Below are 72,089 nucleotides of genomic sequence, written 5' to 3'. Positions count from 1 at the left end.
TAAGATAGTTTATCACAGTATTAAAAAATTGGTATTGTCCTGCTATGATCCTAAAATCTCCCTGAATTAAATCAATCAACAAGTACTCATTAACCACCCACTATGTGCCAGGCACTGTTCTAGGAGCTAGAGTTACATAGACAAAACCAAAGCAGTCCTTGGCCTCAAGAAGCTCACAGTCTACTGGGAGAGATACATGTTCATAGACAAGTAAATGCAAGCTATACAGAAAAGGGGTGATTTGGGAGGGGTGATACTAACAACTGAGAGAATCAGGAAAGTCCCCTTGAAGGAGATGGTACCTAAGTTGAGCCTTGAAAGGATCAAGAGGAATCCAAGAGGCAATACAGAGAAGGGAGTACTTTCCAGGCATGGGGTGGGGGGGGTAGGCAGCCTATGCAAAAGCATCAAGGTGACAGATGGAATGCCATCTACAAGGAAGATAAGTAGTTCAGTTATGAGATGGAATGTGGCACTCCTGAGGGGGAGCAATGTGTAATCAGACTGGAAAAATAGGCTGGAGCCAGATTCTAAAAACCTTTCATCTTCAACTGAAGAAGAATAAACATATATGTAGACAGAAGGTTTCTGCTATACCTAGTTTCCCTAATATTTAAAAATATCTCCTTGACTTTTTCAATGACAGCATAAATTAAAATGAAATAAAGTTGCCAAAATATCTGATAAAGCTCAATTTTCATATACTGAGTTTCCATAAAGCCAGGTGCTATCAACAAGATGTTGTCAGGTAAACTGATCACAACTGTGTTCTCATAGGTCACCAGGAATGTATGTGACATATTTCACAGACAACAAAAGTGGTGATGGTAGTTTTATAGCATGAGAACATAAAGCTGTTGGTATCTAGAAAATCATCAGACAATCAAAACATTTTAGAACTGAGTTTTAAGTGTAATCTCTAGAACAGAGGGACTAGACTCAATCAGAGAGACATTAATCATATACATCATATACCATGATTCTTGCCTCCACCCCTTCCCTGAAAATATTAGATGCTGGTTCCTTTCTAGGTCTCAATCAATCAATCAACAAGCTTAGAGCCCTTCCTATACAAGGCAAGAAGGAAGAAGAGATTCAATAGAATATCAACCTATAACTAAAGAACTAAAGTCAGGCCATGGGAGTTGGGGGTGGGTGGGGGGTGGGAGGTGAGGAGCATCTGAACCTGTTTCAAGGAAGCGCAGATTCCTTGAAAGGCAGGGGAAGTGGGGACTTTGGGGTAATATATGTAATTTTATTTATCTATATGTGTACATACTGATAGAATGTAAGTTCCTCGAGGACAAGGACTGCTTCATGTTCATCTTTCATGTTTCCAGTGACTATACAATTATGCCTGGCATACAACAGGTACTTAATAATTGCTTTATGGGTTCAACTCACCATCTTTAGGGATCTCTACTTCCCTTTAATTCTAATTCACTGATTAGAACTTGTGAAATTTCATAAGTGCTATACTTGGATCAATAGTTCTTTGAGTATGACATTTGGAGGCACATTGTGAATTTTACTATAAAAAGATCTGAGTTCAAAATCTGCATCAGGATCTTGCTAGTTGTATGACCCTGAGAAAATCAGTTAACTTCTCTCAGCCTCATTTGTAAAATGGAGATAACAATAATACCTACCTCATAGGGTCATTGTGAAGACCCAGTGAGATAATATATGTAAAGCACTTTGCCAGCCTTAAAGCACTGTGTAAATGCTAATGTTGTTGTTGTTGTTTAAAAGACAGTGTTAGGTTTATAATAAGAATTTTTAAAAGCATTAATATTACTTCAACTCACCACTACTAGTTCTTTATCCCAAAGAGATTAGAGAGAAATACAGAGACTGAGAGACAAAGAGAAGAAACATATTTATGCAAAAATATGTATAGCAGCTCTTTTTGTGATGGCAAAGAATTGGAAATTGAGGACATGCCCATCAACTGGGGAATGGCTAAACAAACTGTGTTGTGTGATTCTAATGGAATATTATTGTGCTATGAGAAATGACGAGCAGGATGTTTTCAGAAAGTCCTGGAAACACTTAGATGAACTGAAGCAAAGTGAAGTGAGCAGAACCAGGAGAGCATTGTACACAGGAACAACAATATTGTACATTGAACTATGAGTGACTTAGTTGTTTTCAGCTATATAATGATCTAAGACAATCCCAAAGGACTCATAATGAAAAATGTTATCCACAGTTCCATAGAAGAACTGATATCATTGGAATACAGATTAAAGTATACTATGTTTGTTTGTTCGTTTCTTTTCCTTTCTCTCTTTTTGTTTGTTTTCTTGCACAAAATGACTAATATGGAAATGTTTTACATGATTGCATACATATAACCTATATCAGATTGCTTACTGTCTTAGGAAGAGGGAAAGGAAGAAAGGGAAACAGAATTTGGAACTCAAAACTTTAAAAAAAAGAATGTTAATAATTGTTTTTACATGTAATTGGGGGGAAAATAAAGTCTTATTTAAAAAATAAAAAAGGAGTGCTCCAAAACACAAAAGTACTTTATTTCAATTCAATTATTCTGTATTAAAGACATATCTGATCTCTCATTGGGTAGCAGAATTTTGAGAGTAAAAGGGATATTAAAGAGGCAACAGGGTACAGTGAAAAAAGCACTGACTTCGGAGTCAGAGGACCTGGGTTTGAGTCCACTTCTGATGCTCATTACGTTTGTCATCTTGGGCAAGTCAGTGACTTTGTGTGTGACCTTGAACAAGTCACTTAGAGTCCTTGGGTCTTAGTTTCCTCATTTGCAAAATGAAGTTGGACAAGATGGCACCTGACAACCCTTTTATTAAGAAAAAATTAAATGAACAAAAATCTGTTTTCTCTCCCTTCCACTTCTTCCCCTCCTCACTGAAACAGAAAAAGAGGGGGCGGCTAGGTGGCGCGGTGTATAAAGCACTGGCTCTGGATTCAGGAGTACCTGAGTTCAAATCCAGTCTCAGACACTTTACACTTACTAGCTGTGTGACCCTGCGCAAGTCACTTAACCCCCATTGCTCCGCAAAAAAAAAAAAAGAAAGAAAGAAAGAAAAAAGAAACAGAAAAAGAGGGAGGAGGGAACCTTTGTGACAAATATTTATAGTCAAGCAAAATCATTGGCCATGTCCAAAAAATATTTATCCCCATCTGTACCCAGAGTCCATCACCTCTGTCTTTTATCTCTTGCTCTATGATCATGGTCTAAATTCTCCTTTTTGAAATGAGTGAAATCAATTTATCCATAGTCACATAAATGTAATCATAATAATAATAATAATAATAACAATAGCATTTATGTAGTGCTTTAAGGTTTGCAAAGCCCTTTACCATATACTAACTTCTTTGATTAGTGACAGAGATAGAGTTAAAATTCAGATCTCTTACTTCCTAATCCAATATTCTTTCCACTATTCCTTGGTTATGCTATAAAGCAAATGATTAAGAGAAAAATCTCTAAGTGTATGATAGGGGTAAAAGAGAAAGAGGAGAGAAGGACTAAGATATTTATCTGTGAGGAACAAAAAAAGATACTCCAGTACCTAGTGGGTAGGTGATGCAGTGAATAGATTACTGAGCTTTGGCATCAAGAAGATGTGTTTGAATCCTGCCTCAGACACTTACTAGCTGTGTGACTCTAGGCAACTCACACACACCTTCAGCATATGCTTGTTTATATGTAAAAACAGGGATAATGATATTATTAAGATCAAATTAGATCATATGTAGAGTGCTTAGCAAGCCTTAAAACATTATATGTGTCAGCTATCATCATCATCATTATTATTATTATTACAATTTTCCCCAGTTAGATGGAAGCCAGATTTGTATCTTTCAAGTCACCCAGGGCCATTACCTATTTTTGCAGATAGATTGAGAAAGATATAATGGGACCAAAAGAAGATTGGAGTGTCATTTTTAAAAAAATAAACAAACATCCAGAAACCAAAATTTTCTGGGTTTCCTTATATTTGGGGCAAATTTATCTTCCTTAGTTTTATGATAAGAGAATGAGAAAATATATGCATCACAAAAGCTCATAAAAAACAAATAATTGTATAGTTAATTAGTATAATTTGATTCCTTCTGTCTCTAGAGCTATGTTACAAAACCCACGCAATACATGTCTTCTGTGAAAAAGGAATGGGATAGAGACCAAAAATGTCTCTGAGAACCTTGCTTCAATCTCCACAGCACTTCCGAGACTTTTCAATTTCATTCTAAATGTTCTAAATGGAATCTTGACATCTTGATTTGGAAAGGGGCATTACTTTTTGTATCCACATCATCTTTACTAAAATAAAGGAGCCGACTGGCCCAAGAGGAATTTAAAGCAAACTGTTTCAACATCATGGTTTCATGGAAGAAAGGGCACAAGGAGATTCACTCTCCTTGTCTCTTACTTCGTTCTTTTCCCAAATAACATTATCAAGATGGTGCAGTGGATGAAGCCCCAGCCCTGGATTCAGGAGAACCTGAGTTCAAATCCAGCCTCATACACTTAATACTTACTAGTTGTGTGACCCTGGGCAAGTCACTTAACCCCCATTGCCCCCCCCAAAAAAATTAAAATTTTAAATTTTAAAAAAGAGTCATAATTAAGTCAGGATGACCAGGGAGGAGGCCCAAAGGAATGAAGATTTAGAGAGACAAGCTTTCTCTCTTGACAGACCTCAGGTCCATTGTCCCTGCAACTCAAAGCCTTTTGTTAATCCTGCATCCTTCTTTCCTGCTTCACATCCTCAACATAAATGCGCCTGCTCCTTCACCTGGTCCTGGGACCATGAAACGACCCTTTCTTGGAACCGAGTGGCCCAGTAGCCCACTGCCACAGCTGCACATTCTTCCCAAATCTTGGAATTGAAGGAAACAACCATTGTGCCTCCACCCAGCATGGTGACCCCTACAACTACCAACATCACCCTTTTCCTACCTTTTACTTGGGAATATGGGAGTTGGAGGTTTGGGGCTGAGATGAGAGAGTGCAGAGCAGACCTTTTAGGGGACAGGCTATCTATTCCCACCCCACTATATCACTACTAGAAGCTCATTTGGAAGCCACTGATGGTGCAATGAAGGTAAGATCTGTCATATATTGGAAGTGAAATCGCAAGGTCTTTCTACAATCCAGGTGAATTTTGCTCTTTTTTCTCCCTGAGTAGTGGCCTCCCAAGTAGGAACTTTTCAGTTCTTCCACAAGGCATCTTTCTGCGGTCTCCTCTCCATCCTCTAACTCCGTTTTTCCATAGTTGCCAGAATACCTAGTTATGGTTTTGACATTAGTCCCATTCTCTTCCTATTTCCCCTCCTAATACCCACAAAAATGATTTTCTTCGTCCCAATTCATATTTACAAGATCATAGAATTTAGAAGTAATCAGTACTCTAGAGTTCATCTCATTTAACTCTATCATTCTATACATAAGGAAACTGAGGCTCAGAAAGGGTAAGTGACTTGCCCTAGGTCACCTGAATAACAAGTAGTAAAGTCAGGATTTGAAGCCAGGTCATTTGACTTCCAGATGTGACTGATAAACCAAAGACCTAGATTCAAGTTCAAGGTATATATTATATTCAAGGTAGAATATAAACATGACTTCCACACAAATATCATTTTGTAGTATTTGGAAGTACATGAAATTAACTGGACATGGGCAGCTAGGTGGCGCAGTGGATAAAACACTGGCCCTGAATTCAGGAGGACCTGAGTTTAAATCCAGCCTCAGATACTTGACACTTACTAGCTGTGTGACCCTGGGCAAGTCATTTAACCCTCATTGCCCCACAAAAAAAAAAAAAGAAAGAAAGGAAAAAAGAAAGAAATTAACTGGACATGTGGCTGAATGTTTTTGGAAATCATTAACTGGAAGGGGGCCTTCTATAGAATTTCATTTATGATTTTTAGATTTTAAGTTACACTAACGTATGGACTATAAAATTTCTTTGAATCTTTGGAAAATTCATCTTCTTTTATACCATTGGGGGGAAAATAACAGCTACCAGTCATCTACCACCACTATTTTTAAGACAGGATAAATGAAAACGTCTATAAAGTCTGACTAATTATTTAGAAGAAAACAACTCAGCCCATCTATAAGTAGGAAAAAAATTTGCCAGTCCACAATAAAATGCCCTCATCTATTGACCTTTGTTCTAGACAACACAATTGAAGATATAGTGATGACAGAAGACATAAAATCGACATTCTTTATGATTGATCCATTGAAAATTATTACTTATCTTCAAAACAAAGGGATAATCTTGTTACCACAAAGGCAGGCTAACAAATTACCATTGCTAAAAATTCCACCTACTGTTACAGAGGAAGCCCCTACAAGTTTATCCACACAGTTCTTATCCTATAAATCCCATAATGAAAGAGCATGAAGCATTAGACCACTGAAATCTATAAATGTTGCATATGGATCTCTAAGTAACCACATGAAATAACCCAGTCCCAAATGAATGCCAAAATGCCACTAACCTCCAATTTGTGGGGCCCATACCTCCTCTTCATAAGGGTATCCACTTGGGCTATAAGGACCCCACATATTCTGAGTTACCTTTTCATCCTTCTAGATGGCACAAACCTGTTATCCCCAGGTGAGAAGACAGGAGAATTCTGTGCGATCACATGGTAAGGCTCAGTATTTGATTACCTTCTATCAGTTAGATTATGGGGTTAAAGAACCAGATCCGATTTCACCCTGGAACAGCTCAGAAATTGTAATGGCAAGGTAAGGTGTGGGTGACAGTGAGCACATGCTCTCTCTTCAGAAAACACAAAACTTTCCTAAAGAGAAAAAATAATACAAACGTCCTCAAAAAAAAAAAAATCTACCCTGGAAATCTTAGGAGGATAGAAGGGAAAGTATACTACTTAACCCTGGCTGGAAGACACTATGTAAATTGGACTGTGCCCGGGTTTGTGGTGCTGAGACCTAGCTCAGAGTTAAGTTTGAGCCAAAGGCAGAGCAGAATTAGACTTGACCTGAAGTTTTAGTCGGTTCAATTTACCACTTCATCTGCACATCTTTGCCAACAGTAGGAATTCATGTATATCATGACACATAAGCTGATCTTTCCAGATTAGAAGGGTCTTCCTCAAACTGTTTTGAATTGATATGCACCAGTTTGAACCACCCATAGTCTAGCTCTTAACAGCTCCAGTGGGGCCTTCAGGATGGGGGAGGGAGGATTGGAATCCACATACATGATGATAGAAGTAGCTGGAAGGGGTCAAACGATCTTTAATTTAGGCCTTGAAGGGACTTCACAGGTCATCTTGTCCATTATAAGAGACAGAGTAGTGAAGGGAAATGTGTACTCCATATGGATTTAAATCCTGACTTTCTCACTTATTCCTGTATTGCCTTGGGCAAGTCATCTGAGCTATGTCTCAGGAAAGGAATAAAAATGTATATAGTGTCTACCATGTGCCAAGCTCTTTACAAATATTTTCTCATCCAATCAATACAACAACCCTGCCAAGTAGGTGCTATTATCATCACTATTTTAGAGTTGAGGAAACTGAGGCAAAAAAAAAAGTTGACTTGCCTTGGGCCACCTAGCTAGTAAGGGTCTGAGGTCATATTTGGATTCAGGTCTTCTTGACTCCAGCCTAGTACTCTATCTACTGGGCCGCCTAGCTGCCTCAGGACCAGATAACCCTGGAGGGGTCCCTTTTAGCTCTAAATCCGTGAGCCCCCTCATTTTGCCAAAAAGGACCCAAAGAACTTCTGTGACTTGCCCATTTTCAAATAGTAGAAGAACCCAGTTCCTCTGACTCCACAATTCCAGCACTCTGTTTGGGTCACCATCCTGCTTCTAACTCAACCAGGAACTTCTACATTCCTGACAACTTCTTATCCAAAAGACCTCCAGTTGTAGGGAACTCACTACCAGTGGAATGGGATAACCCACTCCATTTTTTTTTTGGTAGGGCAATGAGGGTTAAGTGTGACTTGCCCAAGGTCACACAGCTAGTAAGTGTCAAGTGTCTGAGGCCAGATTTGAACTCAGGTCCTCCTGAATCCAGGGCTGGAGCTTTATCCACTGTGCCACCTAGCCGCCCCAAACCCATTCCATTTTGAGATGCCTCTAGTTTTTTCTTCTATCAGACCTAAACTTGCTTCTTTTCATCTTCCACCCATTCCTCCTAGTTCTACTATGCAGCCAAATGAAATAAGTATAATTTGCCTTCCATAAAACAATCTTTCAAGTACAGCAGGAAACAATACAATTCAGAGCATAGGACTCAGGATTATATTTAGGTTTCATCATTCTATAGGTATGATTCAGAAGTTCCTTCAGTGGATGTGCCCAACACAGTGCAAAGCACACAGCTGACCCAATAAATACTACATTTTTCTAGACATCTGTCAATTCCCTCCAAACACTCCTGCAAAAGATTTTTTTTAAACTGCCAATAATTCTCAAGTGGCCCTTAACATGAGTCTATTTAGCTACATAGGAGAGTCAAGAGCATTACAATATAATATTACACATGAATTTATCACTGTTCAAACAGGCAAGGGTGCAGAATGAACATTCATTGAACTATTTTCATGTGCTCACCCCACCCCAAAAAAGAGAGAGAGCTAATTGCATCAGGCAATTGCACAATATTTCCAGCTCACACACGTGAGGATACTTAGATCCCTAGTGATTTGCTATTGAGATGTAAGTTGATAAACAAATATCCCGTTCTGTTAAATCATCTTAGTTCAACTCATGGTTTCTCTTTCTCAGGGTACAAGTGAACCCTTAGCTCAATGTTGTTTCAGCTCACATCTTGTCATTTTAAAAGTCTGTTAATAATGCACAAAAGTTAGTAAGAAATTAAAGAGTGGGGCTGTGGGGGCAGCTAGGTGGTACAAGGGGGCAGCTAGATGGTGCAGTGGATAAAGCACCAGCCCTGGATTCAGGAGTACCTGAGTTCAAATCCAGCCTCAGACACTTCACACTTACTAGCTGTGTGACCCTGGGCAAGTCACTTAAGCCCCCATTGCCCCGCCCAAAAAAAAAAAAGAAATTAAAGAGGAATCACAGTGCTAAAAAGCTAAATATGTTAGTTTTTGTTAATAATCTAAGTATTAGAGAAAATGAACTACCAGCTGCCTGGGACTATCTGTTAGTACGGGGAGGTAGAGAATGTATCCAAATGATAGGGGTAGGAAGGGAGTGGGTAGAAGCATTTGCACCAGTAGAGGACACTGGCCTTTGGGCCTGTGCTGGGGTTATAAGGAGCAGCATATTTAAGCGGCAAGCAACACTGGAAGGGTTGCTGATGTTTGTAGATCAGGCTCAGGATAACAAGGAAAAAAATGAAGTCAAGTAGGGTTTTTGTGAAAGTGAAAGAGTGTGTTAGCATGACCTACCTATGTACAACCTGCTCCATGAAGGCAACCAAGAGAATAGGTCCTGTCTGTCTATACCTAGAGCTGTCTTATGCATCTGTGTCCATGTTGCTGAGCCGTCCTAGGTCCAAACACATTTAGCTTACTAGGAAAATGGTCTGTGATGACTCTTTGTCTTTTGCTCAGCAGAAATTGTCTACCCGAAGTCACCTTCTGACACTCTCTTCTCCTTTATTTTACAGATGAGGAAATTGAGGTGCATATAGATTAAATGACCTCGCCCAAGGTCACATCGGTAAGAATCAAGTCCTCTCACCTCAAACTCAGTACAACTAATTTAATTTACATTTTCTGTAGGACTTGTCAATGAGGGCAGCTTTGTGACACAGTGAATAGAATGCTAGGCCTCAAGTCGGAAGACAAGTTCAAATCCAGCCTCAGCCACCACCTGTGCATGTGACCCTGGAAAAGTCACTTTACCCTGTTTGCCTTAATTTCCTCATCTGTAAAATGAGCTGGAAAAGGAAATGGCAAACAACTCCAGTATCTTTGCCAAGAAAATCCCAAATGGGGCCATGAAGAGTAAGACTGTTCTGACATAAATAGTCACAACTGAAATGACTGAACAACAACAAGGCTTGGCTGTTAACTTTGAAGACAGAAACTCTGAAGGGACTCTGCACCTGGAACTCATGGCATAAGAACATAGAACTTGGAATCTGGTCAGAATCGATCCGCTTCTCTCCAGTCTCAGAATCTGGTTGCTAAGGAGATCTCTGACCATATCTAGCCTCAGCTACTCTGTCATGGAACAAGTTGAAGGAACATCAGCCAACCCCAGAAGGAAACAGTGCTGGTATCATCCCCTCTCCCCAACCTTAATTTCTTTTTTTTTTTTTTTTGCAGGGCAATGGGGGTTAAGTGACTTGCCCAGGGTCACACAGCCAGTAAGTGTCTAAGGCCGGATTTGAACTCAGGAACTCCTGAATCCAGGGCCGGTGCTTTATCCACTGCGCCACCTAGCCGCCCCCACCCCCAACCTTAATTTCAGCACCCTATGTTCTGGTCTAGGGGCTCTGAGCAACAGGGTTGGGGAGAGGCAATCAGACTGAGAGGGTACGGGCACAACACAAAAAATAAAACAGCCTCTAGCCTCAGAGAGATTACACTCTACTGGGACAATGTGATACAGTATAATTTCAGGAAGGCAATAGCAATAAATCAGGAATCATGAGAGGCTTCCCGGAGAAGGGAAGGATTGTAAGAGGTAAAGATGAGGAGAGAGGGTGGGAGACTTCAGGGGGTAGAATGTCATGTTTCAGGAATTGTCAGAAATCTGGCTTGGCTAGAATATAAAGTGTGATATAGGGGCAGCTAGGTGGTGCAGTGGATAGAGCACTGCCCCTGGATTCAGGAGGACCTGAGTTCAAATCCGGTCTCAGACATTTAACATTTACTAGCTGTGTGACCCTGGGCAAGTTACTTAACCCCAATTGCCTCACCAAAGGAAAAACAAATAAATAAAGTGTGATATAAAGAGTAATGTAGGGGGGCGGCTAGGTGGCGCAGTGGATAAAGCACCGGCCCTGAATTCAGGAGTACCTGAGTTCAAATCCGGTCTCAGATACTTGACACTTACTAGCTGTGTGACCCTGGGCAAGTCACTTTACCCCCATTGCCCCGCAAAAAAAAAAAAAAAAAAAGAGTAATGTAAAAGAAGGAAGCAAAACCACTATGAGATCTGTCAACAAATTCTGCTGAGAGCCCTTTGGGGCTGGGAGTTAGGACAGGACTATACAAATAGTCATTTCTGAGAAAGAGTTAAATGAGGAGCTCTCAGATTAGTTGACAGGGCACCCCTGGAACTCCTGATAAGCACATTCATCCAGCTCAAGGGTACTATGAACTACCAGAAGAAGGAGTGAGTTTAGGACTGAGAGTAATGGAAAGTGGGAAGAGGATGAGTAGAAGGAGTCAGATGCCATGAAATTAGGGGTCAGCTGGCAATGACAGGCTTTCCAGGGCTGTTAGTGTTAGGCAACACTTGTCCTGTGCTTCAGGTGTGTAGCTTCCATTCATCCAATCCAGCCATCTCATTACTTTTTTTTTTTTTGGCTGGGGGGGGGGGGTTGGGCAGTGAGGGTTAAGTGACTTGCCCAAGGTCACACAGCTGGTAAGTGTTAAGTGTCTGAGGCCAATTGAACTCAGCTTCTTCTGAATCCAGGGGCAGTGTTTTATCCATTGCGCCGCCTAGCTGCCCCCCATCTCATTACTTTCATCCAATTCGATTTACTCAGAAAACATCTGCTAAGTGCCTGCCTGGTTGCTGAAGATAAAAAGACAAAAAAAAAAAACAAAGCAGGGAGGTGCCTTCAAGGAGTTTGCATTCTCTTGGGAAGAAACCACAGGTAGGTAAATGAAAACTAAACTATTAAAGATTTTTAAGCTATTACAGCTTAAAACCGCACTAAGACTTTTGGGACAAAATTAATATAAAGGTCTCTACCTCCCCCCACCCCCTTTTCAGGTTGAAGGATTAACAAAAAGCCTAGAATAAAATGTAGCCCTTGAACTGACAATGGCAGCCAGCACTTATGTGTCACTTTTAGGTTTGCAAACTGCTTTACATATGTTAACTCTTTTGAGCCAGTGAAGTGAATACTATTATTATCCCCATTTTATTGTCATTGTTGTTTAATTGATCAGTCCTATTGGACTCTTTGGGACCTCATTTAGGGTTTTCTTGGCAGAGATACTGCAGTGGTTTGCCACCTAGCTGCCCTTTATCCCCACTTTATAGATGAAAAAACTAGAGGCTGAGAGCAGTTAAGACACTGGCCTAGGGTCACACAGCTAGCGAATATCTGAGGATAGGTTTCTACTTTGGGTTTTCCTGACTAGAAATCCAGCACTCTATCTATCCACTGTTCCACCCAGGTGCTTCAGGTAGAGGTATGGGGGAGAAAGAAAGTGAGAGACAGAGAGACAGAGACAGAGACAGAAAGAAACAGAAAGACGGAAAGAGATACAGAGACACAGATAGGGCAAGAGCATTCTAAGCATGGGAGACAGATTAAACAAAGGTTTGGAGGCAGGAGACTATGTTATGGATGGATTAAGTGAAATGATTAGAACTAGAACTCAGTGGTTCCAGGTTTGGAACACAAACAGGAAATCCCTGGGGAATACAGGAAAGATTAGAGTATATTCAGATCCCTAGAAAATGGTCCTCTAGAACCCAAATGGGTCTGTTTTCAGTATGACAACCTTGTTCATCTAACACAATTATGCACACAGCATTTCCCTTCACTGTTGTGCCATCAAGGCTCAGAGAGATGGAACTGGCATGATTCCATCTCAGCAGTAGTATACTGTCCAATTCCAAGGTCACTTGAGCAGAGGGGCAGCAAGATGACAAGACTTGGAGTAGATGCTGAAGTAGGACAAAGCTGATTAGTTTTCTGACCATGAGTGGATCGGGCCCCAAAGCCTTGTATATGGAAGCAAGAAAAAAAAAATATCCAGTGGACAAGAGTTCTAAATTGAGGCATCACCCTCAAATGGAAAAATTCTAGAAAGAGAAGAAGCAAGAACCAAAAGGTTATCCTTCTTGGCAAAACCCTAAAGTGCTGAAGAAATGAATGGAGTGATCCTTAATGCAATCCAGTCCTCTGAGAGAAGGAAACAAACAAAGATGGGGGAGGTTTCAGGAAAACACTAAGATAAATTCTACCAGTATTTTCTCATATAGACCTATTGGACTAGGCAGAGGCAGAACTGGGTTGGAGCCATTAGGGCTTAGCCATAGATCAGAAATTTATTATTATTATTGTTGTTGTTGTTGTTGTTGTTGCTACTGCTGCTGCTGCTGCTGCTGTTGTTGTTACTTTTGTTAATGCCTTTGGTTTTGTATTCCATTTATTTCTAAATATATCCTTCTCTCCTTTCCTTGGTTCCCACTCTCCACATGGAAGGGAGTAGGAAGCCTGCTTCTGGAAAAGCATGATGACATGTAATAGAAGACTATTGATTGGCTGCATAAGCCAAAAATGGGGTGGAGGGGAGAGTGAATTAAGAAGGCACTAACTATACAATGTGAGGCTGAACTTCATTCTTGTCTGGGTGAGCTCCCTGAAGAGGCAAAAATAGCCGAAAGCTCTCTGTGGAAATAAAGGTCTTTATTCCCCTGCCAAGGCTGCTATAGTTTGGCTGGTAAGCTCATGTCCCTATAGCTGTTTCAATCTGTGTTGTTTATATTCCTTCCTACTTTTAACAGAAGGAGATTGAGAATGGCTACAACCTTTGGAGCTCTGAAGAGTCAGGAGAGGGAACCATTTTAAAGTCTGGTTCCCTTTAATGCTAGTGCCTTCCCTCTTGATTATCTCCAAATCATCCCAGATAAAACTGTGTGGTTTGCACATTAGTTTTGTTTGTTTGGTTTTTTTGCATATTGTCTCTGTCCATTAGACTGAGAGATCTTTGGGAGAAGGGACCGTCTTTGGCCTTTCTTTGTATCCCGGTGCTTATTACAGTGTCTGGCACATGTGCCATTCTGTTGTGTTGAACTCTTCGTGACCCCATGGACTATACTGTCCATGGAGTTTTCTTGGCAAGGATACTAGAGTGGTGTGCCATTTCCTTCTCCAGTAGATTAAGGCAAACAGAGGTTAAGTGACTTGCCCAGGGTCAAACAGCTGGTAAGTGTCTGAGGCCATATTTCAACTCAGGTCTTCCTGACTCTGGGACTAGCCCTCTATCCACTGAGCCACCTAGATGTCCCAACTGACACATAGTTGGTACTTAATAAATGCTAGTTGGCTGACTGGGAGCTAGAGTATTACTGGGAATTTCCATAACCCAGATGGTAAAGAGTGAAGTTCTTAGTGACCCTCAACCCAGCTCAACAGACTATGGACTCATGTGTCAATCAGTTATGCTACATTTGGAAGTGAACTTGGTGGGACAAATGCTATGTGGAAACTGCATTAAGTCTGAGCCCACTCTCCCCAAGCACAGAGGTGATTTAGAAGATTTTCCCCGGGTCTTGGAGAAAATGTTTGCAATTTCTGCTCTTGCTATATTATGATAGTAAATAACTCAATATAAACTAATTTATGCTAATTGGTTAAATGAAACTAGGCACTAAAAATTGGCAGTTAACAATAAGGAAAACACATTATAATGGAGGCTCAAGACAATAGTTAACAAATAATCACCCTGACCCCTTAGAGATGTCACTAGAGCCCTGAAGAATGATGTAGACATTCTTGCTCTAGGAGATTGAGTCCAAAGTTTTGCTACACTTGTAACAAAGATTTTAAAAGAAAGAAAAAAAGCATTTCAGCAAATCCAACTAACAGACTGACTGAATCCCACAATATATATAGTATTCCACATTCCAATCCCCCACCTTTGCAAAGAGGGTAAGGGAGGTCCATTTTCTCACCTCTTCTCTAGGCCCAAGCTTGGTCAATAAAACGACACTGCTTTCAGTTTCATTTTATTTTCCATTCATATTGTATGGTCATTGTGCATATTACTTTCTTGGTTCTATTTACTTCACCCTGAATTAGTTCATATAAGTCTTCTCATGTTTCTCTGAATTTTTTGTTATATTTTTTAATGATAGCAATATTCCATAACATAGGTATACTACAATTTGTTTAGTCATTCCCCAATCAATGGCCAATCACTCCATTTCCTGTTGTTGTTATCCAAAAAATCTGTTATTAATATTTGGTATTTATGGAACATTCTTTCTATCTTTGATCTCCAAGTGATACATGCATGGCAGCAGGTTTCTAGGTTAAAGAATATGGATATTCTAGTTACTTTTTTAAGAATAATTCCAGGGGCAGCTAGGTGGCACAGTGGATAGAGCACTGGCCTTGGATTCAAGAGGACCTGAGTTCAAATCCAGCCTCAGACCCTTGACACTTACTAGCTGTGTGACCCTGGGCAAGTCACTTAACCCCAAATGTGAAGAAGAAGAAGGAGAAGGAGAAGGAGAAGGAGAAGGAGAAGGAGAAGGAGAAGGAGAAGGAGAAGGAGAATTCCAAACTGCTTTTCAGAATGATTAGGTCAATTCACAGTTTGACCAACAGTGTACTAGGATGCCTGTCTTCTCATAGCCTCTCCAACTTTGACTAGTTCCCTCTTTTTTCATCTTGGCCAGGGACAGCTCTTGTACTTCTCTAAGGAAGAAGTCACTTAACCCCAATTACCTCACAAGGAAGGAAGGAAGGAAAGAAGGAAGGAAGGAAGGAAGGAAGGAAGGAAGGAAGGAAGGAAGGAAGGAAGGAAGGAAGGAAGGAAGGAAGGAAGGAAGGAAGGAAGAAAGAAAGAAAAAGAAAGAAAGAAAGGAAGGAAGGAAGGAAGGAAGGAAGGAAGGAAGGAAGGAAGGAAGGAAGGAAGGAAGGAAGGAAGGAAGGAAGGAAGGAAGGAAGAAAGAAAGAAAGAAAGAAAGAAAGAAAGAAAGAAAGAAAGAAAGAAAGAAAGAAAGAAAGAAAGAAAGAAAGAAAGAAAGAAAGAAAGAAAGAAAGAAAGAAAGAAAGAAAGAAAGAAAGAAAGAAAGAAAGAAAGAAAAGAAAGGAGGAAGGAAAGAGTCAGAGCATGATAGTGGAGTGGAACTGTGTTGGCGGAAAGGTACGGACCTGATGGTGAGGCCAGCTCAGGAAAAGGCTTCTTCAGAGGGAAAAGCTTGACAGAGGAGGCTGCAGGAGGGTGACAAGACTAGTAAGAGGGTTTTACATCATATCCATCAGAAAGCAGTTGAAGGAAATCATGCTTTTAATCTGGAAAAGTCAGTATTGTCCTAAAAATATGTACTGGGTTGTCATGTAAAAGGGAGAGCAGACTTTATCCTTTTTGAGCCCCGGGCCCAGAATTAGAGCCAAAGGGAAGTAGACCATGGTGCTCAATATAGGAACTTCCTAACAAATAGTGCTATTTTAAAATTGGCTGGGTTGTTCTCTTTGGTAATGATTTCTCCATCTATGAAAGTGTTCAAGCAGAGGCTGATCGATTTTTTCTTCAGGGATGCTGTAGAAGGGATCTATTTATTGGATAGTGGCTTGGCATAGTGAAGAGTAGAGTAAGAAGGTAAACAAGGTAGCCATCTGCCTAGACCTCAATATGGGGGTGGACACAAGGGACATTTCTTAACATTTTCTTTCTAGAATGGTCACTTTTTTAAAGATTTTATAAAATTGCAGAATTGGAGGGGATCTCAGTAGCCATTTAGTCTAGCCCGTACATGAAAGGAATCCCCACTATAACATACCTGAGAAGTGGTTTAATTGAAACCTTTTATTTTTAGCTCATAGTCAATTCCTTACTTTACATATCATATTTCAAATTTTAGCTGGCTGACCGTGCCCTGAGGGACTTAATCCCCTTAGTTTTGTAATTCCTTCCTTGGGTCTAAACTACCCTAATTGCAAGGGAGGGAGGGAGGGAGCAAGCACAAGCTCAAAAAGCTCACTGTATCTATTCTAGGGCTTACAGATGTCTTGTCCTATCTCCAAAGGTTTAGTTAATGACTAAAATCCTGTGAACTGTGGACCTCAGACAGTAGAACAAAGTGAAGGATTTTTGACAGAATAAAAGAATTAACTGGGGGCAGGAAAGTGAGGGACATTTATCTATCTCTCCTTATATCTCGTTATATAGCAATGAGCCCTATCAAACTTCCTTGTACACTACACAATTCATTCTTCTTGCCTTATTTATTCTCAGCACTCTTTTTTTTTTTTTGGTGGGGCAATGAGGGTTAAGAGACTTGCCCAAGGTCACACAGCTGGTGTCAAGTGTCTGGATTTGAACTCAGGTCCTCCTGAATCCAAGGCCAATGCTTTATCCACTGCGCCACCTAGCTGCTCTACTCTGTCATTGGCCCATGGGGCAAGACTTGTAATAGACTGAGTTCAAAGAGGTCAGAATGTTCATTTGCTGATCTTCACCATATACTGTTTGATGTCCTAAATCCCTGTTGGCTCTGTGATAAAGGTGGAGCATATTTAATTTAAGTGAGTGATGCATCTGAAAGTGTTGAACAAATTGCAAGTCTTTAGACCCCCTTCCATAACAGCTTTCTTCAGAAGTGGGCCTGGGGAGATTTTACTTGGTTTTTCCTTCTGGTAGTATAAATGAGCACCAGAAGAAAAATTTGCATATTGTAGTTACTAACCAGGAAATACTTATCTGTTTGCTGATCCTTATCATTCAGAAGATTGGTGGAACCATTCCATTGTTTCCTGTCGGTTTGTTAGTACTCCATATTGGGACCTGAGTTTCATGAGCAACCCATCCAGAGGCCAAAGGTGGTTGTCAGTGACTTGTCCCTGATGTTGAACACTATGCCTCTCTTAATGTTGCCCAAGATCATATTAGCTTTTTAGTTACCATGTCATATTTATTGACTTCAAAAACCATGGAAACCCTGAGATCTTTCTCTAATTTCCATCTAGCTGAATTTCCTCCATTATATCTTTGTACAACTCCAAACTTCTGACCTTGTTGGAACAATAAGATAACTTCAGGAGGCCTCTTGCATCACTGAGAATTCTTACAAGCCAAGAAGCAAGACCACATTTTGAGAATGGATACTCTATACCTTGCTGAAGTAATTTTGTTTGTTTTGGGGTTTGGGGGTTTGTTTGGGTTTTTTGGTGGGGCAATGAGGGTTAAGTGACTTGCCCAGGGTCACACAGCTAGTGTCAAGTGTCTGAAGTCAAATTTGAATTCAGGTCCTCCTGAATCCAGGGCTGGTGCTTTATCCACTGCGCCACCTAGCTGCCCCTTGCTGAAGTAATTTTGGTGGTGTGACATAACCTATGTCCTGTATTCATTTCTATTTTGAAGTGAGTTTTGAACTATAATTGCTGAAATGGAGAGTATTAATTATGGTGATAAAAATAGTCTTGTAAGGGCCTTATAGCATGCTGCAGTCACTTAGGAAGAAAATTAGGTACTGCCTAAGAATTATAGGAAGAGGGGCAGCTAGACAGTGCAGTGGATAAAGCACGGCATTGGATTCAGGAGAACCTGAGTTCAAATCTGACCTCAGACACTTGACACTTACTAGCTGGGTGACCCTGGGCAAGTTACTTAACCCCCCATTGCCCTGCAAAAAAAAGGGGGAAAAAAGTGTCCTTTTAGGGACAGCTAGGGTGGGGCAGTGGATAAAGCACCGGCATTGGAGTCAGGAATACCTGAGTTCAAATCCGGCCTCAGACACTTGACACTTACTAGCTGTGTGACCCTGGGCAAGTCACTTAACCCCAATTGCCTCACCAAAAAAAAAAAGTATAGGAAGAAAGATGAAATGGTCGCTATACTATAGAGTTGTCTGAATATATGAAATATTCTGGAACCCCCAAAGAGATCTTTGTGGGTGTTATTTGAGAATTAAGTGTTAAACCTCCTACTGTTGATCATGAAATGATATGGAAGTTTAAAGACTTCATGGTGAGAAAAAGGTCATGGCATCATGGGATCACACATTTAGAGCAGGAAAGGACCTCAAAGGTCATCTAGTCCATCCCCCTGATTTTGGAGATGAGGAAACTGAAGCTCAGAAAGGTTAAATGGATACCCAGCTAGTAAGTGTCAGAGATAGGACTCGAACCCAGATCTTCCTGACTTCCAAGTTCAACACTTTATCTACTTAAAAAAAAACTTTTAAGTTTTTTTTAATCTACTTAAAAAATCTTTTAAGTCCTATCTTGGGCATGTCCTGGAATTAATGCAGAAATGACAGGGGATGTGCAGAAATGTTGGAGACAAAATGGAAAGCCCTGGGGGGAACCTACATATAATCTCATATGATTTCTGAAAATGCAATGTCCCAAGGTCATAGTGTTTGAGTACCTGCAGAAAAACTTGATAGTCAGTTTGGGGGCAGGGAGAATATGTAAGATATCTATGGTATAACTTTTAGGTCTTTTTCTCAAAGAGATCATAAAAAAGAGAAAAGGACCCACATGAACAAAAATATTTATAGCTGCTCTTTTCGTGGTGGCAAGGAATTGGAAATTGAGGGGCTGTCCATCAACTGGGGAATGGCTAAACAAATTGTGGTATATGAATGTAATGGAATTCTATTGTGCTGTAAGAAATGATGAGCAGGAGGAGTTCAGAGAAACCTGGAAGGACTTGCATGAACTGATGATGAGTGAGATAAGCAGAACCAGAAGAACACTGTACAGAGTATCATCAACATTATGTGTTGATCAACTGTGATAGACTAGATTCTTCTCACCAATACAAAGGTACAAGAAAGTTCCAAAGGACTCATGATGGAAAAGGCTCTCCAAATCCAGAAGAAAAAAAAAAGAACTGCGGAATATGGATGCTGATTGAACCATACTATTTCTTTTCTTTTTGATGCTGTTGTTTTTTCTTTTTTGAGGTTTTTCCTCTTTGCTCTGATTCTTCTCATAAAATGACTAATGCAGAAATATGTTTAATATTATACATACATATATACATATATATATATATATATATAAAACCTATATCAGATTACCTGCTGTCTAGGGGAGGGGGGGAGGGAGGGGAGGGAGAAAAATTTGAAATTGGAAATCTTATAAAAACAAATGTTGAAAACTATCTCTACATGTAACTGGAAAATAATAAAATACTTTTATTCAAAAAAAGATTTCTATGGTATATTCTTAAGCGTGTGATCTTTAAAGGAGGGAGAAAAATGTCAATGAATCACAGAGGTCCCCTTCAATTGAGAGAGACCTTTCTGGTAAAATTCAGGCCAAGAGAACCAATAACCAACCCCTTTAGGAAAGGGGGACAAGGAGATTGGGACCAGAGGTCAAAATAGCCTGCTTCTGGAGCTTGGCAATTTGAATAATTATTACCTGAAAATGACTACAGGAAATCTTAGAGTAATTAAAGGGATTGCTACACGCCTCTTCTACTTCTTAACTCTTACTAACTCTGATTTTCTCTTCTCTCTGGACTTTCTTCCTGTCTTCTCAATCCTTCTTACCCACTCTGGCTTAATAGTTGATTGCACCGTGGTCTTCTATTTTAATGATTCACTAGCCAACACCCTAAAAGCCCAACTCTCACACCCTGGACCTTCTAGGCTCAGGACTCTCCCCAAAATGGAATTATGACTATTGCTAAAGAGAGTGAAGAAATCAAGCTGCTTTCAACCTCTATAAATTTTTGCTTGCTTAATCTCAGCTGGACTCTTAACTGCTGTGTAACAATCCAGTTTTCTTCCTTACAGTTTAATTGGAACGGAGACACTGACTTTTGAACAGGCTGCTGACAGTAAGGAAGTGAGGCAGGGAGCCTGCTATAGTTCAGTCAGAGTAACATTCGAGAGCTCTAAGTAGTGGGTTCCACAGTTACCAAAGAATTTCACTTTTCCCTACTTTATAACTAGAAACCTAGATAAAGGTGCACTTTATCCCTGAATGACGCTAGGGAAGAAGAGGGTGAGAAAGCACTCAATACCCCAATTCACTTGGCAACAGCTGCCGAAAAATCTAAGGTTTGTTTCACTTCCTTTTCTGTTCCAATTAAAAGCTCTCATCAATTTGATACTGTGGTCTACTTTGTTAGAGTGGTAATAACTGAGTAGCTAGAGTTGAGTTGACATTAGAAGTCTCTGATTTCACCCTGTGGCATGAGAATGAGCCATAATTGAGGTTACTTATTTCCAATTATAAGTCTCTGGTTTCACCTTGTGGTGGGGGCCTGAGCCATGATTGAGGTTCACGTATTTCCAAAATAATCCTCATTGAACCCAGCAATTTGTGGGAACTCTAGAGTGGAATAGAAAAAAGGCTGAAATAGCAGTTCCATTTTTTCAACGCTATCTTGGGATGGTCTCTAGGGAAAACATAGAGAAGCTATGTAGATACAGAAGGTTGGAGATAGGAACCAGACTGGTGATTTCACTACTATAGGGTACTCTCACATGAGAAAATTACTCCTGCCAGTGCAGTTTGGTGTACACTCTGCAACTACCAATCTTAGTTACCTAGAGTACTGAAGGATTATGTGATATGCCCAGGGTCACACAGCCAGTATGTGTCAGAGGCATGAACCCTAGTAAAAGTACAACAATAACTAGTAATTATGTAGTATAGCACTTTAAGGTTTGCAAAGCACTTTACTGATATTAACAACCCCAAAGGGTAGGTAGTAATTATTAGCCCCATTTTACAAATGAGGAAACTGAGGTAAAGAGGTGTTAAGTGACTTGCCTGAGGTCATGCCGCTAGTAATTGTCTGAGGCCAGATTTGAATCCACATCTTCCTGACCTCTATCCATTGTGCTATCTAGCTACCTTGAAGTCTTTTTGACTTGCAGGCCATCTCTATCCACTGTTTCCTTAGAGAGCACTAGACATGGAATTAGAAAGAACTGAGTTCAAATTTGACCTCAGACATGTAGTAGCTATGTGACCTTAGATATAAGTGACTTCACCTTTATCTGCCTCAGTTTCCTTATCTATAAAATGGAAATAGTAATAGCATCTACCTCCCAGGGTTGTTATGAGGATTAAATGAGATAATATTTGCAAAGTACTTAGCACAGTGCCTGGCACATAATAGGCATTTAATATAATGCTTTTTTCCTCCCTCTCTCCTTCCCTTCTTTTCTTCTTCCCTTCCTTCCCTCTCCCTTTCATGTAAACAAAAAAGTCCTTTTCCCTCCTATCCTGATTTTCCCTCCTTTGAAGTTGTTCTCCAGCAGAATTGGCATTGACTCTTTGGCCCTAGAAGGGCTAGTTAGCTAGCCCTTTAAGGTTAGTTTATCATACATTTATCTCCTTTGCTCCCACCAGAGCCCGGGGTTTCTAAGAGATTTTTATTTGGTACATCAAGGATGGGCTTGAAAACACACTTTTTACAACCTCTACCATACTACATACCCCTCTGCAGTCTCACCCACGGTCAGCCTTTTTCCCATTCCCCAGCTCTGGCCAGCACCAGTGTCCTTCAGAGGACTTTGCAGTCCTATGGTGTGGCTAGGTCCTAGCCCTAGAAGGCTGAGTCACCTAAAATGTGCAAGGAAGTTTCCCAAGGAGCCTGCAACGGATGGGGCCAACTCCATTTCTGCAGCCATGTGGGGCTGGAGACAACCGGCTGCAGGATAACCTGTCATCTGATAGCTTTGTCCTTAGCCCTGACTGAAGATGCCTTTTCATTCTTTTGTGAAAAAAAAAAATGTTGAATCCAACTGATTACCTTGCTGCAGCAGCTTTAAAAAGAGAAATGTATCTGCATTCTTAACCTTGGGGTGCACCCCACCCCCAAGAGCTCCATGGAATAGTAGGTAGGGCATTTAGCCTCTAGTCTTGAAGACCTGAGTTCAATCCAGCCTCAGACACTCACTAATTATGTGATCCTGGGAAAGTTACTTAACCTTTGTTTTGCCTCAGTTTCCTCATCTGTAAAATGAAAGTAATTATAGCACCTACTTCCCAGGGTTATTGTGAGGGTAAAATAAGATATTTATAAAGTATCTGGCATATAGGACTTGGTGCTTAATAAATACTAGTTTTCTTCCTTCCCTATAGTAATGTTTAAAGGGCCGTATTTAATGTGCAAATTGACCTTGGTGAAGGCACAGTTTGGATCATTAATGAGTTTTATAAATGTTAAGGTAGTTTTTGTTATTGTTTAGTTGTGTCTGACTCTTTGTAACCTCATTTGGGGTTTTCTTGGCAAAGATGCTGGAGTGCTTTGCCGTTTCCTTCTGCAACTAATTTTATAGATGAGGTAAACTGAGGCAAAAAGGGTTAAGTGACTTGCCCAGGGTCACACAGCTAGTAAATGTCTAAGGCCAGATTTGAACTCAGGAAGATAAGTCTTCCTCACCAGACCTGGCACTCTGTCCATTGTACCACCTAAGTGCTCAGTTCAAGTTATAGAAGCCATAAAATACCAGAGCTGAGAGGAACCTTAGAGACTGGGTAATTATAGGATTGTAAACTTAAATTAACAGCTTGGAAGAACTTTGAGATCATCTGATTCTTAGCTAGTGGTTCTCAAACTTTTCAGACTCAGGACCCCTTTATACTCTTAAAAATTATTAAGGATACCCCCAAGAGCTTTTGTTTATGTGGGTTATATTCATGAATATTTACCATATTAGGAATTTAAATATCTTAGTATTAATATAAAATAGTTTATAAGATTGCTGTGACCTTCCCAATCCCCTTCAAGAGTTTCAGGGACCCCCAGATCACACTTTGAGAACGGCCGATCTTGTCCAACCTCATCATATTACACCAGGGAAGAGATGTAACTTGGCCAAGGTCATCAAACTAGCCAGGGAAAGGGACAGGATTCAAACCCAATTGTCCTGACTCTCAGGCCAGAGCTCTTTGAATGACATCATTCTGCTCAGTGTAAAGTCATAATAGAATAAAACACAATGGTGGCGCAGTGGATAGAGCACCAGCCCTGAAGTCAGGAGTACCTGAGTTCAAATCCAGCCTCAGACACTTAACACTTACTAGCTATGTGACCCTGGGCAAGTCACTTAACCCCAATTGCCTCACTAAAGAAAAGAAAAGAAAACAAACCCACGGTGTAAGATCCCTGAAGCAGGAGCACCCGCTTGAAATGACACTGGAAGTGGAAAGGCTTGCAGTTGGTGTTAGAATAATTAGAGTTCAATGTCTGCATAAACCACCAGGTGGCATTCTTGGCTCGAGTTGCTTTGACTCCCAAGGGACTGAGCATCAGGGACTCTTCCTCATGCATTACAGGAGTCCATGTGGGTCCCAACAGCTAGCCCAAGGGCCCTCTTTATATCTCTGTTTGTGGAAACAGAGCAACCTAGGTTCCTTGTGGCTCCCAGACTTGGAAATCAACCCTGCTTCTATCTTCTCTTATTTAATCTAGGGTTGAAAATGTTAAGATTATCATCATGGCAGTATGATACAATGGACTACATACTAGATTTGGAATCAGAGGGCTTGGTTCAAATCCTGGCTGTGCCACTTACTACCTGTGTGAACCTGAGCAAGTTACTTCTTTGTTCCTCAGCTTCCTTATCTATAAAATCAGGAACCTGATTAGGTGACCTGGAGGTCTTTTCCGACTCTAAATATATAATCTATAAGATTTCATATTTTTCTCAAAATGGCCCCTTCTCCATCCCATTAAGATGCTTAGCTCTTTCCAACTTTGGAAAACATGATGACATTAGCCAAGCCATACTCCCATCTGAAAGGAGAGTTCAGATATCCATCTTTTTTCAATGTTGTATGTAGAGAGTTCTACACAGAAATGCGTATTTTGATGCACAAATGTACAATGTGACTCAACCACAATTAACTCATGCTCTGAAACCTATGCGCCATATCCTCTACTGACCAGGATCCAATTCCCTAATCACTGAATTCAGAGGACCAATAAATTTCCAATAAATCCTTTTCCTAGTCTAGCACTACTAGAATTTCTCAAAAGGTGCTTTGGGGGCAGCTAGGTGGTGCAGTGGATAGAGCACTGGCCCTGAAGTCAGGAGGACCTGAGTTCAAATCCAGCCTCAGATGCTTAACACTTACTAGCTGTGTGGCCCTGGGCAAGTCACTTAACCCCAATTGCCTCACCAAAAAAAAAAAAAAAAAGGAAGAAGAAAAGGTGCTTTGGTGGTTTTTTTGATGATGTTGTTATTTTTCTCACTCTGAATCTACTCCAATATCCCAGCAATTATAAAAATAAAACTGAGATAACATTAGACTCCACCTTTCCTTCTTGAGAGTTTCATCATTTTGAAGAGTGGCTATTTTTCTGGAGATCAGTACCCAGAATTCTCTTGCCTGCTGTTTAGGTATAAAACCATACAATCCAAACATGTAGTCTCTCAAGTTCCTGCTGAGAACAATCTTTGTCCCATAGGTCCTAGGCATCCTCTTCTGGATTTTTTGGACACACAGTCTGATTCTTTCTTATCTGATCCACTTCTCCCCAATCCTATGTGGGCTTCAATATAGTTTCTCCTTCCCTCTTTTTCTCTCCCTTCTCTTCCTCCTTCCTCCTCTTCCTCTACTCTCTCACTTCCTATTTTCTCTTTCTCATTCTCTGTATTTGTCTCCTTCCTTTTTTTCCTCTCTCACTCTGTCTCTTTCCCATTCTCTGTATCTCTGTCTCCTTCCCCTTTTTTCCCTCTTGCTCACTTTCTCTTTCCCATTCTCTGTATCTCTGTCTCCTTCCCCCTTTTTCCCTCTTTCTCACTTTCTCTTTTTCATTCTCTGTATCTCTGCCTCCTTCCCCTTTTTTCCCTTTCTCACTTTCTCTTTCCCATTCTCTGTATCTCTGTCTCCTTCCCCCTTTTTCCCTCTTTCTCACTTTCTCTTTCCCATTCTCTGTATCTCTGCCTCCTTCCCCTTTTTTCACTCTTTCTTACTTTCTCTTTCCCATTCTCTGTATCTCTGTCTCCTTCCCCTTTTTCCCTCTTTCTCACTTTCTCTTTTTCATTCTCTGTATCTCTGCCTCCTTCCCCTTTTTTCCCTCTCTAGCATTTTCTGTCTCTGTCTCTTTCTCATTCTCTCTCATGAATAAGGCACCACACATTTGCAGCAGGTAGCTCACCAAGCAAAAGACTACTTCTGGTATTCTTGCTCCTTTTTTTTCTCTGCTCCTGCATCAGAGGGATCCCAAGACTTTACCCTGTCCTCAACTCTGCTTTGCTGTGTCCATTCCCCTTTGCTATCTCCTCAATCCTTGTGACCTGCAGGTTTCTCTTCAGAAGTTTCTCATCTAAGCCTCTCTCTTCAGAGACCAAGTAAAATATTCTCAAATAATTATGTCTCTCTTCCCTTGATACTTCATATTTCTCTGATCAATCAGGCTCTGTGGAGACTAAATCAGCAATATCATCAATCATCTGGTTCAATTTCCATATTACCCCATCATCAAAATGAACTTATTTCCCCTTGATGGCTTTATGTTCTTTCTGCAATTTATCATGGGCCAATTACAATTCTTTGAACAAAGACACCTAATCCTTAAAACAGACAACGTTTCTTTCATGGCCACTAAAAGGATGGATTAGTGAGTTAGGGCCTTTTGTCTATCAAAATATTTTCCCCAATTTGCCAAATATGTCACCACTTTCTCATTGCATTTGGAATTCCAGCACTTGGATGGAGGGTCTCATTTGTCAAACCCTCTCTTTTGTAAGTCGTCCCAACTAGCTTCTGGTTTCCATGGGACTCTTCCCACCAATTCGTATCTCCTGGATCTTGCCCTGAACCAAAAGCGATACCGAAGGAATCCATTTGGCAGATCATAGGATCATTATCAAGCTGGAAGGGACCACATAATCCAATTAATTCAACCTCCTCAGTATACAGTCCAGGAATTAAGTGACCTGCCCAAGGTCACACAGGCAATAAGCTTCAGAGATGAAGTTTGAACTCAGGCCCTCTATCTCCAAAGTTAGTTCTGTCTTTTGAAAAGTATCTGATAATTCCCACCAATTCCCCTGATGACTGTGCCAAGATATTAACCTTTCTTTTTAAACTTTGCCTTTTATTTCAAGCAAATGTTTTTGTTTTTAAATTATCCTTTGGTTGGTATGGTAGGGTAGATATCAATGGATGGATGGATGATTTTACATATATATGTATATATACATATATACACACACATACACAGTTATCTATCATCTATCTATCTATCTGTCTATCTATCTATTGAAGAGACATCCAGAGGCCTGTACTCCTTGGCAAGAAAGACAAAAGGTTACCACAAAGAGGAAAGGGAACAGGAGAAGAGTGGAAGGTGAGGAAGAAGATTTACAACTAGTATGGTGAGGAGACAATCACAAAGTGATCTTGGAATAATTCCTTAACCTGTCAGAATTTCAGTTTATAAAATGAAGACTTCAACTAGATGACAGGCAAAGTTCCTACCATCTCTAAAATTCTATGATTCTATCACTATCTTAAAAGAATTATCAGATCAGAAGTATTTTCCTGGTCATTTTCTTAAGTACCTGATTATCTCTTCCTAAGCTAAACCATTCCTTCCCAACTTCCCAGATTTCAAGTTGTTTCAGTAATCCACAGAGTATGTTAAGATGGTGGCATGCCTTCTCAGTGTTTATTTAGAAGATAAAAACCAGCTAGTAATTGAAATGAGAAATGGGCATATGAATCTATGACTCTAATTACCTTGTCCCAACAAAACACCCTTGCATCACTAACAAAAAAAGGAATATATTTCAATCAGCACCATTACTTTAGTACGTTAGTTTCTCCAGGGCAGGATCAATGTTGCTTATTCAGCTTTTCAATTAAAAACTCTAAATTTCCCCCAATAAATCACTGAAATTAAATTATGTAATATTTATAATCATATATTGCACTATTCATTCTCTTTCAGCACTTCCCCTGCCTGCTGTGCCCTTTGTTCCCCAAAGGAAATTAATACTTTAAGCTAAGATATAAAGTTAGAAAGTATTTAGAGGTCAGTCACTGAACTTTAAATTTAATATAGGCATCGATTTAGCTAATTTCTAATTGCATCACTGATCAATTATTGTAATCCAGAAAAACTTCAGGTTTTTCTGGGCTAGTCTTCCTCTGTCCCCCTGGGTTGTAAATGCCCTTAGTCCAAGGCTTCTTAAACTTTTTCCACTCACAAGCCTTTTTTGCATGAAGAAATTTTACATGATCCCAGAAGTTAGGTATATAAAATAGGTATACAAATCAAACATTTACTGACAAATTTTACATGATCCCAGAAGTTAGGTATATAAAATAGGTATACAAATCAAACATTTACTGACAAATTTTACATGATCCCAGAAGTTAGGTATATAAAATAGGTATAAAAATCAAACATTTACTGACAAATTTTTCATGATCCCAGAAGTTAGGTATATAAAATAGGTATACAAATCAAACATTTGCTGACAAATTTTTCATGATCCTCTACATTCAGTTATGCAACCCCATATGGGGTCACAACCCACAGTTTAAGAACCTAGGCCTTAGTCACGTCCTCTTCTTACCTGGTTTGTTGTCATTTCAGTTGTGTCCAACGACTCAACTCTGTTTGGGGTTTTCCTTGGAAAGACACTGGAGTGGTTTGCCATTTCCTTCTCCAGCTTATTTTACAGGTGAGGAACTGAGGCAAACAAAGTTAAGAGACTTGTCCAGTCACATGGCTAGTAAGGATTTGAAGTCATGAAGTTGAGTCTTCCTGATTCTAGGCCCAGCACTCTATCCACTGCTCCACCTAGCTGCCCTCTTACCTGGTAGCTCCTCCTTTCTGTCTGGAATCCACAACCACCCCCCTACCCCCACCCCATATCTGGAACCTTCTACAGTTATTCCTTCCACATCACAGGGGTCAGGGGCACAGCACCCCTGTAACCTGGAAAATCCATGTAAAATATTTGGGTTAAGTATTTGGTCATAGGCTATATTAAACAATATTATACATATATTTTAAGAATTTTTGAGTTTCCAAACTTTTTCTGGATCGTCTGGTAGCCTTGATGTGTCATCTATGGCTTCCAGAGAACTCTCCTAAAATTCCTATTTAATTTCTTATGCTGACCTGTGATATATCAAAACCACGATGGGGAAAATATCGATATGGGATGACTGTATTCCAGTCTAGAAACTTCATTTCCTAATTCATTGGTGTTTCTGACCTCAGGAATGGGAAACCAATTAGGCTTGTCTGTTCAGGTCCCCACCCCTCCCTCTAAGACACTTGAGCTACCCATTAGCTCCGAAGATCCAGGAGTCCCAAGGGAGAAATGATTATAACTATGCACCAAAGTCCAATTGACAGCCTCTATCTAAACTGTCACAAACTCCCACTTCCTGTATGGAACTAAAGATCATCTTGCCTAAGATTCTTTGATGACATCCTTGGTACTTTCCCCAAACTCTCCCCAGAGGTGTTAGCCCAGACCCAGTGGATTATTATCTGCTTTAGTTTATAGGTGATAAGTACTTGGCCCTACAGCATATAGGAGGTTCATTGCTTGTATGGGTGCAGCAGCAGTGCCAGTGACAAGATGGCTGCATGGTCTGGTCTGGGGCTGGCTAGGCATAGCAAGTTGGTCAAGTGCACTCATCTACCCGCTATTTAAGACATCCCAGCTCAAGTGTGGCAGTTCTAAAGATGAGTGGAATGATTTCCCCAAATAATTGGGGCATGGTTTCTCTAAAGTCTCTTTAGTTCCAGCATGCTCATAAGTTTTAACTCTAAGCCAAGGTACTAAACACATATATACCCATATACCTTCCTTGCCTTATCCTGGAGTAGACTTTTGACCATAAATATCAGTGTCATGCATGAGTCTACAACAGGCAGATTACTTCTTATTGTGAACAGAATCTTTACAGAGCTTCTCCTCCCATATATTGTCATTACGTGGAAGCCACCTCAGTTCTGCCAGATCCTGATGACAGAAAGGCTTCACTGGTCCAGTGATGTACTGCATAGTTACTCTCCAAAGATTGGCATGGCTTAAGTTGGGAGATAGGTTTATCGTAAGTTTGGCTGCTGGGTGATAGATTTCTAGGCCTGGCAATTCTCAAATTGTCTATTAAGCTGTTGACTGATTGTGATCTGCACAAAGACTCATACCAAATCACTGATTCTTAAAATTTAAAGTGAAAAAAATTAAAATTTGATCCAAAATAAAAACTGGTCTTGCATTAGATTTGTAGCATAAAGGAACTCAGTAGCCAAACCACAACTAAGACTCCATGATGACATGATAGAGAATTTCCTGTTTGTGGAAAGAACAAACCAATCTTTACGGTGCTAACGTTTTAGGGAGGAAAAAGGAACATCCCATTTATACCCAGGTCCAAGCTGCAAAGTATAGGGGGAAGGAAAAACTGCTTAACATTTGAACTATATAAAAGTGAGCTGCTTCAGATGGTAGCTGGTTCCTGCTTGTTCATGAGACCCATCGTGAGGTCTTCAAGCAAAGACTGGTTGACTACTTAATGGGTATGTTGTATTGTGAATTGTTGTTCAGGTGTATGTTGAACTAAATGGTTGCTGAATCCCCTTCCAAATCTGAGACTGTGGTATTTAAACAACCTACTTCCTCTAATTAAGAATTGCAATGTTTTCTGCTTATGTGATTCTTATCTAACCTTCCCTAGTACTAATCGTGCTCTATATGTTTCCTGAATGAATGTTAATAGAGCATCTTTTGCCTAAGGAATTTTAAAACGTCCACATTCACATCTCATTTTTTCTCATGAGACGTCAGGCCAATAGAAACACTACATTATTCCTATTTCACAGAAAAGAAAATATATCAGCTGTACAAGATTACTGACAGACACCATCTAATGACCTTTCCACCAACATTATAACACAATCTTATTTAATAATTTTCTTGTAACGAAGCTTATCATCCTCGTGGGTCTAATAGGTCCCTTTATGTTATCTTTCTAGTAATTTTGCTAACTAAATCTCCTTGGATGGAATCCAAGATAAACCCAAGTTCTTTACTATATAGGGTGTTACAGTGTTATCTGTTATCTGTTATGAAATTTGCTTCATTTGAATACTCATCTATCTTTAAATAGTCACCTGCAACTAGTATGAGGTAATGCTGTTTTAAAGTTTACAGGAAGAACAAATAGCCACTTCATTTGCCTAGAGTTGCTTTATTAGTATTTTTTAGATCAGATTTCAGCAAAATGCATACAGAGATTAGATACAAGTTAATTAAGGATACATTTCTGTGCCTACAAGTTATAGCATAGAAAGGAACCATTTCACAAGCACACATCTTTTTTGGTGAAATGCAGGCTTCGCTTCAAGATGTTCATACAGAAATTAGCTTTCCAGTCTCAAGCATTTGTCCCTGAAGTCTAACAATTCATTATACACATCTCAGTAAACATTCATGGGAAGATTTATCAGGTGAAGTTTTTTCTAAACAAACCAAGAACACTGCACTTCATCTCTAAAATTAAGCTCGTTCATTTGATAAATTACTCCCCATTCAACATCATGTACTATTTATCACCTGAAAGTTAGTGCAATCCATCATTGAGGGATCATTAAAAAAGGGCAACCATCCTACAAATGTGGATTTGTCATCCCAATTCCTTGGCACTCAATAATGTAAGCTTCTTTAGAGGAATCCTCTTCATCTTCTGCCTTTTTCACAGTAAATTTGGCCTAAAACAAGAAAAACAAATTTAGTATATAATTTATATTAGGAGAATCAGAGGGATAATCCTGTAATTTCCTACAGAGTAAACAGGTGCTAATATCACTCTTTTTTGATGAAACTACAAAGATCAAGTAATTTACCAGGTGTTAGACATCATAAGGTAAAAATCCTTTTAAAAGCTTCCAGAGTTGGAATAAACCTGCCTCAGTGGCCACTGAATCTAACCCATACTGGAAAGGAATCCCCACTACATTGAAGTGTTCAACACTCTCTGCTTGAAGACCTCCAGTAAAGGAGAAACCCCTTATCTCCGCAGCAGGCGGATGCACTTTAGGACAGCTCTAATTGTTGCAGATTTGTTCCTGACAATAAGCCTCACTTTCTCTCTCTGCAATTTCTACGCATTGTTCCTGGTAGGATGGAGCATCTCCCATGCTGAAAGCACTTCAAATATCTGAAAAAAGCCATGAGGTACACCCTTTGTCTTCTCTCTGCCAAGTTAACAATCCCCATTCTTTCGTGAACTTTAAATGGCCCTTTACCATCCTAGCTGCCATCTTAACAACCTCTACCCCAAGATAAGGTGCACAGATAAACACAAAACACTCCAGATGTAGTCTGACCAGAGCAAAATAAAGCAGTCAATCAATCCTGGATACTATGTCTCTCAACATAGCCCAGAAAAGCATTAACTTTTGTGGGTGCTCTATTAACAGGATATTAATGGGGGCAGCTAGATGGCGCAGTGGTTAAAGCACCGGCCCTGGATTCAGGAGTACCTGAGTTCAAATCCGGCCTCAGACACTTGACACTTACTAGCTGTGTGACCCTGGGCAAGTCACTTAACACCAATTGCCTCACTAAAAAAAACCAAAAAACCAAAAACAGGATATTAATGAATCATATTGACACTGCAGTTGAGATAAAACCCTTATGTCGTTTTCAAAGAAATTGCTATGTCCCCACCACCAATAATTCTGTACTTGTAATGTGATTTCCGAAGTCCAAATGTAATATTTTACATTTATCCTTATTATATTTCATCTTACTGGCTTTGAGCCCACTGATCATGCCTGTCAAGAAGCTGGTCAACCAGTTGCAGGGTATATAAGAGTAGAGGTGCTCCTGCGCATGGGTTAGACCAGGTGACTCCTGAGGTCCCTTCCTGCTCTCAAATTTTATGATTCTGGGACAAGACGGCCAGTTAAGAAATGCTTTATTCATAAGCATTCAAACAGAAGTACCCATGGAATAATTTTCCATAACTGCTACTAATTTAACAGGGTTGAATATTTAATGAATAAATGAAGCTTGAGTACTCTGCTTATCAACTGGCCTACATAAGGTTCTCCCATCACATTTAGAGATTCACAGCCTCTGTACTTTATACCTTATCAGTATCTTCTGCCCCTCTGACTAGAGGTATAGCCATGAGCTCTAAAAACCTCTGTTTAAGAAAGGCGCCAGGCCAATCATCCTTTAATTTTTCCATTAGGCTGATCTGACCTCCTCTGCACTTCTTGAGACTCTCCCCTCTCCTCCTTTTGTGTGTTATTAACCCCACCCCCCTTAGTTTGTAAGCTCCTTGAGGGCAGGAGCTATCTTTCTTTTTGTATCTGTATGCTCAGCACTTAGCCCAGAATATGGCACAGAATAGGTAATTAATAAATGTTTACTGACTAACAGAGGGATAGTCTGGAGAGGGGAGGAGAGGGAAAGGGACTAGACTAATGATTTCAAGTTCCAGGAGGGAAAACTCTACCAATACAGGCCTGCAACTTCTCTGCAACTTAGTCTGAGATAAAAACACCCTGCAGGTTGCACATTTATTTAAAAACTACAAATTAACACTTTCTAAGTTGTATTTTCATTTATTTTGTCAAATATTTCCCACTGACATTTTAATCTGGTTCAAGAATTTTAGACGTTTGGTCTAGGGTACCAAGAGGTCAAGTGACTTGTCCACAGGCCCCCATGCCAGTATATCAGACAGGAGAACTTAAACCTAAGTCTTCCTGGTTCCTGTTCTGGCTTTCTATCCTCTATACCTTAGCTTCTCAAAATGTGGGTTGAGTAACTGGGGGTTGTGAAAATTTGCCAACAGTAAAAGGTTATATATACCTAATTTATATACCCATACACCCAGGGTCATGTAAAAATTTCTCTGGCGAAAAGGGGTCACCAGTGGAAAAAGTTTAAGAAGCCCTGGGCTACACCATGCTGCCTCTTTTAGTGTTTCAGAATGTAAAGCTGAAACAAATTTCAGGTAGACTACACCCTTTACAAAAATATCACATATATCATTAAGAAATATAACCATGAGGTAGGGAGGGGGGGGAGAAGGAAGGAAATAAATATTAGATTAAAACATTCCAAATATTCTAAAACCAACCACTGGCTATAGTCGGATTTTCATTTCTACCAAGTTAAAATCAGAACATTTCTTAAGCATTCTGTTATTCTGAGAACCAAATTGTATATGTTCTATGCTCCAGGTAAAAGAAACTCAGGATAGGATTGCTTGCTTGCTGAGTAATGAATTATGAAAGTGGAAAGCTGCAATCTGCATCAGTGGATGGAGTGTCCCCACTAATGAAATCACAGATCCTTAAAAGTATATGATTCCAAGGGCAGCTAGATGGCGCAGTGGATAGAGCACCGGCCCTGAAGTCAGGAGTACCTGAGTTCAAATTTGGCCTCAGACACTTAACACTTACTAGCTGTGTGACCCTGGGCAAGTCACTTAACCCCAATTGCCTCACTTAAAAAAAAAAAAAAGTATATGATTCCATTATTCTAAATCAGTCTAAATAATAGCTACCACAAAACTAAGGAGTCTTCATCAACATACACTCACCTTTGTTAGCTGTTCAGCAAAATGTATGGCAGTTTGGGTATGGAGTGTAATTGGTCCAGTTTTGACTCTAGAGATCCCATTAGCTAAGGCCATGAAAATGATCAGCTGTACAAAACAACAACAGAGGAAAACTTCACAAAACTAGTGATACCAAAAATGCAACTCTACCCTTTCTCCATAAAAAAAGCTACCAGAAAGAGTAGATGAAAATAAATGTATCTTTGTAAGAAAAAAAAATTATTCAGAAATCTGAATATCCAAGGTAGGAATACTAATTATGACACTTTTACATAATAACAGGAGAAATAATAGGAGCTAATATTGATGTGGTCATTTATAGTGTTTCACAGCATTACCTTATTTGAGCTTCATAATAACCCTCTAAGTTAGTTAATATAGTATTATCATCTCCATTTTAAGAATGAGGAAACAGAAGCTCTTTAGAGATCAAGTGATTTCTCCAAGGTTGCACAGATGCTAACCCACGCCTTTTGACCTCACAATGTTCTTTCCACTCTAGTGCACTGTTGGCATGTGAAATTACCTGGTCCTGCAGATATTCATCCACAGCTCCCCCATGTCTCAGATTTCCCAGCAGCATCTCTGCAGCTTCAATTCCAACCTTGTCAGCAGATACGCCTGAGACAGGGAGTGTGCAAGTAAATTAATTAGCACCAAACAGGCAAAAAAATCAGTAATCAAGAAGTCAGTATGCCTCCGATTTGGGGGGGCTGATTCAGTCAGTACCTGAAGACTTAATTTTCAGCTGTTCTTTTATGGGAGACCAGCATGCACATACACATATGGATATGAGTATATACACATGTGTGTACATGCCAGTCTCCCATAAAAGAATGGGTAAAAATTAAGTGTGTATTCTCTCTCTCACCCACACCCACACCCACACACCCACCCCCCCCACACACACACACAGAGTCTTACTGGAGTTTTAAGCTTTAAACTTACACACAGGTTTTACATATATAATACATGTTTACTTGTATACAAGTTTTAAGCTTAAAACTGCACCAATTTTTTTGGAACACACTAGATTTCATACTGGCATGCACAGAGAAGAAAATTCCTTTGGTCCTATCCAAATCCTAATTTATAGCCTGTGATTAACAAAATTTGACGCAACACAATTTTGACTCCTTTCCAATTGCATTATGTTGCAGACTTAGCCTGATCAGATTCTAAGATGCAAAACAGCATTGTTCATTCAAAAATTTATTAAGCACATGTGTCAGTGAATGTGTTAGTAACAATTACAATATGCAATGAAATAGTACCTGCCCTCAGAGAACTCACATGCTATATATAGTGAGGGAAAACAGTACATTCCACGTATTATCTAAACCCCAAAAAGGTAAAAATTCTCTTAGCTTCAGTATATGCTAAATCTTCCCTAAGGTTTTTCAAAGTGGGAATTGGATAATTTATATTAGGAAAACATGCTGGGCCATATGCTTCAGACCTGGAAGTAGGAGCCAATGCAGCAACACAAATTACCTTTTGGACATCGTAAACTAGATGTTCCAGAGGCACTGCATACTTGATATGTCCAAAACGCTTTGATTTTACCTTAAATATTCTCTTCTTCCCAACTTTCCTCTGACTATCAAGGATACTACCAACTTTCCAGTCAACGAAGCTCATTATCTTGGTGTCATTCCTGAATTCTCACCGATTCGGCCTGTATATCCCAATCTCTTGTCAAGGTTTGTCATTTCTATCTATACATTTCTCATCTATATCCTCTTCTTTCTACTTATACAGCCACCATCTGGTTACTTTGGGCCTAGACTCTTACAAAAGCCTTCTAATTGGTCTGTCATCTCTCCCCACTCTAATCCATTCTCCACTGGGATGCCAAAGTAATTTTCCTAAAGCAAAAGATGTGATCCTGTTATCTATTCCCATCCAATTCAGTAAGCCCCAGTGGCTCCCTATTCCTTCCAGGATCCAATATAAAATTCTGGGTGGCTTTAAAGCCCTTCACAATCTGGCCCTTTCCTGGCTTCACCACTTTCTTACACTTACATCCCCTTAGCTTCTCCCCACTCCACAATCCAGCTCCTGTGACCTCCCTGCTGTTCCTCATTCATGACACTCCCATCTCCTGAGCCTATGCTTTCTCACTGGCTATCTGTCATGCCTGGAATGCTCTCCCTCTCCCAGCTTCCATCAACACTCAGTTCAAATCCCACCTTCTGCAAGAGGCCTTTCCCTGTCTGTCTCTCTCCCTTCAGGCCTTCCCCCTCTAGTGCCTTCCTTGAGATTTCTTTCCATTGACACTGGATATATCTTGTACATATAGAGTTATCTGCATGTTGCATTCCCCATTAGACTATAAGTTCCTTGAGATCAGGGGCCATATTTTTGCCTTTCTTTGTATCCCCAGTGTTTTAAGAGTATGCATATAAATGTTTACTGACCAACTTGTCTCAAATCACTTTTCTATTTAAGTGGCCAAACTGGAAAAGAATCCAAGCCATCAAACTTGTACTTCCAGAAGGCTGGAATTGGAAGGAACCTCAGATTTCATTAAAACCATTAGAGAGATTAAGACACTGAGGTCAAGTGACTTGCCCTAAAGGTTAATTTCATTAATAAGAATATTAAGAAATTCCCTTGATTGCATCAGGGCCCACAAGTGTAACCACATGACATGAAATTTCAAAATAAATTGCCCTCCTTAGCTTTTAAGTTTATGGAGCCATTTCATAACAAAAATATGAAACATCCATTCATGGAAAAGGCAATTCTAATACAAGCATGTTCACCACCACCACCCTAAGGCTATTGTTCTTTGCACACTGACCTTCATATCATCATCCCCTGAGCACAAGCTCAACAATGTACTAGATGTTATAGACAAGGTAAAAGGAAGCAGTCAGCATGATCCCTGCCTACTAGGAGCTCACATGCACAGTGAAGAAAACACAAATAAATTAAAGGAAAAAATGCGGCATCAGACTGTAATGATTATAAATTCAACCTAAGTGCAATGAAGTGCAAGAGGGGTTGAAGTAGTCAGAGAAAGCTTCCTAAGGAAGGAGAATTCAAAGAAGACTATGTTAAGAATAAAGCAACATGTGGCAATAAATGACACTAAGCAGGCTTTCCTTTCTCAGTCCTGTGTGATGAAATGGACAGAAAACAAGTCATGGGAATATTACCATGGCCACATCATTTAACTTGATCCTCAGTTTTCCTATCTTCAAGACTGCAACAATATTTGCGTAATCTACTTTAGAAGGTTGTTGTGAACAATGTGCTTTGTTAAGTGTCAAATCCTGTTCACACGAAAACTATGTTATGACTAATGGCATCTATTTACAAAATGGCTGTGGAAGAGCACACTGAGTTCTTGAACAAGATTTCATTAGAATTATATTCTTAACCAAATAAGCTAAAGGGTCACAATAAAAATGTGGACAGACAGCTGGGTGGCACAGTAGAGAAAATGCCAGGCCTAGTCAGGAAGACTCATCTTCCTGAGTTCAAATCAGGTCTCTTACTAGCTCTGTGACCCTCGGCGAGTCACTTACTTAACCCTGTTTGCCTCAGTTACCTCAAAAAAGCACTCTAGTTTCTTTGCCAAGAAAACCCCAAATGGGGTCACAAAGAGTGGGACATGACTGAAAAATAACTAAACAACAAAATAACAATAGTTATAACTTTTGGAATTTTATTCTTTTTGAATTAATACTGAAACCTTGGATGTTTGGTGTTTCTAAACACTAACCATGCCATTTAAAGTGCCAATAAAAAAGAATTCAATTAAATACAACCTAAGGGAAGTTTTACCATAACATGTGAAAATAAATATCTAATGGAAAACTCTCAGTTCATTGAAAATAAACATTAAGAAACAGTTTCCAGAGGGGGCAGCTAGGTGCTGCAGTGGATAAAGCACCAGGCCTGGATTCAGGAGGACCTGGGTTCAAATCCAGCCTCAGACACTTGACACTTACTAGCTGTGTGACCCTGGGCAAGTCACTTAACCCTCATTGCCCCACAAAAAAAATAATAATAATAATAAAGGAACAGTTTCCAGGATTCAAGGAAGACCTCAGGACAAATACAGAAAAAATTTAAGTAGTACTGGCCAAATAAACTAGAAGAGAGGGAACTGAGGAATAGTGATTTCATTTACTGATGGTATAAGCTTTAGTTTTAGCTGACTGTTTTTTTGGCAATAATATTTGCCTTGAGTGAAGATGTAAGGTTGGAGGTATAAGAGTTGAAGAATACAAAAATACAAAAGTAGCTAGACACCACGGTATGTTTCATCTCCACTAGAATTATACAATGTTAAAGCTAGGAAAGATCACACACAGAATCTCAAATTTGGAAGGACCTTAAGAAACCATCCACCAAAATGTACCTGAACAAGGATCCATACTGTTCAATTCAATGATAGTTTATTAACCACCTACTATGTGCATAGGCTTGTACTGGTGCTGGGGTGACAAAAATAAAACAGTCCTTGCCCCAACTCAAGGAGTTTACATTCTACTAGGGGATACAGATATACAGAATACAAATGAAAAACTTTGCAACTTCCACCAGTCATCACTAGTCCCACCACCCAATGGGGCCCAGTAGAATAGATCTAATCTCTCTTCCACATGACAACCCTTAAAAGACTAAAAGAGGGGGCAGCTAGGTGGCGCAGTGGATAGAGCACCGGCCCTGGAGTTAGGAGTACCTGAGTTCAAATCCGGCCTCAGACACTTAACACTTACTAGCTGAGTGACCCTGGGCAAGTCACTTAACCCCAATTGCCTCACTAAAAAAAAAAAAAAGACTAAAAGACAACTATTATGTACTCCAAAGTCTTCTTTTGATTAAACACTGCCCCCCTAACCCCCCATTCCTTCAACCAATCCTCAATGACATGAACATGAAGCCATTCACCATCCTGGATGCCCTCCTCCGGATGCTCTTTGGCTTATCAATATCTTTCCTAAAACGTGGTGCCCAGATCTGAACAGAATACTTTAGATGTGGCTTGGCAAAGGCTGAAAAGTGAGGTGATTATTCTCCTAGTCATAGATAATATATTTCTTTAAATGAAACCTACATTAGTTTTCCTGGCTGCCTTATCACAACTGATTCATACTGAGCTTGCACTCTACTCATAACCCCTGTTCTTTTTCTATCTATCCACAATTCCCCCATTTTGTAGTTATAAAGCTGATTTTCTGAATCTAAGCATAAGACTTTTCTATCCCTATTCAATCTCATCTTTATAGATTCAGTTCAACTTTCTAGCCTGTCAGGAAAGGCTTAGATATTAGAAAACACTGAAAGTTTGCATTTAAGATATAAGGTTTGATTCTTAAGAGATCACCCAGTGAAAACCCCTTGATATACAAATGAAAAAACTGGAACCGAGATAGGTTAAGTACCTAGCACTATTCAGCTAGCTATTAGAAGTTATGACCATCACTAAAATGACAAGACTCTCTGAGAAACAACCTCCCTTTGCCATAATCTACCCTATTCTATTAATATTTCATAGAAATTAACTAGATGTTTGTTTGGCTAATTTATCAGGAAACTTCTAAACAAGTATCTAAGACATGCCAGGCACTGTGGTGGTTCCTGTAATATTTCATTTAGTTCCTCAAAAATTGTCAATAACTCCCTACTGCCTAGCCAATTAAATCTAAACTTCTTAGCTTGGCATTCAAAGTCCTTCACAATTTGATCCTAATCCGACTTTCCAAAGCTACTTCTCATGATTGCCTAACACAAACCTGTAGTTCCAGTTAACCCGGTCCTCAAACAATTCCCTGAAAATGCTTTATTCATTCCCACCTTGAATAGATCTTTTTTCAAATTGTAACCCTGGCCCAAAACATCTAGCTCCATTCTCCCCTGCCATTTTAAAGCCTATCCAGTCATACTTATTTAGTCCACATACAATTTCTTTCATAAAGCTTACCCTCACCACTGTAAGCCCCAAATGAGCTCGCTCTCTCTCTAAACTCTTCTAACATTATGCCATTAATCTGGAATTTATTTATATTGCCGTGTTGGTCAATTCTGTATGTGTGTTCTACCTGCCTTCCTAATCAGAATACAATGTCCTTGAGGGCGGAAAATGTGCCTGAGTAACTGGCACAGAATTATACATACATTGGTTGCTCAACAAAGATTTATTGACTAAATGAGATTTTAAGCTGGTTCAATTAGAAGTAATGCATATTCTATTTTCTACCTAGTGAGTAAAATGGGTTTGGCAGCTACTACAAAACATTCCTCATCTTAAATAGGCTTATGACAAAAAGATTCTTATATTTTTATAAATAGTAGCCTTCAAGGGACAGCTAGGTGGCACAGTAGATAGAGCACTGGCCCTGGATTCAGAAGGACCTGAGTTCAAATATGACCTCAGACTCTTAACACTTACTAGTTGTGTGACCCTGGGCAAGTCACTTAACCCCAACTGCCTCACAAATAAACAAACAAATAAATAAATAAAATTTAATAAATAGTAGCCTTCAGTTTGAGGTCTCTCCTTGTCAGGCTACTAATATGTCTTTTTAAGTAATTTTTTGGGGGGGGAGGGGAATCATCAGTTGATGATAAATAGTATGAGAGAGGGCCTTAAGGGTAATCTAGTCTAATCTGTCCATTTTACATATGAGAAAACTGAGGCCCAAAAGGGCTAAGTGTCTCACCCAGGGTCACAAAGTTAGCAAGTACATCAAAAGAATGAATTGGTAGTCAGAGGTACTGAGTTCAAATTGTGGCCCTGTCACTACTTGTATGACATTGAGTAAGCACTTACAACTTTCCTAGGTTTCAGTTTCCTCAACTGTAAAATTAGGGGGATAGATTAGAAAACCTTAAAGGTTTCTTCCAGTGCTACATCATGATCCTTTGAACCTGAAGCTTAAAAAGCAAATTTTACCAAGTCCAAACTAAAGACTTACACACACCCATAACCCTCATTTTCTGTAACATTTCAATTCTTATGCCAAGAAAATAATCTCCCTTTCAAAAAAGTAACCCATTTTAAAGTATGATTGATTTTTAACAGCAATTTAATTTTTTTTAAAGCAATTTCATTCTAAAAAACATTAAACCATCATATCCATCTCCATTCTACTGAATTCCAGATTTCTTTCTTGGCAACAATTTTTGTTTGATTACAACATTTAAAACTGTGGCTCTCTCGTTTATCTGTACCTCTTTTACCAAGTGATGATCCAGCAAACAAGCAACCTGTTGATGTCTCAGCAACAATGCTGCATAGAAATTAAAAAGTGTCAATTCCATTATATTATAAATATCCTTTAAAATTATTGGCAAATGTAACAGGGTGCTGTGATCACTAAATAGACAAAATCAAACTTAAACCCCCCCAAAAAAATCAAACTTAATCCTGAATCCTTAGCAGAAAATGATGACATACCCTAAGCTCATGTGTACAGGCACTGATATTGCAAATAAGTGAAAAATTGCCTTGACCAGCAGTATAAGTATCCGTGGGAATTTTTTTTATGCAGGGGAAACTGTGGCCAGATTTTAATCAGTATCTACATAAGGAGCATCTTCTCCTTCAGGATAATAACTGACTTCTTAATGAGAACAAAAATGAAATAAAAAGCTAGCCTATGTATCAGAGTAGGATATTTTACAGGTAAAATGGTATCAAAAAGCAGAATGAGATGATACAAATAAAAAGATCTTTTATATAGAAATCTGTGTTGTTGTTTTTTTTTTCAGTTTGTGGCAAGTATCATAAATAGACTATTTATTTTTAAAATGAGAATAATCTAAGAAGATCATACTACAGGCACCAAATGTAAATGCTCACCTGAAGGGTACTTTTACTCTTCAAGTATATCAGTTTAAACCTTGAACCAATCCTCTTTTTACTGGATAGCCATTTACTGGCCTGAAAGTCTGTCATCTTAGGTATTTACAAAATGACTTTTCAACCAAGTTACATAAAAGCATTTGGAAAAGTTTCCTTCAGGATTCCTTTTAAAGACCAACTGCTAAGAAGATAAAAATGAAAATCTAAACAAATCATGGGCCTCAGGCCATAATAACAACAATGGCAAAGTTTTCACAAGAATCTCAAGTTTTGGGAAGTGCAAAATTCTTGGAATTAACCTTTCTTGTCAAAACTTACATAGATTTTTATATTATGCTAGAATCATCTTAACAAGTCTTTTCAAAACCACTACTTATAATTTTTTTAAATAGGAAAATTACTTCATAACTAAACTAATGACACAGGAAGAGATTAGTGTCTTGTCTCACATTATTCCATTTCCATTGCCAAAGGCTTGTTCTTTAGGTTCCTGAACAGGCTGGATGTTAACGTACAGATCCCTGATTTCCTTTCTGATGCATCTCACTGCTGCTGCTGCCATATCTTTTGCTATCTAATTTGGTAAGACAGAAAGGCAACAGTTACAGTAAAATTGAAATAAATCACTGGTTAGTTTGACAATTCTTTTCAAGCCATCAAGGATAATTAAAGTAATTAACAATTTTATATGCATTATTCAGAATCAATGCTGGAGTGTAAAAAGCTAATTTTCCTGAAAAATTAGCTATTATTCATGAAAAGATTTATCAAAAATAAACAGCTATTCCAATAATTTCAAAGAATAGGTAACATGCCATTTACTAGGGCATACACATGCTTATAACATCTGGGATACTTACTTTAAATGGCAAAACACCGGCAACAAATGTTCTTCCATATATCTTGGTCACTGTGCCACGATCAGTTAAATTTATTGGGTTCAGCTGTTTAACTGGTGACATGCGGACAATTACTTCACCACCTCCTTTAGGGTAGTAGCCCCTACGAAAAATACACATGTGCTCACATGTAACCATAATCCAGGACAAAAGAACAAGTCAGTGACAGCTGAATAAAAGACAAATGGTATCTGAACAGTCAACAAACAGTTCTAAAACTGCTCAAACAGCAATGATGACAAAATATTGAAGTATTATGTCCTTGTGGCAGATCAGCTATATTAGTCATGCAATAAAAAAAAAAAGCAAAGAACCAGTGATTTCCACAGTGTGTGTTTGGGAAAGGAAGGGTAGAGGGGAGGGAGGGGAAATGGAAGTCCTAGTGTGGGAATTACCTCCACTAAAACTCAAGGCAGAGCTCGCTTCGGCAGCACATATACTAAAATTGGAACGATACAGAGAAGATTAGCATGGCCCCTGCGCAAGGATGACACGCAAATTCGTGAAGCGTTCCATATTTTTTTTGTTTTGGGTGCTTTTTTTTTTTCTATTTTGATGTTTTGTATCACTGCTCTGATTTTTTCTCTTGTAACAGGATTAATGCAGAAATAGGATTAATGTTATTATGTGTATATATATATGTGTGTATATCTATATCTATATCTATATAGATATATAGATATAACCTATATCAGATTACCTGCTGTCTAGGGGAGGGGGGAGGGAGGAGAGGGAGGGAGAAAAATCTGAAATTGTAAAGCTTGTATAAACAAAAGTTGAGAACTATCTTTACATGTAACGGAAAAAATAAAATACCTTATATGTAAAAAAAAAATAAGTCTAGGTAATAATAAAAAAACAAACAAACAAACAAACAAAAAAACTCAAGGCAACCACAATGAGTAGGTAGATCCTATGGAGTTGGCTGAAGTATTAAGTGAGTTGCCTAGGGTCAAAGTAGTGTTCAAAGTAGGATTTGAATCCAGATGTTCCTACTCCAAGCCCATCATTTTGTCCATTACATCAAACTGCCTCTAACAATGAAACTAAAATTAATTTTAAGCAGAGTCAAAAATTCACTCTTTATCACTACCACCAAGCTGAGGGATAATGGAAGGCAATCTCAAAATAATGCCTAAATCTATTGATCATTCTGTGAAATGACTCCCAATTATATCAAGACAAAAAAGTCTCTAAAGTTGCCTTCTACTTTGTGCTCTTGTTTAATGCCTGTAACAATGTACTTTAAATCCCCTAATTATAAAGCTGGGGACTGTAGTACACAGTACACTCCATCATTGTGTATTTCTTTTGTATGTGTCCAGTCCGTATTTCTCTGAGAAGGTGTTTTATCTCCCTAGTAGATGTAAGGTCCTGGATGCCAGGGACTGTCGCTTTCTTTTCATTTTTATCCCCAGGGTCTGGGATTTTGTAAACACCTATAAATAAATGCTCATTGATAGTCTAATGTTTTTGCACATAATGGGATCTATATGTTGCTAAATGATAAGACAAAGGTACTATTTTGTGTGGCCAATAGACACAACATGGAAGTTTTGTGATTAAGTATTTACACCCTATGATATGATATACAAATGAATACTGTATACAATTGTGACCATCCCCACAATCTTAAATTCCACATGCCTTTGTGGCTTACCATTCAGAGTATTAATGAATCCTATGAGAAATGTAATCTCTAATTATTTAGGGAAGGGAATAAAAAACACTTATTAAGCACTTCTTATATACCAGGAACTGTGCCACGCACTTTACAAATATTATTTCATTTAATCCTCACAACAACCCTCTAAAGTAAGTGCTACTATTATTTCCATTTTACAGTTGAGGAAACTGAAAAAGAGAGAGGTTAAATGACTTGCCCAGGGTCATATGGCTAGTAAGTATCTAAGGATGGATTTAAATTTAGGTCTCCCTGATTCTAGCCCTGGCACTCTATCCACTGTGCTAACTAGTGGTTAGTCACAAAATGACCGTATTCTAACAAGTTCATAAGTATTCTTTAGAGTATGCCTGACCAATATTAACTGCATAGCAAAGAAGCATCTCACCTACCATGCCAGTGAGACCAATGTAAATAAGAGATCAAAATTAGAAAGGAAAATATTAAATATGCAACTTACCTCATTTTAATATCACAGTCAAACTTGAAACCAAACTTTTCAACAATTGGTTTGAAGACCTGTAAAATTAGTATGTTTTGTTATTTTACCCACCAAACATTTATTAAGTGCCCCAAGCCCATCCATTAATAATATTGAAACAGTGCTTAGGGAAATGTCACATGCAAAAATACTTAAGGCATTTCAGTATTTTAAATAAAATGAAAGACATATTACTAAAGTTAAAAGGCCTAACATTTTTGTAAGCTCACAGAATCAGATTTAGAGCTGAGATGAGAAAACAGACTCAAAGAGATTTAAATGACTTGCCCAGGGTCACGTAGGCTTGAGGTAAATTCCAACAAAGTTAGGTGCTATTATTAGAAAAGTGTTCTTTCTATACGGCTTTACAGGAGCTCCTCTATCCCTCAGACTTGTAAATCTACAAACTTCCATTAAGGGGTTTCGGGAAGAGACGGTAGAAAAAAGTTAAATGCCTAGGGACAATGAAGAGGGAGGAGAGAAGCTGATGGCAGCAGAGGCATGCCCTGAAAAAGGAAGGGAACGAAGGTGAAGAGCACAAAGGAAAGAAGACTGGGATGTGGCAACCTAGGAAACCATTGCATGACCCAGAGCCAGAGCCTTCACAGAGAGCCTAGGCACACCCATCAGAAAAGACCAATCCAAGACCAGGACTAAATGGATTCCTTGAAGTCCCCAAAATAGTTATTCTGCTTTTTTTCTATCTTAAAATCACTACATTAGAAGTTAACTCACCTCTATTATTTAATACTATACTAGAAATGTTAGCTTTAGCAATTAGAGAAGAAAAAGGAATTAAAGGAATTAGAATAGGCAAGGAGGAAACAAAACTATCACTCTTTTGGAGTGGGGGGTTTTTTTTGGTGAGGCAATTGGGGTTAAGTGACTTGCCCAGGGTCACGCAGCTAGTAAGTGTCAAGTGTCTGAGGCCGGATTTGAACTCAGGTCCTCCTGACTCCAGGGCCAGTGCTCTATCCACTTCGCCACCTAGCTGCCCCCAAACTATCACTTTTTGATGGTATACTTAGAGAATCCTAGAGAATCAAATAAAAAAATTACCTGAAACAATTAACAACTTTAGCAAAGTTGTAGGATATAAAACAAATCCACATAAATCATCAGCATTTCTATACATGATCAACAAAGTCCAACAGCAAGAGCTAGAAAGAGAAATTACATTTAAAGTAATGGTAGACAACATATAATACTTTGGACTCTACTTGCCAAGATAAATCCAGGAACTCTGTGAACACAATTACAAAACACTTTTCACACAAATCAAATCAGATCTAAATAATTGGAAAAATATTAATTGCTCATGGATAGGCCAAGCTAATATAATAAAAATGACAATTCTACCTAAATTAACTTACTTATTCAGTGCCATACCAATCAGACTACCTAAAAATTATTTTATAGGGCTAGAAAAAATAATAACAAAATTCATCTGGAAAAACAAAAGGTCAAGAATATCAAGGAAACTTATAAAAAAATGCACAGGAAGGTGGGCTAGCTGTACTAAATCTAAAGCTTTATTATAAAGTGGCAGTCATCAAAACTATTTGATATTGGCTAAGAAATAGAGTGGAGGATCAATGGTTAGGCACAGGAGACACCGTAGTAAATGACTTTAGTAATGTACTGTTTGATAAACCCAAAGACTCCAGCTTCTGGGATAGGAACTCAGTATTTGACAAAAACCGCTGGGAAAAGTGGAAGATAGTATGGCAGAAATTAGGCATAGACCAACATCTTACACCATATACTAAAATTAGGTCAAAATGGGAACATGATTTAGACATAAAAGGTGATACTGTAGGTAAATTAGGAGAAGGAATAGTTTACCTCTCAGATCTTTAGAAAGGAGAACAGTTTATGACCAAACAAGAGACAGCGAATATTATGAAATGCAAAATGCATGATTTTGATTACATTAAATTAAAAAGTTTTTGTACAAACAGAAGCAATGCATCCAAAATTAGAAGTGTAAAGAATTAATTGTTATTTGAGGTTTTTATGATCCCATCTTTTGGCTAGAATTAAAAAAAAAAAACCTCAGCATGCACTGGGCTGGGGCTGCGCAAACCGCACAGTGCTCCACCCACTGGTTGTAGCTGTTGCCATGGCACTGGCACTTTACATCATCACCACTCGCCGATGCCTACATGGGCCTGGCAAAATTATAATGATTGGAAGCCTAGTGAGGGCAGTCATGTGACTGTCAGAGCAGCCAGCCAATTGGCTGGGGGCTGTGTGAGGTTTGCTGGGAAGGGGGAGGAGAATTCGCCATTCTAGCTGAAAGCTGGAAGGAGACAGGAGCTCTACTGTATATTCTCAGCTGATTCCTGGGTGGTGGTGTTTTTTTTCAGATTATATAATTTCCCTTTCCCCATTTTATTTCCTTTCCCTTGATCCTACTGATCCTGTTTGTGGGGTTTTTTTTAAGTTCGTTCTTATTAAAATAAATCCTGCTCTGTTTTGAGGGAGGCTGCTGGTCTCCTTCCTTGCCCCAATATTGCGGTGAGCCACTTAGCTAAGACTCCCCAATTAAGAATTGATCCCCACAGAAGGGAGGAAGAAAGCTGGAAACAATTTTTATAGCCAGTACTTCTGATAAAGGTCTCATTTCTAAAATATATATATAGGAAATGAAATCAAATTTATAAGAATCCAAGTCATTCCTCAATTGAGAAATAGTCAAAGGATATGAACAAGCAGTTCTCTGATGAAGAAATCAAAGCTGTCTTTTGCCATATGAAAAAATGCTCTAAATCACTATTGATTAGAGAGAGGCAAATTGAAACAACTCTGAGGTACCACCTGACACCTATCAGATTGGCTAATATGACTAAAATGGAAAATAATAAATGTTGGAGAAGCTGTGGAAAAATTGGAACACTAATGCATTGTTGGTGGAGCTGTGAATTAATCCAACCATTCTGGAGAGCAATTTGGAATTATGCCCAAAGGGCTAGAAAGCTGTGCATACCCTTTGACCCAGCAATACCACTATTAGGTCTTTTTCCCAAAGAGATCATAAACAAGGGAAAAGGACCTATATGTACAAAAATATTTATAGCTGCTCTTTTTGTGGTGGCAAGGAATTGGAAATTGAGGGGTTGCCCATCAATTGGGGAATGGCTGAATAAGCTGTAGTATATAAATGTAATGGAATACTAGTGTACTGTAAGAAACGATGAGCAGGTAGATTTCAGAGAAACCTGGAAGGACTTGCATGAACTGATGCAGAGTGAGATGAACAGAACCAGGAAAACATTATACACAGTATCATCAACATTATGTGTTGATCAACTGTGAGACTTGATTCTTCTCAGCAATACAATGGTTCAAGATAGTTCCAAAGGACTCATGATGGAAAATGCTCTCCAAAGCCAGAAAAAAAACTGTAGAAAAGGATGCAGATTGAACCATACTATTTCTTTTGTTTTTGTTGCTGTTTTTCTTTTTTGAGGTTTTTCCTTTTTGCTCTGATTCTTCTTTCACAGCATGACTAATGCAGAAATATGTTTAATGTGATTGTACATATATAACTTATACCAGATTACTTGCTGTCTTGGGGAGGGGGAAGGGAGGGAGAAAAATTTGAAACTAGAAATCTTATAAAAACAAATTTTGAAAACTATTTTATTATTTTCCAGTTACATGTAGAGATAGTTTTATAAAAAAAAAGAATTAATGCAAGTTGGCTTTGATCCAGTGTAAGTACTACTACAAACTTAGCTTGAACAACATCCCTGGTACAACCCAGAAGCTTAGGTCACTGGGCCCATCCTGAAATTTAAAATCAGTTGTAGAGGGGACAGCTAGGTGATGCAGTGGATAGAGTACTGGCTCTGGATTCAGGACCTGAATTCAAATCCAGCCTCGGACACGTAACACTTACTATCTGTGTGACCCTGGGCAAGTCACTTAACCACAATTGCCTCACCAAAAAAAAAAAAATCAACTGTAGAAAGCACAGTTCAGAAGACTCTGTACAACCATCTGATGGTTTTGACATGCAGAGAAAGGCACTCACCATCAATGTGTAATCTATCTGTGGGGCCATTTCAGCATTCGTGCCACCTTTCAAACGGAGCTCAGATGGAGAAGCAGCAAAGAGGACACAGGGCATTGAAACCTGCAGCAACAGGCACACGCTCCTAGGTGGGATGAACAAAGAAATAATGCTATGATAAACTATCACATTTTACTTTCAAAATTACATCACATATCACCTAAAACAGAGGCAAGGAAGAAAGAACATGCTCTGCAATATATAGCTCAAAAATGCAAACATTTACTTCTGAATGGTAGAAATTTATATTTATATTTAAAGGGGGATTCTAAACATTCCATCTGCCACTAATACAGAAGACAGATGCAAATTTAATTGTTTCCTAGTTTGTAAAATGAACTGTACTACCTCAGTGGTTCCCAAACTTTTTGCTCACAGCACAATATTTCCTGCACTGAAAAAAGGCCACTAAACTTTTAAGTGGGCCACATGGTGGGAGAGTTGGGAGACCTCCCAAGGGAAGCATTTTGATTTGAAATTCAAGGTCTGATGACATGTTTGGTTAGTTTGTACACATCAAAGTCAAGTTATGGCTTTTGTGTGAATACTATGCTTACCATATTAAATGTGTTAGGTAAATAAACTTTACATTAAACCTGTATAAATATATTTTTATCTATAGTAACAGACACACAGCAAACCTTGCACAGCACATGGGTGTCCCGTGACACACCTTTGTTGATCCACCGGACTAGAATAGTAGTTTTCAAATTTTCTGGTCTCAGGACCCCTTTACACTCTTAAAAATTATTGATGATGTGCCCTCCAAAGAACTTCTGTTTAGGTGGGTTATGTCTATTGACAGTTACCATATTAGAAATGAAAATGCCTTAGTATTTTTATGAAAAAGTTTTAACCTCATGAACTCCTTGAAAGCATCTTGGGGACTCCTGTAGTTCCCTGGGTCCATGGGAGAACTCTGAGAGCCATTGGACTAGAATGATCTCTAAGGTGCCAACCAGTTTTAAATTTATGAAGCTCTCTATGATTGGAAATAACATTTCTCCAAAGGCTTGAGGCTGTTTTAAAAAAAATTTTTTAATGCTAAATGGTCTTTTTCTTGTCTATCTTTTTTTGGGGGGGTGGGGCAGTGATGGTTAAGTGACTTGCCCAAGGTCCCACAGCTAGTAAGTGTCAAGTGTCTGAGGCCAGATTTGAACTCAGTTCCTCCTGAATTCAGGGGTGGTGCTTTATCCACTGTGCCATCTAGCTGCCCCCTTAAGTGGTCTTTTTAATACTTAGTTTTTTCCCTTACCCAAAGATAGGGCTTAAAATACACATATGATGCTTTAGAGTAGTTCTCAACTTTTGAGAAATGTAAAGATTTAATGACTTACAAAGTTTAACATATCATTTGTCATGGAATTCAGTGTTTGAATGTTTCACATAGTAAAATGGTCTGAGAACTGAATTGCTTGCCTGAAGCTTTAAATAAATTGCACTTGGGACAAACATAAGCTAGAGACAGCAATAATGGATAAAAAAGAAGGCATATGTTCAGATAGTCTAAATAATTAATGTTCCTCTTCTTTATATTTTTGCTAAGAGAATCAGATTTTTGATTCAGTTTCAATGGATAGACATGCCACTTTATTCATCAATGTGTTGGACTTTTACTTGGGTTTCCTAGTAGACAATGATAACATATAAGAAGTCTTTATTATTGAAACCAACTTAAAGTAATAAGTTAGTCAAGCACTGAATAGTACATATTAGAAGTCTTACTACCAACCAAGGAAGGTATATTTTGCTACTGTATCTCAGTTTTCTGAAGCATCAATGACACGCCTCTCCCTTCTACATACTCTATCTGATACAAAACCTACATTCTAAACCCAATTTTGCCAGTTGCTAAAAATCTTGGGCAGGGTCATTTAACATCCCTGAGCCTAAATTTCCTCATCAGTAAGATGAGATTTACTACTCTTTTTTAATTCTTTTCTAAACAACTGAAAAGTCAAGAATTTTATAAAAAAGGTCTAGTTATTTAAAAATAAACAGATGAGTGAAAGAAGTTCAGAAGAAGACACAGATAAGCATAGCTGTATTGGAACCACCATGTAAAACTTGAAATATTTAATAAAACAACTGCAGTGAAAATTCATGGTTTCATTTGCAGCACTCTCTTTTTTACATTATTCTTTGTATAAAAAAAGTTCACTTTTATCGATGTTTGCCAAGTCCATATTAATAAACAAGAAAAAAATTAAATATTCTAGCTGAAAAGAGTTCCTAAATCAAGGCTAAAAGCTCCCCCTGTGAAAAAATACCTGAAGTACCAAGGAAATAAATGAAAAACCTATGTTCACAATTTTAAAACTCCATGCAAAAATTGCAAAACCCATGAAAATGTAAGGTTCATAACCAATCAGAATAAAAATTTTGGGGAAAAAAATGAGATGTCCTCTCTTACATCACCTTTGACATTCTCTTAAATGCCCAATGTTAGGGTAGCATTGATAATTCTACTTCATCATCCCTGCCTACAGCAAAGCAGCAAAGGAATTCATGAGCTACGAAAGACTGAATGCTCCACAACTACTAATGGTCCAATTTTACATACATAAATACACACACACACACACACACACACATATATATGTTTATCACTGAAAAGGATTATGAATCTAAGACACTTCGGTTATTAGCCTCACAACTAGAAATTTTGTACCTCAAGCATGTGTTACAGCCCTTTTAAGCAGCTAGGTGAAATGGACTTGGAATTAAGATGAGTCCTGCTCCAGCAGCATACAGCTCTCAGGTGAGTTGAGAGAAAGGGTGAGAGAAGCACCTTCTACCACAAAGTAATCCCACAAAGAATTCCCATTAAATCCCCAAACAAAATACTACTGCCAAAACCTCTTCAATCAGGGTAATTTCTGTCCTGTCTTGAAGGCTATTAATAAGATGCCTAATTAAATGAAATTTTAGATGTTTTCTGTTTGTTTTTGACTAGGGCTATTATTTCAGTGGCAAATTATTTCACTTTTCAATGCAGTCTGGCATCTGAGCTACAACGATGTGGCACAGTGGATAGAGCACTTGGCCTGGAGTCAGAAAGACCTGATTTTAAATCTGGCCTTGGATATTCACTAGCTGTGTGACTCTGGAGAAGTCACTTAACACAGTAAAGAAGCAGGCTCAAAGGGAAATATGCCCAAAGCAGGAATGCAAATACCTAAAAGCATCTGGAGTTTATATAACAAATGCACTACATAGAAACCGAAAATGTGGTTTAGACATTTAACTTACAAATATTAAATGGACTAAATAACACATTTCATCATAATCACTCAATTTAAGTTTTGACTCTTTTTTTTTGGCAGGGCAATGAGGGTTTAAGTGACTTGCCCAGGGTCACACAGCTACTAAGTGTCAAGTGTCTGGGGCCAGATTTGAACTCTGGTCCTCCTGAATCCAGGGCTAGTGCTTTATCCACTGCACCACCTAGCTGCCATCAATTTAAGTTTTTCAACTGAAAGGATGTTTTCTCACAACAACCCTGTAAGATATACTATAGAATTATTATCATCCTCAGAAAACTAACATTCAGTTATTACCTAATTTGACCATGGATGTGTAACTAGTAAGTAGCAGAGCAAAGATCTTGACACTAGGGTGAGTCCAAATTGAATACTTTTTCTTACTATAGGGTGGCAGAGAAGAGTATTTGGGAGGCAAAGATCCTGGGCATGTGAACAGAAGAAATATGCATGGGAACTCAGTGAATAATGGGGCAGAACATGTGGCATGATTAGTAGCACAATCTAATGGAAAAAATACTGACCTATGTATGAGTCAAGGGACCTGGAATCCAGTCCTAGCTCTGATTCTGGGCAAGTCAGTTAGTTTATTACTCTGACTTTGGTTTTATCATTTATAAGATAGGAAGAGGGACCTGGATTATTGCTAAAGTGCCTGCCACCTCTAGAACTCTATACACCAGGTACTGGCGGACTTTAACCCAAGGGCACTGGTGTTCAGAGTAGGTAATAAATGTTAAACATAGCCTGTCTTATATAAGTCAACGAAATAGTTTTACTTATGTGTATGCGGTTACAGTACATTTTCAAATCTTCCTAAGTTTCCTTTACCAAGGAAAGAAAAATAATATCAAAGTTAAATAAGACAGTTCAGTAGAACCAACAACCTTGAATTTGACATTGCTTGGCTTCTTAAATGGGACTATTAAATGAGAAATTCCAGATTCCAAATACATGCATAAACATACCCAGCTGTCTTGGTATCTGCTGTGTGGATTCCACCTTCGATCTTCTCTGGCGTGAACGTTATTTCTGTTGAGCCGATTTCTGCCCCTTCTAGCTGTCCATCACATAAATCTCGTAGCATTTCCAATCCAGAGAGGTGCTGAGGCCTTCAGGTCATAATACTGCATCAAAACGTGTGCATTCAGACTGCCTATATACCCATATTATTTCAAACTTTTATTAAACTTCAATGGCAGTAAAATGTTAATACCCAAATTAATGGCAGAAATTCTTCATACTTATAACTCAATGCTTTAGAAATCTTACCTACTGTCTACATTAACTCAGTTGGATGAAACCTTTTTTATGTAATAGTAGGACATAACTGGGAAGGCTGCTTTAACTGAAGTCATTTTATGATGAACACTTTAGAAACCCCACCAGTGTTACTCTGAGTGGCAAGGATGCAAATAGGGACCAAAAACCCCCACCATTCTATAAATAAATCTACCAAAAGTGTTTAAAGTCCAATTAGACTTCTTTCCAACACAGTGACATGTATCAACACCAGCCTTAATCAATTAAAAACTGACCACATGCAAAGTGAATTAGATTCAACCACACACAAACATCTTTTAAGTAATTTTAAATGGGTTAGACAAAGAAAATTTTAAGAATCCTGTCTCATGACCATTAACCATCCAATGGGTTCATTTAAACGTAGGTAGGATACGATAAATCATTTAGGAATAAATCAGCTGGGCTGAGTTCACCAATGTAGTACAATAACAGCATAAAACTAATAATGCTTGAATTCACAACTAGAGTAAAAACATTTCAGCGTATCCATACCATTTCTTCATACTTCAGTAGCAAGAGAATGGCATGGTACAGACAAACATGAAGAATATAGGTGGCAAAAGATTTAATGTGAAACCAGGGTAAGAGAGTACAAGAAGTGTGCAATGTAGAATAAATGCCAGAAGAAGATAATTAAAAAAAAAAGATATAGGATACTGTTCAAGGAAAAAGAGATCATTTCTGCCTGAGGAGGTTTCCTGGAAAAGACAACATCTGTGCTTAGCCTTGAAGAATGGGTAGGATTTTGAACAACAGATGGTCAATTTAACTTTGAACAAAGCATAATTCTGGACAGGCAGTGAATAGAAAAACAAATGGGGCATGATCCTTCTTGTCAAAAAATTTCGTCCTAATAAAGAACATAAGATGTATATGCAAATCAATACAAGACAGAAGTAAAGGATGATAATTGTTATGGAAGAAGTACAAGTAAAATGTTATCTGGTAAGAAGTTAAGAGTAACTGAAAAGTTTTGATAGAGGGACTTAGATGATCAGAATTGTGCTTTAGAAAGATTAGCATGCCAACTACATGTGGGATGATTGGAAGAGAGGATCAAAGTTGAGAGAAGATTAGGAGCCCATTATAACAATCCAGGTGAAGGGTAACATGGACTTGAATTAGGGTGGTGACTGTGGGAATGAAAAGGAAAAAAAAGATTTGAGTGATATTGTCAATTTAGTGACTATGTGATGTGTAGAGAGGGAAAGAAGTGTTTAAGATAAGTCATCAACATTTCTATCCTAAATGGCAATTAAAAAAAAAAAAGAGCTAAGAACTAAAACCTGAAATATGGCCAGAATTGGAGACAAAGGAGGGAAGAATGAAGCAGAATCAAAGGAGTATGCAATGCCATCTCTTCTATGTCAAGAGAGAAGAAAGTTTTAAGAAGGGAGGTGGTCAAATGTTCTAGGGCAATCAAGGAACAAGAGGCCTAAGAAAAGGCCATGGGTTTTGATAACAGATACAATTTAAAAGATATGGTTCTTAACTTCTAATTTAAAGAGCTATCATTTAGAAGAGGAATGATAATTATTCTGTATATAGTTTTTTTTTTTGCTAGGGCTATGAGGGCTAAGTGACTTGCCCAAGGTCACACAGCTAGTAAGTGTCAAGTGTCTGATGCCGGATTTGAACTCAGGTCCTCCTGAATCCAGGACTGGTGCTTTATCCACCGTGCCACCTAGCTGCCCCCTGTATATAGTTTCGAAGGACAAGATTAGAACCAGTTAAATAAAGGCACAGCTAAGCAAATTTCTACTCAATCTAAAGGAAGAGCTTTCTAAGAACAGGCCGCCTTCAAAAATTTAATGGGCTACCTCATGAGGCAGTGAGTTCTTATAACAAAAGGTATTTAAGCAGAGGTTAGCTGACTACTTACAAGGAGTTCTGACATACAGCAGCAAGTCCCCTTAGTTGACTTCTAACATCTCTTCGAAAATTCTGAGTCACCTAATGTTACTTGACATCCTTGTTACTCACCTTTTTGTTGACCTTCAAAAAAGTTCTTTTTAGACTCTGAGAATCAGAAGAGACCTCACAAGTTACCTAGTTCATCGTCCTACCCAATAAAGGTTGGTGAAGTAGTGGACAGAGTGATGTACTTGGAATCAGAAAAACCCGAGTTCAAAACCATGCCTAAGATAATTACTAGCTATATTACCCTGGGCAAATCTCTTAACTTCTCTCAGCCTAGGTTTCCTCAACTGTAAAACAGGGGTAATAAAAGCATCTACCTCCCAGGGTCATTTTGAGGATCAAGTAAAGTTTTCTACAAATATTACAATACTATATAAATTTTAACTATTTGTATTATTAATGCATGATTCGTTACTACAAGATCCCTGACAAGTAGCTATCCAGTCTCCATCTGAACGTGTCCAGTGACAGAGAAGTAGTTATCTCAAAAGCAGCACATGATAATGTTGCAATGAGTTAACAACTCATGGTTAAGAAGTTTGTCCTTCTACTGAACTGAAATCTAGCTCCCTGTAAATTTCACCTACCTGTTCTAACTGTGCCCTCTGGATTGGAATTAAGAAAATTTCTATTCTAAGTAAGTACTTGAAGACAACTGCTCCCTCCCCCTAAAATCATCTCTAGGATAAATGTGCCCAGTTGCTTTGATGGGTTCAAGTCCCCCTCAGTATCCTCCATTATGTGCTCCAACTTGGGCTGCTTCTCTTAAAATCATTAGCACATTAGTCCAGCACAGAGGGTAGCTATGCTATTACTTGTCTGTTCTGGACACGTGTGGAGATGTTACACAAATGTGTAGTGGGTGAAGTTTGCACAGTTCTATGCATTTCTCTAGTAACACCCTATAGTCTGGGAGAAGAAAAGGAAATAAAATGTCAGATGGCAGGAATAATCCAGGGTTAGGCAACGGCTGTAGTAACCATGGCAGGTTAATGGGGTAAAAAGAATAAAAGGTATTAATATTGTCAGTGTCTTCCCTCTGGGCTTACCTTCCACTTCTACTATATGTGTGTGTGTGGGGGGGGCAATGTGTGTATTTTATATATATATATATATCTTAAATATACAATCTCCCCCTCCCCAATATTGTCTCCTCTATTAGAATATGACCTCCTAAAGGGCCTTCTTTGAGTTCCCAGCTTTCAGCACTGTGCATGGCACATATGAGTTTAACAAATGCTTATTGAGATTTATCAATAAGGGCAGTGTTGAGCAGCTAGGTGGCACAGTGGATAAAGAACCAGCCCTGGATTCAGGAGGACATGAGTTCAAATCTGGCCTCAGACACTTACTAGCTGTGTGACCTTGGGCAAGTCACTTAACCATCATTTCCCCTGCCCGCCCCCCCCCCCAAAATAAGGGCAGTGTTAAAATATCTCATCATGACATCTGAGACGTACAGATATCAAGCTATAAAAGGGTTTGGACAATTCTATGGATATGCTGAAGGATATATTACCTCTTAGGGTAACTCAATTTTATGAGTGTGTATTTACTCAAGTGACTTCTGACAAGGAGAAAGAAAACCAGAATAGCAGATTCCTCAAGAGACTAATGTGCTCCATATTTCTTTCTTCTGAATCATAATTAACCAAAGAAAAGTAATTGATTCAACATCACTTTCAGTCACAGTAAACCTTGGGTGTGTCCAATCCAGTCCAAAACAACAAGCATTCGCAAAGCATCTACCATAAGAAAGGCACTGGGAAATAGAGTTCTATCTTGTAGAAGATAACTCTCCTGGAGGATGCTAGCTAGGGAAGAGGCACAGGGGACGAGGGAATCCATTCTAGAGAAGTGGAGCCAGCCTTGGCAAGGCAGAATAGTGAGCTCAGTTAACAGAAAGTTAATTCAGCTAAAAGGTAGTGTATGTATTAGAGAGGAATTATACAATAAACCTGGAAGAACAGAATGGTATCAGAATGTGAAGAGGCTTTAAAGCAAAACTGAGGTTATCTTTTTTCCCTAGAACCAGGAAGGAGGGAACCAGTGAAGGATCTTGGTCCATAAAGTTCCATGGTCAGACTTGTGCTTTAGGAAGATTATTTTGGAAAGGGAAGAGACAGGAAGCAGGGAGTCCCAATTAGGAGGCCAATAAAATAGAGCAACTGAGAACAAAACATGGCTTGAACATGAAGAGTGGCTATGAGTGAACATAAGGATGCTAGGGATGCTGTGAAGTTACATGAGATAAGACTCGTCAACCAACTGAATTTGGGCGATGAAAGGGAAGGAAGAATCAAGTATGACCCCAAGGTTGCAAAATCTAAGAAACTAGCAGAATGTTGGTGCCATTTACAGGGTTTAGAAAAGTGGGGGGGGGGGGGAGGAAAATTTCTACTTGGGCTATGTTGTTCTTGAGACATGTATGTAATAATCAGAAATATTCCATTGCAGTTGTGATAATCAGAAAAATGTTCTACTGCAGTTCGTGATGCAGAACTAGAGTTTTAGGAATGAGACTAAGGCTAGATATATAGCTCTATAAAGAAATGATAATTGAATCCATGGGAGGGGAGGAGATCATGAAGACAGAGTACGTAGAGAGAGAAAAGAAGAGGGACCAGGGCAGAGCCCAAGAACACCCCAAGTTAGGAGGCTCAGAATAGTCAAAACTCATCTAGTAAATGGAAATCATTTGGTTTTTCCAAACAGTTCCACGTTAGAAAATCAAAAACAGCCACCTCCTTCATGAAGTTCTGAATGAAGACAAGAACGCTTTTCCCCCCCTCAGTAGAGCTGTTGGATGGAGACAATCTCTAAAGGTCCTGCCCATCTCCATGAGTTTAAAATTAACAATAGTAGTGAAATGGATAAAAGAGACTGATCTTTGCTGTTTTCTCTAAGCTAAGAAAATTCTACATTGGCCTAACTTTACTAAAGTTTAAAAACAAGTCAATCCGCGCAGCATGGCATGCCTAGTGAAGTCATGCTCCTTGTGTTTGCAAAAGCCCCTTTCCATGAGGTGGTAGGGGGGGCAGCTGCCCAGGTATCCCAGGGTTCTCCTCTGCCTGCGGTCCTGCCCTGGGGACTGACAGTTCTACCTTACCTGAGCCTGGACCAGAGTTTAAAGCCAGAGGCCCTGGGCTCAAAACTTGCCTTTGTCCTTTACTACGTCAGTTTCCCCACAGTAAAATGAAGGGACTGGTCCAGATGGCTTCTGGCTTTAAACCTAGGACCCAGACCCACGGCGGTCCCACGGGTACAAATTAGGTCATTTGTCGTTGAGTCGTGTCCTACTTTGTGACCCCACGGGGGGTTTTCTTGGCAAATACTGCAGTGGTTGGTCATCTGCTTCTCCGGGTGAGCTTGCAGATGCGGAGCTGAGCGGGTTGGGCCTGAGAGGCTGCCAAAGGGGGAAGTTCCCCGGGATTATTGCAAATCGAGAGCCGGGCTCCAAGAACATCCTCCGGACTGATGGACCCTGATCCAGGAGTCAGTCGGCGATGGCTGGGAGAGGAGTCCAGAGGGCGGCGGGCTCGGCTCGCCCCGCAGGGCCCCCCACCCCCGCCCCGCCGCGCCCGGGGTGCACTCGGCCTTACCTGAGGCCGGGGGTGCTGCGGCCTGCCCGGATCTTCTGCACCCGCAGGGGGAGGCCCAGCAGGCAGCTCAGGGCCGTGGACACGCGCAGGATCTGGCCGCCCTGGCAGACAGGAGACGGAGACCTGGTCAGGGCCGGGGCCAGAAGGGAGGGGGAAGAGGAGGAGGTGGAAGACGGGAGGGAGGAAGAGGGAGTGCCAGGGGCCAGGGACGGGACAAGGACAAGGGCCGGGGTCCCGGGGGCTGCATGCGCTCGCTCACTCACTCACCCCCTCCATGATGCCGCCATCGATCTCCACCCGCTGCCCCGCCATGGGGGTTGCCCCTGGTAACAATGCCCGGGCCCAAGGTAGGGCAAGGAAGAGGCGGGAGAGGTGGCCTCCCCTGGCCTGGCCTGGCCTGGAGACCAGGGCGGTGCGGAGCCACAGCTCGCGGATGGGAGGCGGCTGCAGCAGCTGGAGGGGAGGAGCCGCAGCAGAGAAGGCCACAGGCCCAGGCCACGCCGCAGCCGGACGGAACTCACTGAGCATGCGTGCTGCTGAAGCCCGCGTTCCCCTCCCTCTCTCCTCCGCCAACGCGGTTCGGCTTAAAGGGACCGCTCCCCGAATCGGTGCTGAATACAGCCTAGAGTCGATCAAAACGACCCAATCACAGAATTTCGGCCCGAAGGCACCCTCTGCTCTAACTCAAGCCCAAGAGAAAATTCCCACTACAACCCACCCTCATTAATGGTTTCCCACTTGTTATATGTTTCTGGGGAGCATGACTAAAGATGTCTATTTAAAATGATATCGGTAACAACCAGCCCGGATAGAGTGTTTTAAAACAAGGTATGCCGCAGTCATCCGCCACTGGCTCGGGAGAGCCGATTGTTAAATTTTCTGTGTGAACATTTATACCTTGGAATTTATTTATACCGGAAACGCTATCATTCAAGGCTTGTTTGTTTTGTTTATTGTCTAGACTTACAGTGATTCTGAAAATGTTCATAATACGGATTAAACTTAAATGTATCCTGCACCTTTTTTTTTTGGAGAGGTTATTAAACAGTTACCAGCACACCACTGGAAAATTCGCGAACCACTCCACAAATATCTCATTTTCTCCTCCCAACAACCCTGGGAAGTAGGTGCAATTATTATACCTATTTTAGGGACAAGGAAATTGAAGCAGATAGAAGTTAGGTGACCAGGACCCCTGCTGGGTTTAAACTCGGCTCTACTTCTTGATTGTGTCTTGTATTCTATCCAACTGAACCAGCTAACTGCTTCTACCATTTGTTACCTGCTCCCGCTGCCCCTCACCAAAATGTTTTTCATCATGTTTTTCTTGAAGTTTCTGAACTTACCAAATTCAAAAGGGAGAGGGATTGGATTTGGGATTTCATTAATACGGGCAACTCCCAGGTGAAACTCCCTCTAATGGTGTAGGTAGACACTGTCGTAGCAGCTTCTATTAGAGTGCTGCCTAAAGCAAAGTGTTCAAGATCACAGACGAAGTCGGGCCTTTCTTCCCTATCGCAGTGCCCCAAAGACAAATAAATTATGTAACCTTAGGTTTTGTCTTTCCTCAAAGAAGGGATGGGGATGGAGTAGAAAGTTACTCAATGTATAATATGAATCCGATGTAAGGAAGGTATTCATTTCCTACACAGAAAAGAAATGCCAAAGGACAAAGTAGATGCATTAACAGAACAACTTAAAACAGGATTCAGTAACAACTTAAAACTACTGTTAAAATCTTCTGGGAGGCTGATACTTAAACTTTACCTAAACATTGAAGCAATTTGCAGGACTATCCACGTAGGCATTTGACACTTCACCTGTGTTCTGCACTGTCTACCTCTAAGTCTATTTCTTGTGGCAAAATAGACCAGGAACTAGAGTTCCTTCTCTTAGGAGTGGTTGTTTTCTTTAAACAAAAGGATGGTCGGGCAGCTGGATGGTGCCGTGGATACAGCACCAGTCCTGGAGTCAGGAGGACCTGAGTTCAAATCCAGCCTCAGACACTTGATACTTACTAGCTGTGTGACCCTGGGCAAGTCACTTAACCCCAATTGCCTCACAAAAATAAAATAAAAAATAAACAAAACGATGGTCTTCCCTTGCCTTCAGTCATCTCTATTCATTGGACCTCTGGACCTCATGAACTCCAGAGGTAGTTTCTAAGTCTGGACACACACCCCACCCCAATATCCAATTAGTTGTCAACTATTGTCAGGTTTATTTATACAATATTTCTCCTGAATTTCCACTCATACAGCCACCATATACTGAGGGTCTTTTCTCAGTTCTATTCCTTCTTATCTGCTGCATTTCATACTGCTGACCATACTCTCATCATAGATACATTCTCTCTGAGTCTTTTGTGACGTTACAGTCTCCTGGTTGTCCTACCCGTCTGACAGTTCTTTCTCAGTCTCCTTTGCTGGCTCACCTTTTACATCACATATATGCTACATAGAGGTGATGCCCAAGGTTCTCTCCTAAGCCTTGAGAGGTTAACTGACTGCCCAAAGTTACACAGGTAGTGTGTGGTAAGGGTTAGCATTCCAACCCAGTATCTCTGATTCCAAAATGACTGTACTACCTATTGGCCTCCTTCTGTTGAGTTGAAATCTATCTACTTGTAATTCTAACTCTTCTAAGCCCATCCAAAAAATTGGTTTTCTTCTACATGACAGTCAAATACTGTATGACACCTATGTCATCCAAATGTTCCCAATTTCTTCAACTGATTTTCATGTGGCACATTTCTGATATTTTCCATTCTTTTTTTTTTTTTTGAGGGGCAATTGGGGTTAAGTGACTTGCCCAGGGTCACACAGCTAGTAAGGGTTAAGTGTCTGAGGCCGGATTTGAACTCAGGTACTTCTGAATCCAGGGCCGGTGCTCCATCCACTGCGCCATCTAGCTGCCCCTTATTTTCCATTCTTAATATTCCCTGAACACTTAAGTTTATCAGTGTTCCTCCAAAAATATAATATTCAGAGCTAGATAAGCAGAAAGCCCTGATCGAAACATAAATTTATTAAGAAGTGGCTGTGTCAGAGTGAACTCAGTCCCTTTTTTAACAGGGTTATTAGACTAGTGAACCAGGGGAATGACAGAGACATCATATCCTTGCATTTTAGCACAGTATTTGACAAAGGCTCTCAAGCTATCCCCATGGACAAGAAAGATGTGGGATAACTCATAGCAGAGTACAATGAGCTGGATTCAGAACTGGTCCCAACCCCTCTTAATTCAAGCGACTTTCCTCTCTTAATTATTTCTGTGTATCTATTGTTTGTGAATTGTTTCTTACTTACTGTCTCCCCCATTAGACTGTGAGCTTGAAGGCTGCTTCTTTTTGTATCCCTATTGCTTAGCATAGTGCTTGACACAGAGTGGGCACTTAATAAATGGTTATTGGCAGTTGTCCTTTGTTCTTGAAGAGTACCATGATATTGGGGAGGTGATGACATGATTTGCAGTGAATTGGATTTAAGTGTGGCAGAGAGGAGCAAAGTGACCAGCCTTACTCTCTTCTCCCATGCCTTCTGGGTCAAGTGACAAGATAGAGATCAGGATGACTGCAGATGGCCCGATGCAGTGGGAGACCTTGGCCTTTTTAAGGTAAAGTCTTTTTCAGGTCTCAGTTTTGCCTGAGGCAACACCCACTCAGTGATTAAGGCCAAGTAAGAAATGAGGCAGGATAGAGCACCAGCCTTGGAGTCAGGAGGAGTTGAGTTCAAATCTGGCCTCAGACACTTAACACTTACTAGTTGTGTGACCCTAGGCAAGTCATTTCACCCCAATTGCCTCACCAAAAAAAAAATGAGGCAAAGAATAGTCTCTTTTACTTAGGCAAAAACAAACACATCCTGAGTTCAAATCCAGCTTCAGACACTTGACACTTACTAGCTGTGTGACCCTGGGCAAGTCACTTAACCCCAATTGCCTCACAAAAAAACCCCAACCACATAGATATGATACATGGGCAGATAGATAGAAGATACATAGATAAATCTGGGAGGGGAAGACCCTCAGGGTTTCTGGCCCAAACAAGTTATTGACTGACTGGTTGAGTCACAGCTAAGCATCCACACACAAGGAAAAAGTCTATTCAGCTTCAGCATTAGCATCCAAGTAAGGAAAAGGCGCATTCAGCAGATATATTTTCAGAATCTATTTATTAAAGGATAATCTTGACAACCAAGCAAGGCCTCAGGAAGGCTGGATTGGGAGTGCGATGCTACTGCAATCCTCTAAATCCACATCTGAATTGGGACAGTGTTATGATAGCTCCAAACAGAGCTTTCTAGGTTTCCCCTTTTTAAGAGGAAAAATCTAATCTTTGAGATGTTAGAGATTGATTGGCAGAGAGTATTGAGACTTCTTTGAGCACAGTAATTAGTTGAAGAGGATGATTTCCTCATGGGTAGTTAACAAGAGGGACATGGAGAGTCTTACCTACAATACTAGGTGTTGCGGAGCTAGCTGGACCTAGATAGACACATTGTTTATAAGGTTATTATTGGGGAAAGAGGGTCATATCTTCTCAGCTAATTTTAGGGGTGAAAGCTAAAAGCAAGGGAAAGTTAATACTTACAAAATACTGTAACTATTGGAATGACGCCACCTGCTGGAGACTTACTGTAGAAGAGTTCTGCCCATGAAGCAAAGGTCTTTGAGGGCAAGACCGGGCGTCAGGAAGTGACGCAGGCTAGTGGGAGGAGGAAGGAAGAGACTGGCGCTCGGTCTCAGGCTCTTCCCTTTGGACGCTGGCGGAGAAGGGAGCTAGAAATGTGCTCTCCCTTTAATAGATAGGAATCTAGGCCTTTCTCTCTCTCTTTACCAAATTCTTATTCTCCTTAATAAATGCTTAAAAGTCTAACTCTTGCTAAAGCTTGTAATTGATTGGCTACCACTCATTAGATATTTTAGACAGTTTAGCTAGAATTTTAACCCTTAACAATACATACCAAATGATATGGATATAAATTTCCCCAGGTTGTCATGTCTTAAGTTATCTGGCCAACACGAAAAGAATAGCCTTGAATTATTCTGATAAATGAGGAATCAAAGTCTTTATAGGGATGTTTTATGAGCTTTTTCTTTTGGATTCTACATGTAAGAGAAGGTGCCCTGATGAGACCAGAAAAACCTGACAGTCTACAGGGACTAAAAAAGGGTAATGGTGAAATGTTAAGGGGAAGTTTCACCTGTGGAAGCAAAATCAACATTTCTTATCCCCTTTTTTAAAGGGTCTCAAATAATTGAGTTACATCTGAAGAGGCCGGCAAGGGCATAAATTTTCCTCTAAGGAATAGACTATATTCTTTTTTTTTTTTTAACAGGGCAATGAGGGTTAAGTGACTTGCCCGGAGTCACACAGATAGTACGCATCAAATGTCTGAAGTCAAATTTGAACTCAGTTCCTCCTGAATCCAGGGCCGGTGCTTTATCCACTGTACCACCTAGCTGCCCCCAGATTAGATTTTATGCTTACCTTTGTCCCAAGCCATCATTTATATAAGATTTCCAGAGGAAGATGGGATATAGAACCGAGTGAATTGAAACTGACCACTCTAAGGCAACATGGATTGGCTGCCCGAGGGAATGGGCTTTCAAGTCAGGAAGGATTGTAGAATAGAATTGAACTTCTTTTATATCCTTCTTGAAGATGACAAACAATTTAAAAGCTTAGGTTCTGAGGGATTCAAAAGGAAAAAGCTTCTGCCAATCCTAAATTAAGGGTTGCTGCCCTAACTGAAAGAGCTCTGTAGAAATCCAGCAGTACAGAGCATTCTACATTATAGAGGAAGAGAGTGCAGTACCATCCAGCCATTCCAGTGGATAAAGGTCAAAAAGACTGCAGTTACTCATCAAAAAGCAAACCTAGGAGGTCCAGCAGATGAACTCATCTAGAAAAGTTACCATCCCCTGAACAACCTGCCCTTCCCAGCCTGGCAGTAGTTGCCCATTGGCAGATTAGCCTGCCCAGACCTATTCTTTACTCATTGTCCAAAAGCAGCAAGTCCTGCAGGTCTTGCCAAGAGGCAATGCCACGAACTCAGTGCAGTACAACAGCAGCAGAACTTAATAAGGAACCAGAACAACCACTAAATGATCCAATCAAGACAGCCAGGGAGAAACATTATATCCTTTGAGTAGAAAGCTTAGCAGAGCTGTCCAACCTATGAAGACAATGTAATTTCAGAAGAGCCAGCCCAGCTGAATAGTGATGTCATTATTCTGATTGGCTGGTTTTATGTAAATGGAAGTACACTGGTGAGGCCTCAAAAGCTACAATAATAAGTAGGAGTATATTCCCCACAACAGAGGAAGAGAGAGTTTGAATTGTAACCACATGGCACTACTTCTCTAGGAACCTAGGCCTGAAAAAATGAGTAGATGACTCACACCCCATGCAGTGGTAACATTAGAGACCCTACATCAGGAATCCCACTTACTTGTTACATGTATATTCTGTATCAAGCAATGATGACATTAATAATAATGGTGATAGCTGACGTTTATAAGGCATTTTAAAGTTTGCAAAGCACTGCAGATAGATAGATAGATAGATAGATAGATAGATAGATAGATAGATAGATAGATAGATAGATGATAGATAGATAGATAGATAGATAGATAGATAGATAGATAGATAGATAGATAGATTCATCTATGTTTTGAAGAGAAAGTATGGCACCCATAGGTCTGTATAAATACTTTAACTAACTGGGCCTAATCTGTGGATTTTTGGCTGGCTGGTTATCTGACTGCTATTAATTGCCTAAGCCAGTCTGTTAGGGCCGGTTAAAAATTCCCCCCACAACTGTTCTTCCCAACTTGATAAGCAAACACCTCTTTTATTTAAATAATCGAAGCAGGGTTTATTTATAAAAATAAATGTAAAAGATAAGAGTAAAGAAATGCAAAGTTACACCCCTGCATCTCCTTAGTGTCCTCTGTACTGATCGACCTTCTTCTAGTGTCCCCCCTTACTGAAAAGCCCTCTGTTTCACTGCTCTGCTCCTTTCTTCTAATTCCAAGCCCCCTTCACTTTGTCGACCCACTTACCATCTAACTTCCCTCTCTGTACCATAACGACCCCCCCTTTTCACTTTTTTGACCCCCTTACGTCTCCCTGCATCTCTTTTTATTAGCCTTCTCTCTCAGGTGAAACTCGGACTGGCTGCTCCAGGGCTGGCCGAGCCCCGTGCTGAGCGCTCTGGGAGGTGGGAGGTGGTTGAAGCAAACTCCAGTGAACCTCTGGCCTCCTGTGCAGCTTAGCCCAGCTCAGAGCCCACCCCCCCCCCCCCCAGCTGAAACAGAGGTGGGGGCAGCTCCGCTTGGGGAGCCTGAGGCTAATTTTAATGCCTACAGGTCTAAACCACATCCAGAGTTGCATATTCATATCTTGGTGTCATAGTTTAGAAAAGACATTGACAAACAAAAGGAGAGAGACAAGGATGATGAAGAGCAAAGAGATTGTGTCATATGAAGGTCCAGTGAAGGAGCTGGAGTTTTTTGTCCTAGATAACCAAAAACTTAAAGGGTTGTAATTGTCATCTTCAAGTATTTGAAAGGACATCAGGTAGAGGAGGGATTATAACTGTTAACGATTGGAATGACGCCACCTGCTGGAGACTTACTGTAGAAGAGTTCCGCCCATGAAACGAAGGTCTTTGAGGGTAAGACCAGGAGTCTTTTCTTTGGCGTCAGGAAGTGACACGGACTAGTGGGAGGAGGAAGGAAGAGACTGGCGCTCACTCTGAGGCTCTTTCCTTGGGACTCTGGTGGAGAGCGGAGCTAGAAATGTGCTCTCCCTTTAATAGATAAGAATCTAGGCCTTTCTCTCTCTCTTTACCAAATTCTTATTCTCCTTAATAAATGCTTAAAAGTCTAACTCTTGCTAAAGCTTATAATTTATTGGCGACCACTCATTAGATATTTTAGACAGACTAGCTAGAATTTTAGCCCTTAACATACTTATTATATATTAATATTTATATGAGACGGTAATATATTACCTAGGCTCGTATATCATATCATGCTATATATATGCATATACATCTGAAACTTATATTTTATAAGTTCTTCTTGAGCCCAGAGGGAAGAACTAGAAACAGCAGGTGGAAGTAGGAGAGAGGCAGATTTTGGCTCAATATAAGGAAGAGAGTTGTTCCAATATGGGATGGATTTCTTCAGTGGAGGCTCTCTTGTAAGGAGATTTTCTAACATGACCACTTGGCAGAAATATTGTAGAGAGGATTCATATGGAAATGTCTGTGTTTTATGGCCTGTGGGGTTCCTCCCAACTCAGAAGTCCTGCCACTTATGCACAGAAGTCTGATTGTAATCAAGCCAGGACTAAGAATCTAGAAGATATTGGCTCTAGTTTTAACTCTACCACTGTGCATCCTCAGGCAAAATTTTTTAAAACAAGCACTTAGGGAATAATATTCAAATACCCCAATAGATTTATAATTTCATTGGTTTTATTCCCTCTGGTGACGAGGCTTTCAATTCAGTCATGCCTGCTCATCTTGTGTGACTTTTGTCCATGTCCCATCATAAATCTGACATAGGAGGTCCACCAAACATACTGGAGAACTTCCTCAATTTCTCCTGATAGCACAGATGGTCTGTATATCTTTTTTTTTTTAAGTGAGGCAATTGGGGTTAAGTGACTTGTCTAGGGTCACACAGCTAGTAAGTGTTAAGTGTTTGAGACCGCATTTGAACTCAGGTCCTCCTGACTCCAGGGCTGGTGCTCTCTCCACTGGGCCACCTAGCTGCCCTGGTCTGTACATCTTTCATCTCTCACCCTTGTTTTTTGACCAACCCATCTTCTCTTCCAATCACACATTTTTCCATGAAATGTTTGTTCAGTTGTAAGGCCAGGGATCCATTGAACCTTACCCACTAAAAATAACTTGCTTCGCTAGGTAAGAACATCTTTATTCAGTCAACCAATGGAATTAGATAAGGAGTGAGAATTCCTTGAAAGTCTTTGGAAGAAATGGAGGAATGCTCCACAGGAGGTGCTGGCATTGTTTAAGAGGACTTGAACATACCCATAAACATACTTCATAAAGCAGCAGTCTAATTTAGAATCCAAGTATTCAAGTGTTTGACAGCAAAGATGAGAGATCTGTTCTAGCCAAGCCCCTGAGGAGGAATCATGTGGTGGAGAGAAGACAAGCTTCTGTCTCATCCTCCTTCTTTTGATCAGAGAAGTACTTTTTGACTTTGGAAGGTCAGAGAATTTGGACTTAGCAGCAGCCTAACAGCGTCCATCCCTTAGAGAGCAGTGGCTAGTACCAGTGCCTGCACTGGAACAGAAGACAAACTATACATACTTAGGAAAGGCAACTTGAAGACTCTATAAGGAACCTAGGAGAAAGTTACAAAATGCCAAAGGAGAACTTCACAAGTAGTCCTCAAAGGGAAGAAAAGAATTTTTGGAAACCAGGAACTCTGACTTACCCCTGTGCCAAATGTATCAACTATTCTTCCTATATCACCTTAGTAAATACCTCTCTCTCAATGCTAATTAAGTGTCATTGGCTAATTGATAATCATAGGGATAATCTAACTGGTGGGGGCACCTGAGCTATAGAATTAAATACCTCTAGCACCTCAGGGTCCTTTAGCTGCTGTCTGGGGACTCAGCTGGCCTGTACAAATGAATTTTGAGATAGTAGCCCAAAAGCATATGCTTATACTCCTTTGAAATTCCTCAATGACACATGTACTCATTAGTTATTGCAATAGCCTGCTCACACCCACCATGTGTTTCTTCATTGCCCTGCAAGGGTCCATTTTTAATAAAACAAGTATTCTACTAATGTTATTGTAAAGCTACAAAGCATGAAACATAATAGTCTTCAGAGAATTAGATATTAATATCATTGGGTTGTGTTTCTAGGAGTTTGGGGTCATGAAAAAAGCTTTGCAATTTTTTTTTTGCAGGGCAGTGAGGGCTAAGTAATTTGCCCAGGGTCACACAGCTAGTAAGTGTCAAGTGTCTGAGGCCAGATTTGAACTATGTCCTCCTGAATCCAGGGCTGGTGCTTTATACACTGCACCACCTAGCTGCCCTTTGCAATTTTCTTTTCTTTTTTTTTGGGGGGGAGGGGTGGCAATGGGAATTAAGTGACTTGCCCAAGGTCACACAGCTAGTAAGTGTCAAGTGTCTGAGGCCGGATTTGAACTCAGGAACTCCTGAATCCAGGGCCAGTGTTTTATCCACTGCACCACCTAGCCACCCCCCTTTGTAATTTTCTAAAGACAATCCAAGCTACTCTCACTTTTTCCTGCTTATTTTTGGACCTAACTTGTCCATTTATACTATCTTACATATGTATACTAAAAATATATATATTATATTAATGGACAAGTTGTATGGGTTGTCCATCTAACTCTATGTCATAGTTTGAATGATAGTAATTCTTTATCCTCTTGCTTTTTTTTTCTGTGTAGATAGTAAGGCCAACCTTCTTTGAGTAGTCATGAATCTCAGGAAATTCTAACAAATTCTGGGCTTAACTCAACCAGGGCAATGTCATTCACAAATAAGAATATCTGGAGGATTTCACTCTCCAAAGAGAATTCTTCAACATAGATCGTAAACTGGTTCTCCTCCATAACAGTAATAAATACCTTTGGTGAACATACATTCCCCTGTTTTATGCTTGGTTGATATCTATGATAAAAAGTCAAACAAGTTGTCACTGCTATATTTTTCAAGGAATTAAGAATTATTTTATTATATAGATGGTAAACACCATGTTGGAAGGGAGCTTTTAAGGTGACATTTTGCTCTTTCAAATCAAATGCTTTTTTATAATCAATAAACAAGAAGCCCAGTAAGAATTATATATGCTCTACACATTTCAGCCATATGGTATACTGTGTAATGCTGTTTGTGAAAGTCTGGAAGTTCTCTCATCAAATACTCTTGATCTGGGGCAGCTAGGTGGTGAAGTGGATAAAGCACTGGCCCTGGATTCAGGAGGACCTGAGTTCAAATCCAGCCTCAGATACTTGATACTTACTAGCTGTGTGACCCTGGGCAAGTCACTCAACCCCAATTGCCTCACCAAAAAACAAACAAAACAAAACAAAAGTACTCTTGATCTGTGTTTAAATTATTCCCTAACCTTTTTATGTAGACAAAATACACTTATTCTGTGCCTTAATTGATCTTACTTACCATTTATTGATTTTTGTCCCGTAACTGCCTAAGTCATGATTCTTTGTCTCTGAACTTAATTCAGAAATTTAGCTGATCTCTAATGAGTTAAATTTAGAACTCCATTTCTCCTGTTAATCACTGTTCTGTTATTGTGTCAAGGAAATCTGTCACCTTTGAAGTATATAGGTGGACACCAAGGAGTCTGGTCTATTATCTTTACACCACCAAGCCATCCTTCAAAGTTTCTGGTTTGTTAACCAAAGAAGTCTGTTTTGTTTTCTCGGTCCTTGCAGATTCAGCTGGACTTGAACAATGAACATTTCTTAGTCCCAAGAGGGAAGGAGGGGGTTGTTGCTAACCCTCATTCCCAATTTCCATCCAATCCTATTTTTTTCCATCTATAGTGCTGGCCCTCCTATTTTCTATATTCACCAAAACTATAAAAGAGAGCTGTTCTCCTCATTCAGGGTCTTAGCTTTGCTGGGGAAGCTAGGATCCTATTTATTGGCAAAATTACAATTTAATAATAAATTGCTTATGCTTGGAATTTTGTGCCTCAGTCTACCTTAATTTTTATCTGTAACATAGAAGAGCTGGAATAAAGGTTGATGATGTTCTCTCAGTATTTTTCAGTATTTATAATGTCAGGGGGTTTTTGGTGTGTTTTTGGTATCTTCTCCTTTAGCTTACTTTGTGAATTGATTTGTCAATGCCTTCACTATTGTGTCCCCTCCAACTAAAATGTCTTCTGTATAATACTTGGTCTTTTTTCTCTTCAATTCCATTTTTACCTCCTGTGTAATCATGTCTGGTACTATGACATTTCATAGTCAAAATGTCATGACTCTATGATTCTTGATGGTAAAAAAAAAAAAGTTTGCCATAAAAATCCTTTTTAGGTCTTTTCTATCTGTCTTCTCTTTGTCTTCCTTCTGCTTGTATCCTTAATTTCCCTCAGGATGACTTTGCTTAGTAGGGTCTCTTGCCAACCTTTCTTTAAACTGCTTTTATGTTCCATTGATTCATAACATTTAATCATTCTTCCATATATTACTTTATAGGCTCTTTTGGACTCCTTATTATGATGATTTACATCAGTTAACTTCTGCATGAAATTATTATAGATTGTGTTAGAGTTCTTTGTAAAACAAACTTCTTCACCACTTCATCTTCTGCATCAGATGTTGGTACTTAAGCTTTTTTGTTGTTGATTTATTTATTTTGATGTTTTGGAAAAACTTGTCATGAGCAGTCATTTGAGTGTGTGATAAAACTAATTCAACACAAAGGCTTTATTCACCACTCAAGGAAAATAGGTGAGCCATCCTTCTATTTAGCTCTAACTTCCTTCTTTCTTCTAATTCCATTCAAATTAAGAATGTCAAGAATGATAGGATTCAGTTTCTCTAAGAATATATCCACTTTTGGGTGGAT

The 72,089-nt window shown here is 39.6% G+C and overlaps 1 protein-coding gene and 1 non-coding gene across 3 annotated transcripts; one reads left to right on the top strand and one right to left on the bottom strand.

The window, feature by feature from the left end:
- Nucleotides 1-31,008: 31,008 nt before the first annotated feature.
- RTCA (RNA 3'-terminal phosphate cyclase) lies at nucleotides 31,009-59,984 on the bottom strand. 2 transcript variants are annotated; one of them, XM_044004066.1, is made up of 11 exons: nucleotides 59,732-59,984; nucleotides 59,465-59,565; nucleotides 53,606-53,749; nucleotides 49,336-49,459; nucleotides 45,276-45,334; nucleotides 43,093-43,234; nucleotides 42,682-42,806; nucleotides 41,599-41,657; nucleotides 34,934-35,028; nucleotides 34,390-34,494; nucleotides 31,009-31,537 (listed from the first exon to the last, which is right to left on the bottom strand). In XM_044004066.1, the coding sequence occupies exons 1-11, from the start codon at nucleotides 59,774-59,776 to the stop codon at nucleotides 31,436-31,438; spliced, it is 1,101 nt and encodes a 366-aa protein (XP_043860001.1). In that variant the 5' UTR covers nucleotides 59,777-59,984; the 3' UTR covers nucleotides 31,009-31,435. The 2 variants fall into 2 exon arrangements, with proteins under 2 accessions (XP_043860001.1, XP_043860002.1); XM_044004067.1 differs by lacking the exon at nucleotides 59,732-59,984 and having other exon boundaries at nucleotides 53,606-53,764.
- On the top strand, nucleotides 43,547-43,653 carry LOC122726857. The gene has a single exon (XR_006352851.1). It is a non-coding gene; the product is annotated as a U6 spliceosomal RNA (small nuclear RNA).
- Nucleotides 59,985-72,089: the final 12,105 nt, after the last annotated feature.

This window comes from Dromiciops gliroides, chromosome 4, assembly GCF_019393635.1.
Source record: "Dromiciops gliroides isolate mDroGli1 chromosome 4, mDroGli1.pri, whole genome shotgun sequence".
Lineage (NCBI taxonomy): Eukaryota > Metazoa > Chordata > Mammalia > Microbiotheria > Microbiotheriidae > Dromiciops > Dromiciops gliroides.
The sequence above is the reverse complement of the archived record's forward strand: the minus strand, read 5'-3'. Positions and strand labels throughout refer to the sequence as shown.

Excerpts from the sequence above, each read along its gene's own strand:
- RTCA (XM_044004066.1), bottom strand. The coding sequence starts at position 59,776 with ATGGCGGGGCAGCGGGTGGAGATCGATGGCGGCATCATGGAGGGG. Across the intron at positions 45,335-49,335 it reads AGATAGATTACACATTGATG|GTCTTCAAACCAATTGTTGA; the intron begins GTGAGTGCCTTT and ends CTAATTTTACAG. Across the intron at positions 35,029-41,598 it reads ATCATCACTTGGTAAAAGAG|GCGTATCTGCTGACAAGGTT; the intron begins GTACAGATAAAC and ends TCCCTGTCTCAG.